At 31.9% G+C, this 72089-nt stretch overlaps 4 protein-coding genes across 7 annotated transcripts in view; 3 read left to right on the top strand and 1 right to left on the bottom strand.

Annotated features, from left to right (window-relative positions):
* Window positions 1–23412, top strand: part of LOC112091395 (beta-glucosidase 12-like) — a 35346-nt gene extending 11934 nt beyond the window's left edge. Inside the window, exons 2-13 of the mRNA XM_024164931.1 lie at window positions 17179–17242; window positions 18521–18579; window positions 19184–19259; window positions 19349–19426; window positions 19526–19613; window positions 19727–19979; window positions 20270–20385; window positions 20489–20709; window positions 22200–22231; window positions 22346–22448; window positions 22617–22719; window positions 23192–23412. Coding sequence (XP_024020699.1) covers window positions 17179–17242; window positions 18521–18579; window positions 19184–19259; window positions 19349–19426; window positions 19526–19613; window positions 19727–19979; window positions 20270–20385; window positions 20489–20709; window positions 22200–22231; window positions 22346–22448; window positions 22617–22719; window positions 23192–23381 — 1383 coding nt within the window. The 3' untranslated portion in view covers window positions 23382–23412. The remainder of the gene's footprint in view (window positions 1–17178; window positions 17243–18520; window positions 18580–19183; window positions 19260–19348; window positions 19427–19525; window positions 19614–19726; window positions 19980–20269; window positions 20386–20488; window positions 20710–22199; window positions 22232–22345; window positions 22449–22616; window positions 22720–23191) is intronic.
* A 4338-nt stretch (window positions 23413–27750) lies between these two features.
* On the top strand, window positions 27751–35382 carry LOC112091393 (beta-glucosidase 12-like). 4 transcript variants are annotated; one of them, XM_024164926.1, is made up of 13 exons: window positions 27751–27919; window positions 28085–28148; window positions 30514–30572; window positions 31014–31089; window positions 31179–31256; window positions 31355–31442; window positions 31556–31808; window positions 32451–32566; window positions 32654–32874; window positions 33985–34016; window positions 34131–34233; window positions 34402–34504; window positions 34977–35382. In XM_024164926.1, exons 1-13 carry the CDS (start codon window positions 27779–27781, stop codon window positions 35164–35166), a joined length of 1524 nt encoding a protein of 507 aa, XP_024020694.1. In that variant the 5' UTR covers window positions 27751–27778; the 3' UTR covers window positions 35167–35382. The 4 variants fall into 4 exon arrangements, 3 of the variants coding, with proteins under 3 accessions (XP_024020694.1, XP_024020695.1, XP_024020696.1); XR_002902118.1 differs by lacking the exon at window positions 34131–34233 and having other exon boundaries at window positions 34977–35051; XM_024164927.1 differs by lacking the exons at window positions 30514–30572; window positions 31014–31089.
* Window positions 35383–61584: 26202 nt separating this feature from the next.
* Window positions 61585–65214, top strand: LOC21396257 (O-fucosyltransferase 20). Its single transcript, XM_010097095.2, has 6 exons — window positions 61585–62283; window positions 62873–63041; window positions 63379–63468; window positions 63566–63849; window positions 63961–64219; window positions 64638–65214. The coding sequence occupies exons 1-6, from the start codon at window positions 61625–61627 to the stop codon at window positions 64872–64874; spliced, it is 1698 nt and encodes a 565-aa protein (XP_010095397.2). The 5' UTR covers window positions 61585–61624; the 3' UTR covers window positions 64875–65214.
* A 1014-nt stretch (window positions 65215–66228) lies between these two features.
* Window positions 66229–69942, bottom strand: LOC21396256 (uroporphyrinogen-III C-methyltransferase). The gene is made up of 5 exons (XM_024164936.1): window positions 69305–69942; window positions 68757–68834; window positions 68584–68653; window positions 67721–67998; window positions 66229–67004 (listed from the first exon to the last, which is right to left on the bottom strand). The coding sequence occupies exons 1-5, from the start codon at window positions 69830–69832 to the stop codon at window positions 66852–66854; spliced, it is 1107 nt and encodes a 368-aa protein (XP_024020704.1). The 5' UTR covers window positions 69833–69942; the 3' UTR covers window positions 66229–66851.
* Between the last annotated feature and the right edge of the window lie 2147 nt (window positions 69943–72089).

Genomic DNA, 72089 nt, shown 5'->3' with positions numbered 1-72089 from the left:
ATTTACTCACGTACATGAGAATAGTAATGTGTTAAATTAGCCTTTTACTTAAGGACAATGATGAATTAAATTGGAATTATTTGTATGCACGACTTGTATATACTATTTGGCACCTCTGCACTAACCGCAATGCCGGTCCCCAAAGGACTGCCCATTCTGCCCCCATTTTTGTTGTGTGTGCGTATTTTCAAATTAAAATAAACAAACAAACTGGTTTTGGCATAATCGACTAGTGCCAGTAGCACAGTCGGCTACCTGCAGTAGCACAATCGGATACCGCCAATAGCACAATCGGCTTCCTCCATTTAATGAGATTTGGGCATCACATTGGAGTACGCGTAAGTATCATGCTAGTAACTGTAGTTACTTAGATATGATAATGTCAAAGGCATTTTGGTATTATAAAAGTGTTTTGTACGAATTGTCTGCTATAAATATATTTCATGATGAACACCATTCAAAGTTCTTGGGTGTGATATTTGTGTAAAAGTGCAGAAGCCAAAAATCAGTCGTGGCCAGACAATAAACTACAGAATGGGCTGACTTTACAGATCCACCATTCTCATACATATAATTTTCGCACATGATCAAAAAAAAAATATTGAGTAGATTGAATTCTTAATTATTACTCTTTATTAATATTTTTTTATTAATATAGTGTTCGTCCTACTTATCATGGGGCTGGTGAAGGATGTTTGATGAGTTTCGTCAAGTTCTGAGAGCAAATAACCTTATACCATCTCCGCCCCAGCCTAGGCATGTCATGACTGGGAAATTTGTCAAAAATTATTGTATAAAATAAAATTTTTTGGAATTCTCTGTATTATAAATATGAATACTTTTATGATAAGTATTTCTTGATATTGATATTGAATAGCAAAGTATAAACTAAAAGTCAGAAATTTGTGAACTATGATGTAGTTACTGAATTTCAGACTGTAATCAAGAAGAGGCTCGGAATGTTATGCTAATCCCATAAGAGGACAAGCACATGAATTATAAGTTTAAGGAATGAAAAAGAATTGAAAAACATCAATGCTAGAGTTTTAGTAACAATCAGAACGAAGAACAGACGAAAAAGGGGTTCAAAAGGCAGAACTAAGAAAATTAGGATTTTCAGCCGATTAGGGTTGACCGAGTCGAAATTTGTTGACCAAGAGTCGACCTGTCACGCCCCAGGGCAGGGGTTGGTGACGTGGAGGATCGATTAGGAGTTAAACATTTAATAATTACAACCAACAGCGAAATATTTAAGAAATCTCCAAACAAACCTCACTATTGCCGAAAATAAATTACAAGAACATCTCAATAGGCTAAAACTCCCGCCTCTAACACTGTTCAGGGCTACACCCACAGGATCTATCCACAGGATCTTCAGTATCATACATACATGACACGTAAATAATATTACAGGCATCAACCACAGTCTAGAAATCTAAATATCAGAGTTTACAGAATTTACAAATTCTTACATTCATACATAGGGAGGATGACCACAATCCTCTCCAAATCAGGTGGTAGCAACTCAGCTACTCCGCACTGCTTCTAGAATCGTCTTAGAGGGGTTTAACATTTATAAATCAATAAAACGTGAGCGAAAAGCCCAGTAGGATATATTTTTAAATAACTTTATAAACAAATAAATAAATGAGTAAGCAAGTAAATAAATAAATAAATAAATGAATAATAAGACATTCAGTTCCAACACAATAGCCGGAACCTCACATCCTTTTTCTGAAAGGAATATAACTGAAAATCTCCATATTACAGGCATCAACAAGTAATTTATACTATGATAAATTATTTACACAACCACGTGCACAAGCCTATCATCCCCGGGCCGGGTTTCGGGTGCTACCCCCAAGGATGCACTCTCCACATCCTATCTAGGCCATCAGCTGGTTTACCGATTCATAAGATCTCTTGTCTTAAAAAGTCATTCATTAAACTTTATGAAACAGTTCATTATAATTCCAATAGCTAAAATCAAGCTATTGTTTTTAAACATGCTTTTCTTTTGCAAACATGCCCTTTCTTTAAAACATTTGCAAGGCCAAAACTCTTTGAAAACAGGCTCATAAAGAAAGGGTAAGAAATCTTACCTCGCAAGTACCAAACCTAGCTAGCGTTGCACCATTCTGGCTTTTGCTTCCTCAAAGCCCCTTAATTTGAGTCCTCAGCTAGCACTAATACAAAACCACGCTTTAGGATCAAATTCTCATTCCTAAAGCGATTTCAATCTCAATTATACTCTTTGATTTCCTATTAGTGTGCCTTTGTCAAATTATCAGTTTCACAAACCATTTCATGTTTCCAATCATCATTCCAAGGGTTTTCAATCTCAAAACATGGATTAAAGATGCTAATCCATTCATTCTAAGTCCCCAAATGAAGCTAATTTGGGTTTTCCTCAAAAACTCAGGTCAAAACAGGGTTTTTTAACAAAACAGTGTCAAACCCAGTATACACCAGTCAACTGGTGACAGAGCAGTGTAACACCACCGGTCGACCGGTGGTGCGCACTTTGGTCAACCGCACAAGTCAACCTGATGTAGTGCAGATCGGTCGACCGCATAGGTCGACTAGTGGAATCAAGGCATGATGGCCAACATGGCCGATATGAATAAAATCAACGCAAAACTTACAAATCCGAGTTCAAATCTGAAATATCTCAAAGGAAAACCACTAGATCCGGGTTCTAAGTACTAAATCAAGTCTAAAGAACCCAAAATCTCCAATTTCTACCATGGTTTTACTCAAAATCCATCAAAATTCATTCCGAACAAAAATAAGGTTTCTAAATCCAAAATTCCAAGAATCAAGAGAGATTTTTTTAGAAATCTTACCTCAAACCCTTCTCTTGATGTTGAAACTTCTTAAAATTTTCCTTCGGTTCAAAATTTGGTTTGATTCGATGAAGATTTTAAATGGGAGAGAGAGAGTGTGTGAGTGAGAACGAGAGTGAGAGAGAGGGAGAGTGCTCCGGAAGGACAAAGGAAAGGAAGGAAAACGAAAAAGAAAATGAAAAAGGAAATGGACAGGTGTCAAAATATTTAAAATTACAGTCCAGAAAATGTGCCCATACACACCTTTGGGGTAAAAATATAATTACTGAAAATATTTAAATACCTTGGAATTATTTAAATTTACACGTCAGAAACATTTAATATCCATTAATTAATTAATTAAACCAGATTAGGCACACTAATAAATCGTAATTACCTTAATTAATCCCGTTTAATTCTTCGGGGTGTTACAACTCCACCCCCTTAAGGAATTTTGTCCTCGAAATTAAGACTTACCTCAATATGCAAACAGATGCGGATACTGCTCCTGCAGCGCCGTTTCAAGCCCCCATGTCGCTTCCTCAACTCCATGGTACTGCCATAACACTTTCACTAATGGAATCTCATGATGACGCAGACTCCTCATCTTCCGGTCAAGAATCTGAATTGGTGCCTCCTCGTATGTCACGTCATGCTGTATCGGAATGCCATTCCATTGCACCACAGCTTCCGGTTCAGGCTGACATTTACGAAGCATGGAGACATGGAACACATCATGCACGTGAGATAGCTCAGGCGGTAGGGCCAAATGATACGCCATGACACCAACTCGTTGCACGATCGGGAATGGTCTAACGTACCTTGGTGCAAGTTTCCCTTTCACCCCAAAATGAACTCCTTTGCGTGGGGAAACTTTCAATAAAACGAAGTCACCTTCTTGGGATTCCAAAGGCCTAGACCTTCTGTCCACATAGCTCTTCTGACAACTTTGAGCCGTTAACAGTCGTTCCCGAATCACAGCTATCTTCTCATTGTTCTATTGGATAACTTCTGGTCCAGTAGTAAGCCGATCCTCTAGTTCCAACCAACACACAGGTAATCTACAAGGATGACCATAGAGAGCTTCGAACGGAGCCATGCTGATACTGGCCTGATAACTATTGTTATAAGCAAACTCAACAAGGTAAAGGTATTTCTTCCAGTTTCCACCAAAATCCAGAATACAAGCACGAAGCATATCCTCAGAATCTGAATAACTCTTTCAGATTGCCCATCAGTCTGAGAATGAAATGCCGTGCTGAAATTCAATTTTGTTCCCATGGCTTCCTAGAAACTTTTCCAATACCTTGCATTAAAACGTGTGTCACGATCGGACATAATCGATAACGGTACCTCGTGAAGTCTCACGATGTACTCCAGGTACAATTCAGCCATAATCTTCTGAGAATACGTTGCACGGAACAGTATGAAATGCATAAATTTTGTCAACCTGTCCACCACCACCCAGATGGCATCGTGCTTTTGCTCAGTCCTCGAAAGTCCCATCAGAAAATCCATCATGACATGTTCCCATTTCCATCCCGGCGCAGGTAAAGGCTGCAACTCTCCTACTGGTTTCTGGTGCTCAGCTTTAATCCGGAGACAAGTTACACATTCTGAGACATACTCACGAACGTCTTTCTTCATACCTCTCCACCAGTATTGCCTCTTCAGGTCTTGGTACATCTTGGTACTTCCCGGATGGATAGTGTACCTCGATTTATAGGCCTCATGCAGAATTGCCTTCTTAATCTCATCCACCTTAAGAACGGCTAGGCGGTTGCGAAAATAAAGTGCTCTATCCTCTCAGATTCTCTAATCTTCAAGTTGCTCTCCATTCTGGATTCAAATCCAAATCCTGGAAGATGAGGATCTTGTCATTGATTCTGCTTAACTTGTTGCACAAGGACCGGTGTGGAGATCAAATTATACACCATGGCCTGGTTATAATCCTCATGGTACTAAAGATCGTAACCGCTTATTACTTCAGTGCTTTTCCAGTCTTCCAAAGCTAATGCCGCCAGAGTCCCCGAAGTCTTCCTACTAAGGGCGTCAGCTACCACATTAGATTTTCCCGGATGATACTACAGCGTGAAGTCATAATCTTCCATGTACTTCACCCATATCCTCTGCCTAACGTTCAGATCTTTCTGTGTAAACAAGTATTTCAGACTCTTATGGTCAAAAAAGACCTGAAACCTTACTCCATAGAGATAGCATCTCCATATCTTCAGAGTAAATATTACCGCTGCTAGCTCCAAATCATAAGCGGGGTAGTTCTGTTCGTGTGGCTTCAATTGGCGAGATACGTAGGCTACAATGTGTCTACCTTGCATCAATACACAGCCAAGTCCACTCCCTGAGTCGTCAGAATAGACCTCATATGGCTCTTCACTATTGGGAATGGTCAACACTGGGGCACTTGTCAGTCTGATCTTTAATTTCTAAAAGACATGTTCGCATTCAGCGTTCCATTCGAATCTGACTTCTTTCTTAATCAACCGAGTCATCGGTGCCGCAATGCTCGAGAAGTCTTTTACAAAACACTGGTAGTATCCTGCTAGTTCGAGGAAACTTTAAATCTCTGCTACATTCTCCGGCCTTTTCCACTGTAATACATATTCAATATTGGAAGGATCTATAGAAATTCCTTGTCCTGATATCACATGTCCAAGGAACTTCCCTTCCGTCAGCCAGAAGTCGCACTTCTTTTTCTTAGAATACAGTTGGTGCTCACGAAGAGTCTGAAGAACAATTCTCAAATGCTGCTCATGTTCTTCCCAAGTCTTCGAATATACTAGGATGTCATCGATGAAAACAATCACAAATTGATCTAAGTACGGCCGGAAGACCTGATTCATTAGATCCATGAATGCAGTTAGGGCATTCGTCAACCCGAAAGGCATCACCAGAAACTTGAAATGTCCATATCGAGTTCTAAAAGCTGTTTTCAGGATGTCTTCCTCCTTAATCTTGAGCTTATGATATCCTGACCTCAAGTCAATCTTAGAGTAATACTGTGATCCACCCAACTGATCGAATAACTCATCGATCCTCGGCAGAGGATATTTATTTTTCGCAGTTACCCTATTCAATTGACGATAGTCAATGCACAACCGGAGAGATCCGTCGTGCTTCTTCGCAAACAACACAGGTGCACCCTACGGGGAAGTGTTATTCCTGATATACCCTTTTTTCGCTAGCTCACCAAGCTGCTGCTTTAATTCTTTCATTTCTGCAGGTGCCATCCGGTAGGGAAGAATAGAAATTGGAGCCGTTCCCGGAATCAAGTCAATGCCCAATTCAATTTCCCGATCCGGCGGTAAACCGGGTAACTCATCGGGAAATACATTCACGAACTCATCCACCACAGAAATTCTCGCACTGTCTCTAATTATCTCGGGTTCACCTTTTTAGCAAGAAAGAAGGAAAAGCATGCTAGGTTTCTCCGTCCCCCAACGCTATATCGCAATAGTCGTTCTTCAAGGACTGGGTTCATATCCACTTGATAGGTAATTACCGCTCCATTCTTAGTCATCAAAGTCACTCTCCTACGGTAGCAATCAATAATCGCACCGTATCTTGCTAACTAATCCATTCTGAGTACCACGTCAAACAGACTCATCGAAAGGATTATCAAGTCAGCTCTCAATCACTCACCCCAAATCGTGATTTCACACGATCTACACACACTAGCTACCTCCACACATCCCAATGGAGAGTTCAAAGTCATCGGGGTTTCCAAGCTCTCAACTTTCAGTTTCAAAGTTTGTACAAAAGTACTTGATATGAAAGAATGGGTAGCACCAGTATCAAACAATACATGTGCTAATGAGTGAGATATTAGAATCATACCCTCAACCACCGTGTTGCTAGCCTGTCCTCCAGAACTGCCTCCTGTCAGGGTATAAGCTTGTCCTTGTGCTCTTCCCTTCCCTTTATCACCAATATTAGGCTGTTGGGTCCATGTCATATATTGTTACGACGGAGGTATATGCACGAGTCCCGACGTTTGAGGCCGAAACTGTGGATATTGAGGCGGACGGTAGGTTGGTACAGGAGGGTATGGCATTGCCAGTTGTGGCTGATAAGGCATCACAACCTGCGGTGGTCCTCATTGACCGTAAGAAGCCTCACTCTGAGATTGCTGAGTCGGCGGTTGATTCTGATTTGGACAGTTCCTCCTGATGTGACCCATATGCCCATAATGATGGCACTTGGGTCTATAGGGACCACTCTTGTCACTCCCAAAGGAACTACTACCTATATTGATCATCTCTCCACTAATTTGTCCCTTATTACGGTTCTTTTTACCACTCCGCTGTGGCCCGCCTGAAACAGAAGGTCCACCAGAAGTAGAAACTCGACCAGCTACTTCATTGCTCTAGTAATAAGCCAGATTATCCTGCTCCATGCTTGTAGAAGCAGCCACCAAGTCTCAAAAATTTTGAATTCTTAGAGCCACCAAGGGTCTCCTTACAGAATTCTTAAAGCCTTTCTCGAATTTAAGGCATTTCAAATGCTCAGACTCCACCAGAGATGGCGCGAAGTGGGACAAGTCATTGAATTTCACCACATACTCCCTCACCAACATATCACCTTGTAGCAAGGACATAAACTCCATTTCCTTTTCATCCCTATAACTCTGAGAGAAGTATTGTTCATTGAAGAGAACCTCAAACTGTTCCTAAGTCATTCCCACAACATCAAGTCTTCTTCTCACTTGCTTCCACCAAGTACTTGCTTGACCTTCCATCTTATACACCAAGAATTCCACCCAATACTCTTCTAGTATTCCCATGGTGTTCAGGTGCTTCACGATGGAATCAAACCAGTACTCCGCTTCCTGGGGTCCTCCTTCACTATTGAATGCGGGGATAGGTGCTCGTCTAAACTCATGGAAGTAACTTTGCTTCCTATCCTCGGCCGGTCGCTCATTCTGAGCTCGAGTGGCCATGCCTTGAAAAGCGGCATACATGACATCCATGAATTCTTGATTCTGTGGTGCCGGTTGGTTAATAGACCTACGGCGCGGAGGCATCTCCTTTAACTGAAAAGAAACTAGACTGTTTAGTGGATTCCTGATGTCACACAGTATGTACAATCATGTGGTTTCTTTACCTAGGCTCTGACACCACTCTGTCATGCCCCGGGGTAGGGGTAGGTGACGTGGAGGCTTGATTAGGAGTTAAACATTTAATAATTAAAACCAACAGTGAAATATTTAAGAAATCTCTAAACAAGCCTCACTATTGCCGAAAATAAATTACAAAAATATCTCAAGATAGCACTGATACAAAACCACGCTTTAGGATCAAATTCTTATTCCTAAAGCGATTTCAATCTCAATTATACTCTTTGATTTCCTATTAGTGTGCCTTAGTCAAATTACCGGTTTCACAAACCATTTAATGTTTCCAATCATCATTCCAAGGGTTTTCAATCTCAAAACATGGATTAAAGATGCTAATCCATTCATTCTAGGTTCCCAAATGAAGGTAATTTGGGTTTTCCTCGAAAACCAAGGTCAAAACAGGGTTTTTCAACAAAACAGGGTCAACCCCAGTGTACACTGGTTGACCGGTGACAGAGAAGTGCAACACCAATGGTTGACCGGTGGTGTGCACTTCGGTCGACCACACAGGTCGACCTGATGTAGTGCAGACAGGTCGACCGCATAGATCGACCGGTGGAATCAGGGTAGGATGGCCAACATGGCCGATCCGAAGAAAATGAACGTAAAACTTGTAAATCTGAGTTCAAATCTGAAATATCTCAAAGGAAAACCACTATATCAGCATTCTAAGTACTAAATCAAGTCTAAAGAACCCAAAATCTCCAATTTCTACCATGGCTTTACTCAAAATCCATCAAAATTCATTCCAAACCAAAATAAGATTTCTAAATCTGAAAATCCAAGAATCAAGAGAGGTTTTTTCAGAAATCTTACCTCCAATCCTTCTCTTGATGTTGAAAACTTCTTGAAATTTTCCCTCAGTTCAAAATTTGGTTTGATTCGATGATGATTTTGAACGGGAGAGAGAGAGAGAGAGAGAGTGAGAACGAGAGTGAGAGAGAAAGAGAGTACTCAGGAAGGACAAAGGAAAGGAAGGAAAAAGAAAAAGAAAAAGGAAATGGACAGGTGTCAAAATATTTAAAAAGACTGTCCAGAAAATGTGCCCATACACACCTCTGGGGTAAAAATATAATTACTGAAAATATTTAAATACCTTGAAATTATATCAATTTTCACATCAGAAACATTTAATATCCAACAATTAATTAATTAAACCAGATTAGGCACACTAATAAATCTTAATTACCTTAATTAATCTCGTTTAATTCTTCAGGGTGTTACACGACCAATAGGTCACTCTTGAAAGTTCGTCAAGGTTGAGCAAAGTTGACCAAGTGTGATGACCCTAACTTTTGATCATCATCCTACGTTCATACTTAACCCATTTCCTAACCTCTATTCCTCTAGAATGATAAACTACTAAAATTCATGCCCATTTTTTTCTTTTTCTTACTAGGGTAATATAAACAATATACATGTACACATTGTCGTAATAAAACCTTAAGTCAATTCCTAGACTTGATCACGCATTCAAACTATTCTTCACATGCCATCAGCATTCATAGACTAATATTATAGTAGGCTTTTAGGTACTCGAACATACCTCGTACTTAAGTTTACAAAACATAACTTGAAACTCTTATAAACTTCACATTTACTAAATAATCAGGATAATTTTACACATCCATAGTTCTTATTTACACTATACACATTTTAGTAGCGTCTTTAAATCTGTAGTGTGTCCATCACCCACTTGCCGACACTCCGCTGCTACATCTTTTCTACATGCCTAGCAACAAGTTTCAGGGATCCGGTGCCTTACCCGAGCTTCCTACAACACGAACAAACTTAATGAGCTTTTGTTCAGCAAGTAACAATAGGTCATAATAAATGCAATAATTATGCATACCCATATATGCATTCATGTCATATATCCTAAGACATTCTGTACTTCTAGAAGCTATATCGCTTATGTTCTTCTTCTTTCAATACATACTTTGTTCAGCTTTCGTCTCTTTTTAGTCGTTCACATTGTATTCTCATGTTCTGAACGACATTCATATTGTGTTTTTCTTTCTTTTCATTCTTCTTTACGAATACCATACCCTTATATGGAACGGCTTCATTTTTGTATTTTCTTGTCTTTTACTTCTTAGGGGCCCTATCCGGTTGTATCATAGCGCGAATAACCAGTGAGGAGGGGGTAGCTAACAAATCTAACTCAATCACGGTTCATTTCTTTCATAAACATAATAACCTTTCCTTCGAAGGTTGGTACAACCAGGACGTTTAATTTCTTACCGTTTGTCAACTTTCTCATTAAAACGGTTACCTTAGTTAAATCTTATGACTTTGTTCATTTTTGTGCAATTTATCATGAAATTTACTTTTCATTAAACTTTAACTTTTTCTCCTAACTTGACCTTGACCTGACATCGATACATATTTTTCGCAGAATAAAATTCTACCGCTACTTAAGTCTCGTAAATACATGCATAACAGTGCATCCAATATACAGGAGACAACTTTCACATTCTACCATACACTTAGTCTACAATATACTAGGATTGAGCAACATTGAGAGATAAGTTTATTCGCGTTGTAGACAAAAGAAACTATTGATACTTACAAAAGTTTCGCTAATGTTATGTCCTTTGTCTCACTTGATGCTTTCTGACTTCGATCGTTAATCGATCCTATTGCATAAATTTTCGTTAATCAAACACTGAATTCCAAATTCAAAAGAAATAATAACTTACTTGGACATTGTAGAGTCAGATGTTCAGCAGAATGCGGATGGGTGGCAGGAACTTTTGCTCTAATACCAACTATGATGACCCTAACTTTTGATCATCATCCTACGTTCATACTTAAACCATTTCATAACCTCTATTCCTCTAGAATGATAAACTACTAAAATTCATGCCCATTTTATTCTTTTTCTTACAGGGGTAAGATAAACAATATACATGTATACTTTGTCGTAATGAAACCATAAGATCAGTTCCTAGACTTGATCACGCATTCAAACTATTCTTCACATGCCATCAACATTCATAGGCTATTATCATAGTAGCCTTTTAGGTACTCGAACATACCTCGTACTTAAGTTTACAAAACATAACTTGAAACTCTCATAAATTTCACAGTTACTACATAATCAGGATAATTTTACATCCATAGTTCTTATTTACACTATACACATTTTAGCAGCACCTTCAAATCCTCAGTGTGTCCATCACCCACTTGCCCACACTCCGCTGCTACATCCTCTCTACTTGCCCGACAATAACTTTCAGAGAGCTAGTGCCTTACCCGAGCTTCCTACTACACAAACAAACTTAATGAGCTTTCGCTCGGCAAGTAACAGTAGGTCATAATAAATGCAATAATTATACATACCCATATATGCATTCATGTCATATATCCTAAGACATTCTGTACTTCTAGAACGTATATCGCTTATGTTCTTCTTCTTTCATTACATACTTTGTTCTGCTTTCATCTCTTTTTAGTCGTTCACATTGTATTCTCATGTTCTGAATGACATTCATATTGTGTTTTTCTTTCTTTCCATTCTTCTTTACAAATATCGTACCCTTTTATGGAACGGCTTCATTTTTTTATTTTCTTGTCTTTTACTTCTTAGGGGCCCTATACGGTTATACCATAGCGCGCATAACTAGTGAGGAGTGGGGTAGCTAACCAATCCAACTCAATCACGGTTTATTTCTTTCATAATCATAATAACCTTTCCTTTGAAGGCTGATATTATCAGGATATTTGATTTCTTACCGTTGTCAACTTTCTCGTTAAAACAGTAACTTTAGTTAAATCTTATGACTTTGTTCATTTTTGTACAATTTATCATGAAATTGACTTTTCGTTAAAGTTTAACTTTTTCTCCTAACTTGAGCTCGACTTAACGTCGATACATATTTTTCACAGAATAAAATTCTACCGCTACTTAAGTCTCGTAAATACATGCATAATAGTGCATCCAATATATAGGAGACATCTTTCACGTTCTAGCATACACTTAGTCTACAATATACTCGGATTGAGCAACATAGAGAAATAAGTTTCTTCGTGTTGTAGACAAAAGAAACTATTGATACTTACAGAAGTTTCGCTAATGTTGCGTCCTTTGTCTCACTTGATGTTTTTTGACTTCGATCGTTAAGCGATCCTATTGCATAAATTTCTTATCGTTAAATTCAAAATCTAAGATCAATAATTGCACTAAAATTTAATTCAGAAAGGTCTACAATCCCTATGTTTGGTATTCAATCCCAAAATATTTATTATCTCAAGAATGTGCATTAAAATCGTGCACCTTTCTCAATCATGGGCCTAATTTTCAGTTTTGGTCCAAAACTGTGAATTCTCATTGTGTTCGATTTCTATACATCACCGATTATCAAATTGACTTACTTTTCACATCTTAATCCCTTATTCCTTATGAAATCTGGTTTAGTTCAAAATGCTCAAACTAAATTTCGGCAAAATTCTGCCTATTTTTCTAGGTTTTCCGAGCTACCCTTAGCTCGTTTTATCTGTTGTTTCCACCATCAAACACAATTCACATTCATTCTCATTCCATTTAACCCTCAATAACATCACAATTCTAAGGTTTCTTCATATTTCCACAAAAATTCTCCATACCAAGAATTGCTAGAAATAAAAGTTCAATAGCCTAGAATTTATCCTTAATTCACTAGTTATCCAGTTCCTTAACCATCACAAGCAAATCACCATTCTTAAGTGAAATTTTCTCCATGATCTTCCTATACCTCCACGGAAACCGAGGTGAAGAAATGAGAGGAAAAATTTGAAAACTCACCTTAGAGAACGAAGAACAAGCTTCGGTGATGCTATTCTTTGGTAATTCTATCGATTTCCGCTTAAATCACGTGTTTCCTCACTTTGGTGAATTTTTTTCTTTCTTTCTCTCTTGGTTGTTTACTCTCTGTTCTTGTTCATGAAAAATGACCATTTCTCTAGTGTTTTCCCTTAATGAACCGGCCATCCAAAAAGGTAAGGGTTCAAAATGTAAATTTGGACTTTTTCAGGGACCATTTTGCAAGAAAAGTCAAAATTTTCCTTCTCCATTAAGCATTTGGCCGGCCATCCTTCTTCATATCACTTTCCATGTGTCAAAATATCATCCTTCCATTCTTTTGTTACTTTTAATCTCAACCATTGATCCTTTAATAATTATCCTATTTGGGTTCAGCTTATTTTCCTGTCCAGCGCGCGTTTTATCCGTATTTTTTAGACAGTTGGTCAACTAGTCAACTTTGACCATTCCTGACTAACTTTTTAAAGGCGTCATTTTGGTCGACTCTTGGTCAATAAATTTTGACTCAGTCCACTTGAATCAGTCGAAACCCTAATTTACGCAATTCGGCCTTCCGAACCCCTTTTCAGTCCATTTTTCGTTCCGATTGTTTCTAAAACCCTAGAATTTATGGCTTTCAACTCTTTTCCATTTCTTAACCTTAATATTCACTTGTTTACCCACTTGTGGGTTTAACAGATTGTTCCAGACTTCTTTCTTGAACATAGTTCGAAAATCCGTAACTACATCGTAGTTCAGAAATTTCTGATTTTTAACTTACAACTTATTATTTAGTACTATTATCAATAAGTACTTATCATAGAAATATTCATATTAATATTACAAAGGATTTCAATAAAAAAATAACTGAAATGTTCGTTTTTTATAAAGACATAATATTAGGTAAAGATTTTAGTCTAGCGGCCATATTGTTCGATAAATGTAACATTTTTCGTAAGAATTTGTGACATTTTAGTCTAACATGCTCCTACATAAGCAAGTTTAATGTAACATGATGGTGGACTGGATTTTATAAAGTTTTAAATGGCCTCCTCCTATATTTTTATTAATAGGACACAAATCTAGAGGTTCGTGTTAAATTGGATTCATAGTAGCTTGAGAAAGTGATATAACGAAACTTTAATTATTCAGAAGTATACCCCCACCCCTTCCTCTAAAGGAAACTTTACTGTGGAAATTTTCATTTTCCCTACCGTAAACGAAACTCTATCCTTTTACCCCTCTTTTCTGATCTCTTCCTTTAAAGGAAAGTTTAATTAACGAAACTTTAATTTTGAACATCAGCAAATAATTCAGAAAGGTGTTGGTCTGCAAGAACAATAATGCACTCTACCATATTTCTTGATCAACACTCTATCCTTTTACCCCTCTTTTCTCCCTTTCTAAGTTTCTCTTCGTCTATTTCTATCTTAGAAAAATAAGAAAAGCTTAGATGAAAGAGATGTTACCGACATCTTTTTTAGCTTAATTATGTTAATTTTCCGAAAAGATTCGTTGCAAAATTATAATTAAGAGAAATTGCTATATATAGCTTTCTTTATAATTGCAAATCTATTCTTTGCATGAACACGTACGTGGAGATGTTAGATTAACAACCCTCAACCCTCTAGATTAATTAGAGGAAGATTTCCTTGTATCATAAATCTCCTTCTTTTGCTTTCAGAGAAAAAAAAGAAAGAAAGTTTCTTTGTTAGATTGAATTTAAGTGATGATTTTAAAGCACCAATCTCTTCAGACAAGTCATGTGAACTTTGGTTTTGTGATTTAGACTTGGTCATGAAACAAGTAAGCCTAAAAATTTTCTTGTAAAAGAAATCTTTTATACGTGTAGTGATTTGGCCGTGTCACCGAATAATTGCGCACGTATGAAGATCATGCAACTTTTATTTGATATGTGGGTAGAAAAAAGTATCCTTCTTTCTCTTTTGTTTTTTTTTTAAAAAAAAATTATCACTAGCTTGTTAAACAAAATGTATGTTCCTCGACAGAAAAAATTTTGGACCACACTACTGGTGCTATTGGCGCAGGCTTTTATTATCATTATAAGGTATCACATATGTCATCCTACCAAATCCTAACCTACCCCTTATACTTTTATCTAATCTCTTAAGTTTCCCTTGAATTAGATAAAATTATACTGACGGTAAGGAAGTACTTAGCCGACAGGAAATTCTAGTTTCTGACGGTTCCTTTTCTACTGTTTGTTTGCAGTTCAATGTTAAATCCTCGACTACTTTGATATCACATTAAATTCTTACTCGCGTAATATTTTGAATTGTTTCAAGTCTTGAAATTAATTCTAGACTGAACAAAATCTAAATTTAACTTGTTTGCATTATGTTCCAAGAATGACATTGTTTCTGACGGTGTCAACTCCCGAGCTCACATTGTACCCTTCTACTATAGGTATTTATCTTGTGACTTTAACCTAGCTGTCTGACAATTAAGGATTTTCTCTTCTTTTAAAATGTCAGAGCGTTTTTTTCATACACTGCTAATTCTAATTTCTGACGGTTCCTTTTCTACTGCTTGTTTGCAGTTCAATGTTAAATCCTCGACTACTTTGATATCACATTAAATTCTTACTCGCGTAATATTTTGAACTGTTTGAAATCTTGAAATTAATTCTTGACTTAACAAATTCTAAATTTAACTTTTCTGCATTATGTTCCGGGAATGACATTGTTTCTGACGGTGTCAACTCCCGAGCTCACATTGTACCCTTCTACTATAGGTATTTATCTTGTGACTTTAACCTAGCTGTCTAGCAATTAAGGATTTTCTCTTCTTTTAAAATGTCAGAGCGTTTTTTTCATACGCTGCTAACATCATGTTGTACTTGGAGATTCTTTGAATTAAGATTCTCAAACTACATATGTACTGAAAATTTTTCTGCCTTAAAGTACGGCGAGAACTTATCGATCAAATTTACTTGATCGTAAAACATGAACTTAGCATGAAATCTGCTACAGAATTTAGGAATACAAATGTTAATTCCATATATCTTTCAGTCAGAAAATATAACATAGTATTTTCTAAGAAAATCCTTGGCTTAAATACATAAATTGTATTATTTAAAGTCTGAAATTTTCTCAGTCATTACACTTTTAATTTTAACCTAAATCAAATTATAATCTTAAAATTTCAACAATCTCAATACCAAATTTTAACAATCTCAAAATTCATAATCTAAAATTCAATATCTATAATCCAAACTTCATGTTATATGAAATGTATTTGCGACGTTATGTCGTTACAAATATTTACTTATCGCAAATATTTTCATCATAAATGGGCCAAATTGTAGTAGTGAACTTATTAGATTATAAGCGTTTTGCATTTTTTTTTCTTTTGTATTGTCTTTCTCTATTAATTAGTTATAAGCACGCGCTCTTCACGTGCATTCTTTAATTATATTTTTAATATGAAAATATAAAATTTCTTTTAACATTTAAGTGCATTTATTTATTACTAAGCTAATAATTGAGTTTAGTAAAGAAAAGAAAAAAGTTTAGTAGAGCACATTTAAAAAGAAAAAATATCACATAGTAAATTATGCATGGGGTACATATAAAATGAATTATTTTTAATAGAGTAAAATGAAAAAAAAAAAAATCGGGGAAATATTGTATAAGAAAATTAAATTACAAAAGAGTACTTGGGAAAAGATTACAAAAAAACACTAAAGAAAAATGCAAAAGAAGAATAGAAATAAGAAAAAGTAAAAATAAACAAAAAAGAAAAGATTATAAATAAAAAAAATGTAAAAAATAAAAACAAAAGAGAGAAATGAGAGGTTGACATCTGATAAAAGAGGACTAAAGAGAGAAATGAGAGATTGACATGTGATAAAAGAGGACAAACATCTTTGCCCCTTTTATATAAGATTAGATTAAATTAATATGCTTGGCCGTGTTCTGCCTCTTTGAAGTAAGAAGGAGCAGTCTACGTTGATGGGAAAGGACCCGACGTTATATCTCTTGAATCTCAATCTCCTCTTTAGAACGATGATTCTATAGAAATATGTTTGTGCATATATAACTATGATATATCATATATTTTCTAAGTTCCAAGCTTGTTTAAAAAAATTTTAAAAATATAAAAAACAATAAAGAGAAAGTGCCATAAACCGCCCAATTACCCATCGAACCGCCCACCCAACCGCCGACAATAAAGAAATATTTTTGAAAATTTTTGTACCTATATATGTGTACGTGTGTCTATGGAGAGATAGTGTAAAAACAAGAGTGGGTAGATATGGGAACTTATGGCGATGAGATTTTCCTTTTGCTTCTCCTATCATTGGCCTATTTGCTCTTCAGTCGCGCCGAAGGTTATCTGAGCAGGGTTTCTTCTTTGTCGTCTTTTTCTTTTAATTATCTGTTGGCGTTTTGCTTTCTTTATTTGGTTTGAAGTATGAAGGAGCAGCCAATGGCAGAGGACCCCACATATGGGATACATTCACGGCAACACATCCTGGTTTCTCTCAAATCTCAATCTCTTCTTTATAACTTGGATATAAATATATATATATATATATAACATATTTTCCAAGTTCCAAATTTGTGATGATATTATTCCCAGTTATTTTTTTTTATTTTTAAATTAAGGATTCACATCTAAACAAGTTGACACCGGAAAACCACCAATCTCGTATTTTTCTTTAACTTCGTAGATGTGTGTTTATCAAGCAATTATGTTTTTTCTGTGCTCTAGACCTCCTAATGCTCATGCATAAATTCAGATTCGAGCGAGGTCTGGAATTTTCTGAGTTCTTCATAAAAAATTTGATGTAGAACCAACAAAGATTTTTTTTTTTTTTGTTTCCAAATTCATTCCTGATGAGAATAAGGAACAACAGTGTCATTTTTGTCGACCACTAATCTTATGAATATGTGGACGTTACTAATCAATGAACTCCCTGCAAATTTTTAATTTCAATAAAAAAATAACTGAAATGTTCGTTTTTTATAAAGACATAATATTAGGTAAAGATTTTAGTCTAGCGGCCATATTGTTCGATAAATGTAACATTTTTCGTAAGAACTTGTGACATTTTAGTATAACATGCTCATACAGAAGCAAGTTTAATGTAACATGATGGTGGACTGGATTTTATAAAATAAAGTATTAAACTTAAACAAAATGGTTTCTACAATAACGTATAAATGATTACAAAAATGAACAAAAAGTTTATTTTTATCGAAACTTGTATGGCCGCCTCCTATATTTTTATTAATAGGACACAAATCTAGAGTTTCATTTTAAATTTGATTCATAGTAGCTTGAGAAACTCATATAACGAAACTTTAATTATTCAGAAGTATACCCCCACCCCTTCCTTTAAAGGAAACTTTACTGTGGAAATTTTCATATTTCTTTCTCAACACTCCATCCTTTTACCCTCTTTTCTCTCTTTCTAAGTTTCTCTTCGTCTATTTCTATCTTAGAAAAATAAGAAAAGCTTAGATGAAAGAGATGTTACCGACATCTATGTTAATTTTCCGGAAAGATTCGTAGCAAAATTATAATTAAGGGAAATTACTATATATAGCTTTCTTTATAATTGCAAATCTATTCTTTGCATGAACACGTACGTGGAGATGTTAGATTAACAACCCTCAACCCTCTAGATTTATTAGAGGAAGAAATCTTTATTTGATATGTGGGTAGAAAAAAGTAGCGTTCTTTCTCTTTTTTTTTTTTTTTTTTTAAATTATCACTAGCTTGTTAAACAAAATGTATGTTCCTCGACAGAAAAAATTTTGGACCACACTACTGGTGCAATTGGCGCAGGCTTTTATTATCATTATAAGGTATCCATTAGTTCGTTATTATTTTACTTTTAACTTGTGGATATATTCTTTTCACAATTTAAATAACAACTAATCAAAACTTTTTACTACAATTTTTTCTCATAAAAATTTAAATTTAACTTTTTTACTATATTATTTTTTCTCACATAAATTTACTTTCAACTCAATTTCTCGACTCGAACTTGCAAAAAGAACACGTCCTTAGTTATTCAGTTTGGATAAATTGAATTATAATTTGAAGCGAGTTAGGTAATGTAATCGTTATTATTGATCTCTAGTTGTTTATTATTTCACTTTCGATATATGGGCATGTTCTTTTCACAATTCAAATAACAAATTATCAAAATTTTTATTACAGTTTTTTCTCTTATAAAAATTTAAATTCAACTTTTTTATTACATTATTTTCTGTCATATAAATTTACTTTTCAACTCAAATTCTTAATTCGAACTTGCAAAAAGAACACGATCTCTATGTGATGATTGAAAACGGCCGTAGTAGAACACATGTCGGTTATTGGGAATGAATACGACGTAAATGCCCATAATTGTTATATCATATTAACAAGTATATAATTTTGATTTTCTGCGCTACAAATGTACAGGAAGACATAGATTTGTTGAAGGAAATTGGTTTTGACTCATTTAGGTTCTCCATCTCGTGGACAAGGATACTACCAAGTAAATTGATTTTTCACATTATTGGTTGAGAATTGCCATAACAAATTTTCTAAATTAATAACCTAATTAATTTTGATTTAATTATATAGGAGGGAAAATAAGTGGAGGAGTGAACAAGGAGGGAGTACAATTCTATAACAACCTCATAGATGAGCTGCTATCTAAGGGTAAAATTTTCATTGATAAATCTATAATTTTCTTGTATTAGAATTTATATTGTGATTCCTAATTAATAAAGTTTCCATTTGATTTGTATAATTAAGCAGGTTTAACACTTCTTGTGACTTTGTTCCATTGGGATTCTCCACAAGTCCTTGAAGATGAATACGGGGGATTCTTGAGCCCCAATATTGTGTAAGACATATATGTAATTAAACATTTGATATCAACAAATCAAGTAACTATAAACCATGATTATCAATTTTGTTAATAATAATCATCAATTACGGATCTTAATTAATTCATAGGAATGACTATCGAGACTACGTGAACTTTTGCTTCGAAGAATTTGGTGACAGAGTGAAGAACTGGATTACTTTCAATGAGCCAAATATTTTTAGTAGTTATGGATATGATCTTGGTCTACACGCACCGGGACGATGTTCGAAATATGCCGGAAATTGCACGGCGGGGAACTCTTCAATTGAACCGTACGTGGTAGTTCACCACATTCTTCTCGCTCATGCCACGGCAGTTAAATTGTACAGGGATAAATACCAGGTTACTGCCTGCTTACACCAATCTCACAATTTTATTTTACGTTTTATTCAAAATGCTGCATAGAATTTGTCAGGGTGCATATTTTTTGCCGCTCCTAAAAGTTTGAGTTTTTGAAAGGTAAAAAATAACTTAACCAGATATCAGGAATCCAATTCTTGTAATTACATTATATGTATTTTGAGTGTGCGGTTATTAATAATTTTTGTGAATCATGTCATGTAATGATCGGTATTGTTTATCCTAACCTACAATAGAATGGATCAAATCAAAGTGTTATTTTTTCTTCTCAGGTGCCTCAAAATGGGAAAATTGGGATAAATATGGAATGTGAGTGGTATGTTCCAAAATTCAACACACCTGATAGCTACAAAGCTGCCTCTAGAGCTCTTGATTTTATGCTTGGATGGTAAAGATTTTTTTACATATAAAAACTTATCCTGTTTGCATGCACATGATTGTTTCCAAGGAATACCAATTTAATTAAATAGAAGTTTTATTCTTTAATTTAGGACTTTGGATCCAATCATACATGGAGATTACCCAAGAACCATGAGATCCTTGGTAAAGAGTAGATTGCCGAAATTTACCGAAGACGAATCCAAACTCTTAAAGGGTTCTCTTGATTTTTTTGGTTTGAGTTACTATACTTCACATTATGCTGAAGAATCTACTACTATGTCAAGTGGCACAAATTTGAGCTACACATCAGATAGCCATGTTGTCCTTACAGGTGACTGGAATTCATTACAATAAATTATTATTGTTTTGAACTACTTAAGATATTTGTAGTTAAAAATATAAAAATTGAGACTAAACCTTGTAGCTAAAAGGTAAACTTTGTTGTGTTGACAATTTCCACTATTGTGATAGTCTAATAGGCTTAAAGCCTTTGTTAGGAGAGGTAGGAAAAAAAAAATCCGATTTTGACCGGAAACTCTTTTAAAAAGCCGAAACACTTCTAACAGATCATTTGATCGCTTTCAAAAATTATTTTTGGAGTTAGGAAGTCAAAAGCAACTTTTAATAAACTCTCCTAAACATGCCCACAGACAAAGGAGACGTGCTCTTTCTTATAGTATTTGGAATGATAGGAAAAATTAAAAAACTAAACAAATAAACAAATAAACAAAAATAAAAAAATGAAAATAAAAACAAAAGAAAAAAAACGTCACTTCCCTTATATTGGAATAGAGACAAAAGCTAGGAAAAGATATATTTCTACAATCCTTATTGAGAAAATTTCAAATTGAACCATTGATTTTTTCAATACTATTATTTATGTCACTACACAAAATTTTTATGTCATCATAGAAAATAGCCTATAGAATACAAAGTAATAACTTGCAGGTTACAAAAAGAAAACTTACATGTTATTAGCAGCATAAGCTAAATTTGATAATAATGCCGAAATTAAATAGTGTTGCTTTATCGATGGCATTTTTAAATATTTCCCCATCATTATTTTATCCCCGGTTAGTTTGATTTTCTTTAATAACTAGTGATGATGCACGTTGGACGTGGGTGAAGTGTCGGTAAATAAATTATATATTTTTTAATTGAATTCAAAATCATTATTGTTAATAATCATTTTTCTTTTTAAGAACAAATATATTTTTAGGCATTTATAATTAAAAATTGACCACCCACAAAATAAAATGAACTTTTTGTTTTGAGATGAAGACGTAATATATGAATTTCAGTTAAAAAATATGATAATAAGACAACGAAACTAAGATGGATAAATTTTGGTTTTAAAAATAGAGAAAAAAATTGACATTGCTTATCAATTTGAACATGTAACTTGCTTTGACACTTATACCTACCCTTGATTGAAGAACAAAACTTAGAAATAAGGGGCACTCGTTCTTCTGTATATCTAATAGATAAAGGGCAAAGAATTTGATACAATCTCACAGATATAGAGAGGTAGGAATTTATACTACACTCCTTCGCATACGTCAGGAGTCCATTGATGCGTAATTCTTTCACATCAGGATTTCCTTCAATAATAAGGGGCAAGAAAGTAATTTGGTACTATTCTCAATTAAATATTTTTTAATCCTTCATTTTCCAAAAAATAAATAAATAAATCAATAAATCAATAAAATTCATTCAAATTGTAATGGATCGAGATTAATTAGACTTCTTTAGAAGATTTTGAATTCCCCCAACAAAGAAGCTCTAAGTGTAGAACTTATACCTGCATATATTTTGCTACAGCTGAGAAAGATGGCGTTCCTCTTGGACAACTGGTATAGACGCTCTCTCTTCATCATTAGGAAATCTCAACACAATACCCTTTTAATGTTTCATGTTTTGAGGATACTAAAATTATTATACTTATATATCCATGATCATTTGCGTAGACTCCTATTAAATGGCTCAATGTCTATCCAAAGGGACTTAAAGACTTGGTCCTATACATAAAAAGAAAATACAACGATCCCCCCATTTACATCACTGAGAATGGTAAATCATAATCGTTTCTTGCATTTGTTTTGCTTCTCCATTTAATCACGTTATCTTTTACATAATGAACGGTATTTTTCAAAAGTAAAAAATAAAATATAAAAGGGGAAAACGAAACTTCACGTTAAACTTATGTGCTAATATAAACAACATGGCTTTAATTTGCAGGAGTTGGCATATATTCTGGCGCAACACTTGAAGATGCCTTGAATGATAGCTCAAGGATAAGCTGCTACCGTGATCATCTATCATATCTCTTAAAGGCTATCAAGTAAACCCACAAATTAATATTTCAAACTGATCTCTTTTATCGTTTTTCTTTCCTAGACTAGAAGCATATTCTTATATATTATTTTCCATATGCATAGATCTATCTAGCATTCATACAAAACTAATATATATATATATATATATAATACTTAATCTCTAGCGAATGCGCCTTGCTTTCCTTTTCACTAATGGAATCAAACATTGCTTTTCTTATTATATATATTATCAAGAAAAGGGAATGAAAAAAGCACAATAAAGTAAAATGAGGATTCTTTCAGAGAATACGGGAAAATCCTATTCATGTCGATCTGAACTACTAAATCCTTTTAAAATTTATAGTATATATTTTATATAATTTTTATGTAGTCTAACATCCAAAATAGGCACTACCCAAAATTAGGATCTCAGCATATAGTTGTTGGATCTTCAAATGAGGAAAATTAAGATATACTAACAAGCTGAGTTCTTCATAGGGCTGGAGCAAACGTGAAAGGATACTATGCTTGGTCATTGCTGGATAACTTTGAATGGGAATCTGGTTATGCTAACCAGTTTGGCATGACTTATGTTGATTTCAAAAACAAGCTGCAAAGACACATGAAAGATTCCGCCTTCTGGTTCAAGAAATTCCTTAAAAAGGATGCTACAGTCTTCATTGAATAGCATATCCTTTATTGCATTCAGGAGTTCTTTTTTCTTAATGTGAAGTGAGGGAGTTTGAACTCAAGATCTCAATATTAGATGTTGGTGAATAAATATCGGAAGTTGATTGGTTAACATAGAGTTGTGCACGGTTCAGTCGAAATTGTCAGTCTGAATCAGTTCGACAGTTTTTAGCCTGTCGGTTTTGAAATAAAACTAGACCACTTCATTAATGGTTCAGGCTAGTTTGTAATTACTTTCAAACGGTCCAGACTGGACTGTACCATTATATATATATATATATATATATTTATATATATTAAAAAACCAATGTAAATATATATTTATATATATCTATATATGTTGATTATATAGTGCCTATGTAGTTTTGCATGTTTCTCCCTATACTAGTTCTGGACTTTTATTTTGGATTGTATGTTATTGTTACTTGTTACCTTTTAGATGACTGTAATGTTACTTGTTATGAACTTTTGCTTTGAATTCTCTTTTGTTGTTATTTATTATAATATTATTAGTTAATACTTATGGACTTTAGCTTTGGATTACATGTTATTGTTACTCATTACTGTTATAATTCTAATTTTAGAGTATCATAAGTAACATGAATTTTTCTGGTCTGGTTTGGTCCCGCGTTGCAAATAGTCTGGTCGGGTCTGACTCTTTTTTAAACTGTCAAAAACGATATGGTCTGAAAACTTAATGGTTTGGGATTGGTCAAACCATGAACATCCCTAGATCAACCTCCTATATTAGTATGCGAACCCTTCTACGCTTGTTGCCCGAAGAGCATTTCCAAGTGTGTTAGCTATTTTATATTTTTAGCTATATGGTTAATGTATTTAACTTTTCTTTTTTTTTTTAGCTTGTGATTTCCACTCCAACCATTAGCTAAATGACTCGTTATTTTAGAGAATACATTACACACTAGCTAAATATAGCTAACAAGAACATGCTAGACATTTCACGTTATCTATTATTTTATCCTTTCAAACATTAACAAATGTAAGTGGTCTTTGTTAAATTCAATTAAATTATTTATATTTTATGCACAATAAATATTTAAATATATTTACGTAAAATGAAGAGTATGGTTGGTGTGATTCGATAAAAAATTACCAGTTAAAATAATTTTCTAGTTATTTTAATTAAAATTTAATGAGTTCTTTTGGAGATGCTGTAACAAAAGAAGAGATGGGCACCATATTTACTCACGTACATGAGAATAGTAATGTGTTAAATTAGCCTTTTACTTAAGGACAATGATGAATTAAATTGAAATTATTTGTATGCACGGCATGTATATACTATTCTGCACCAACCCCCACTGTGTCATGGAGAATTACTTCGCTCCCACAATGCCGGTCACCAAGGATCTCCCTATTCTGCCCCCATTTTTGTGTATTTTCAAATTAAAATAAACAAACAAACGGGTTGCGGCATAATCGACTAGTGGCAGTAGCACAGTCGGCTACCACCAGTAGCACAATCGGGTACCGCCAATAGCTCAATCGGCTTCCTCCATTGAATGAGATTTGGGCATCACATTGGAGTACGCATAAGTATCATGCTAGTAACTGTAGTTACTTTGGTATGATAATGTCAAAGGCATTCTGGTATTATAAATGTGTTTTGTATGAATTTTCTGTTATAAATATATTTCATGATGAACTCCATTCAAAACTCTTGGGTGTGGTATTTGTATAAAAGCGCAGATGCCGAAAATCAGTCTTGGCCAGACAATAAACTACAGAATGGGCTGGCTTTACAGATCCACCATTTTCATACATATAATTTTCGCACATGATCAAAAAAAAAAAATGTTGAACTTAAGGTAAATTGAATTTTTAATTATTACTCTTGATTAATATATGTTTTATTAATATAGTGTTCGTCCTACTTATGATGGGCTGCTGAAAGAGGTTTGATGAGTTTCGTCAAGTTTTGAGAGCAAATAACCTTATACCACCTCCGCCCCAGCCTAGGCATGTCATGACCGGCAAATTTGTCAAAAAATTATTGTGTAAGAAGAAATTTTTTAGAATTCTCTGTATTATATATATATGAATACTCTTATGATAAGTATTTGTTGATATTGATATTGAATAGCAAAGTATAAGCTACAAGTCAGAAATTTATGAACTATGATACAGTTACTGAATTTCATACTGTAATTAAGAATGAGACTCGGAATGTTGTATTAATCCCATAAGAGGACAAACACATGAATATTAAGTTTAAGGAATGAAAAAGAATTGAAAAACATCAATTCTAAGACTTTAGTAACAATCAGAACGAAGAACGGACGAAAAACGGCTTCGAAAGACTGAACTGAGAAAATTAGGATTTTCGATCAATTAGGGTTGACCGAGTTGAAATTTATTGACCAAGAGTCGACCAATAGGTCACTCTTGAAAAGTTAGTCAATGTTGAGCAAAGTTGACAAACTGTCCGAAAAATGCGGGTAAAACGTGCACTAGATAGGAATTAAACTGAACCGAAATAAAATAGTTATTAACAATGAATGATTGAGATTTAAAGTCATTAATGGATAGAGGGTTGTGATTAGGACACATGAAAAGTAAAAAGAGTGGCCAGCCTAGCTTATTGAAGAAGGAAAAATAAATTTTGACTTTTCATGCAAAAAGGACTCTAGAAAATGTCAAAATTGCACCTAAGTCCTCATCTTTCTTTATGGTTGGTTTTAAAGGAAAAAAATATAACTAAAATGGTCATTTTCCATGCCAAGAAAACAGAGAGCATCAGTCAAAGAGAGGAAGAAAAAAAAAATTTCCCCAAAGTGAGAAAAACAAGTTTTGCTCAAAATCGACGGAAAACCACTGTAGATTAACGTCACCGGAACTTGTTCTTCATTCTTCTAAGGTAAAATTTCAATTTTTCCCCTCTTTTTCTATCATGCCTGCATGTCCATGAACAGTAGAGAACATGAGAAAATTTTCTTAAGAATGATGATTGGCTTATGGTTATGAATGGTACCAAAAAACTTAGAGATTATGATGTTTATGATGATAAATAGGAATGAGAATGATTATGTGATGTGTTTAAGTGGTTAAAATCATGGATAAACGAGCCATGGTTAGCTCAAGAAACCTGAAAATTAGGCAGAAGTCCGCCAAAATTTAATTAGAAAAATTGAACTAAAACCGGTTGCAATGAAGATTAGGAGGATTAAGATGTGTAAAGTAACTTGAATAGGTGATTAAAGATGTGTAGAAACCTAAAACAAAGAAAATTATAAGTTTCAAACCAAAATCAGAAATTAGATTTATTGACTCTGAAATTGGAATCCGGCGCTGTTTTGAATAGAAAACAAAGATAGAATTTTAATTTCAGAAAAGTATTTGATATCAATTTGAAGGAAATTTTATTCCGAACAACTTTTGTGAAATAGCAATTTTCTCAAAAAAGACCTTAAACATCATTTTCAGGCTAATTTCTGAAACAGATTCAATATGTGACTTAAGGCCAAAAGTGCACGGGTTTGGTGCACATTGGTGATATAGGAGATGTTTCGGGCCTGATAGTGAACATGAAATCGTAGATCTCTTTAAGGATTTTAGAAACGAAATACGCACTTTAAGAAAATAACTTATAAAACCACGAATTCGAGTCAAATTGTGTTTCAATTACTAACCTTAGATTATATATGAGTTTAGTAAAAAAAAAAAAAAAAAAAAAAAGTTTAGTAGAGCACATTTAAAAGGAAAAAAAATATCACATAGTAAATTATGCATGGGGTACATATAAAATGAATTATTTTTAATAGTAAAATGAAAAAAAATCACGGAAATATTGTATAAGAAAATTAAATTACAAAAGAGCACTTGGAAAAAGATTAAAAAACACTAAAGAAAAATGTAAAAGAAGAATAGAAATAAGAAAAAGTAAAAATAAACAAAAAAGAAAAGATTAGAAATAAAAAAAAAATGTAAAAAATAAAAACAAAAGAGAGAAATGAGAGGTTGAGATGTGATAAAGGAGGACTAACATCTTTGCCTCTTTTATATAAGATTAGATTAAATTAATATGCTTGGCCGTGTTCTGCCTCTTTGAAGTATGAAGGAGCAGTCTACGTTGATGGGAAAGGACCCGACGTTATTTCTCTTGAAATCTCAATCTCCTCTTTAGAACGATGATTCTATAGAAATATGTTTGTGCATATATAACTATGATATATCATATATTTTCTAAGTTCCAAGCTTGTTTAAAAATTTTAAAAAAAGCATAAAAAACAATAAAGAGAAAGTGCCATAAACAGCCAAATTACCCATCGAGCCGCCCACCCAGCCGCCCACAATAAAGAGATACTTTTGAAAATTTTTGTACCTATATATGTGTGTATACGTAGAGAGATAGTGTAAAAGCAAGGGTGCGTAGTCATGGGAACTTATGGCAATGAGATTTTCCCTTTGCTTCTCCTACCATTGGCCTATTTGCTCTTCAGTCGCACCGAAGGTTATCTGAGCAGGGAAAGTTTTCCGCCTAATTTCATTTTTGGAACCTCGTCGAGTGCTTATCAGGTACATACATACATATATATATATATATATATATATATGTATATACATATATGCGTATGTATATATAATTGAACCTTTCTTTTTTTTTCTTTTTTTTGGTTTCTTCTTTGTTAATTTTTTTTATTGATTATCTGTTGCGTTTTGGTTTCTTTATTTTGTTTGAAGTATGAAGGAGCAGCCAATGGCAGAGGACCCCACATCTGGGATACATTCACGGCAACACAGCCTGGTTTCTCTCGAATCTCAATCTCTTCTTTAGAATTACGATTATAGAGAAATATGTATATAATATTATTCCCAGTTATTCTTTTTTTTTTTTTTGAATTAAGGTAGATATTCACATGATCTAAACTAAGTTGTTGCCTGAAAACCACCAATCTCGTACTTTTCTTTAACTTTGGAGATGTGTTTATGAAGCAATTATGTTTTTTCTGTACTCCTAATGCTCATGCCTAAGTTCATATTCGAGCAAGGTCTGGAATTTTCTGAATTCTTCAAAAAAAAATTGGATGTAGAAACGACAATTTTTTTTTTTTTTTTTTTTTTTTTTTTTTTTTCAAATTCATTCCCGACGAGAGTAAGGTACAGAATTAGGTAAAGATTTTAGTCTGGCATAATACTGTTGGACAAATGTAACATATTTCATAATTGAAAATTTTTAATTTCAACAAAAAAAAAAAACTGAAATGTTCATCTTTTATAAAGACATATAATATTAGATAAAGATTTTAGTCTGGCAGCCATACTGTTTGGCAAATGTAACATTTTTCATAATAACTTGTGACATTTTAGTATAACACGCTGGTACAGAAGCAAGTTTAATGTAATATGATTGTGGACTGGCCGATTTTATTAAGTATTAAACTTAAACAAAATGGTTTCTACAATAAAGTAAAAATGTTTACAAAAATGAACCAAAAAGTCTTATTTTTATCGTATGGCCGCCGGACTAGCGATGCTTCCTATATTTTTATTAATAGGACACAAATCTAGAGGTTCATGTTAAAATGGATTCATAATAGCTTTGAGAAAGTGATATAACCAAACTTTAAGATCTTGTTTTTTCACAATTTAATTCACAACTCAAATTTTATTATTATAATATTTTTTTTCATAAAAACTTAAATTTTAATTTTTTTTTTACAAACATAATTCAAATTTTTAACTCTGTGAAACAAATACCCTCAGAAGTATACCCCACCCCTTTCCCTACCCCCTTCCCCTACCATTATTAGGATAATTCAGAAACGTGTTGGCCCACAAGAACAATAACGCACTCTCTATCCTTTTTCCCCTCTTTTCTGTCTTTCTAAGTTTATCTTCGTCTATTTCTATCTTAGAAAAATAAGAAAAGCTTAGATGAAAGAGATGTTAACGACATCTATTTTAGCTTAATTATGTTAATTTTCCAAACAGATTCGTAGCAAAATTATAATTAAGGGAATATATATAGCTTTCTTTATAATTGCAAATCTATTCTTTGCATGAACACGTACGTGGAGATGTTAGATTAACAACCCTCAACCCTCTAGATTTATTAGAGGAAGATTTCCTTGTATCATAAATCTCCTTCTTTTGGTTTCAGAGAGAAAAACAAAAATAAAAACAAAAACAAAAAAAAAGGTTCATTTGGTAGATTGAATTTCGAAAATAATAGGAAATAAATCAATATGAAAAGTTTAAAAAAATATATAGACCAATTTTTAGTATAAAAATTAATATACCATAATTTGTTAAGTTATGATTCATAATCAGATAAGTTATGAATAATCTTGTCAAGTTATGATTCATAACCAGACAAATTATGAAAAAAAACCCGTGAATTATGGACAATAATTTATCAAGTTATAATTCATAACTAGACAAATTATAAACAAAAATAATAATTTAACATATTTATTAATTTATGTAAATTATTAACTTATTAATTTTAATTCATCTTAAATTTTGATTTATTTTTCTCTTTTTTTCTTAAATTTAAGTGATAATTTTGAAACGACCAATCTCTTAAAGACGAGTGAACTTTGGTTTTGTGACCAAGACTTATCATGAAACAACTGACCAAGTCATGCAATTATTGTACTCGACGCATCTTTCCGGAGATATTTTCGTGCGATTTGGCCGTCTCACCGAATTATTGGGCACCTGTCAAGGTCATGGAATTTTTATTCGATATGTGGGTAGAAAAAAATAGCGTTCCAACGACTTACTGTAGAATGCTCTTTTTATTTTTTATAATTATCACTAGTTTGTTAAACAAAATGCATAAAAGTAGCGTTTTAATGACCTAATATAGAATTCTCCATTTCTTTTTTATAATTATCACTAGCATGTTAAACAAAATGTATAAAAGTAATGTTCTAATGACAGAATTGTCTTTTTGTTTTTTATAATTATCACTAGCTTGTTAAACAAAATGCATAAAAGTAGCATTCTAATGACCTACTATAGAATTCTCCATTTGTTTTTTATAATTATCACTAGTTTGTTAAACAAAATTATAAAAGTAACGTTCTAATTACCTACTATAGAATTCTCCTTTTTTTTATATAATTATCACTAGCTTGTTAAACAAAATGTATGTTCCTCCACAGAAAAAATTTTGGACCACACTACTGGTGCTATTGGCGCAGGCTTTTATTATCATTATAAGGTATCCACTAGTTCGTTATTATTTTACTTTTAACTTGTGGATATATTATTTTCAAAATTTAAATAACAACAAATTAAAACTTTTTACTACAATTTTTTTTCATAAAAATTTAAATTTAACATTTTTATTATATTATTTTTTCTCACATAAATTTACTTTCAACTCAATTTCTCGACTCAAACTTGCAAAAAGAACACGTCCTTAGTTATTCAGTTCGGATAAATTGAATTATAATTTGGAGCTGGTTAGGTAATGTAATCGTTATTATTGATCTCTATGTGATGATTGAAAATGGCCGCATAGAACTCATGTTGGCAAATTTTTCAATACGCTAATTATATGGAATGAATACAACATAAATGCCCATAATCGCTATATTATATTAACAAATATATAATTTCGATTTTCTGCGCTAATAATATTTTGTGAAAAAATGTACAGGAAGACATAGATTTGTTGAAAGAAATTGGTTTTGACTCATTTAGGTTCTCCATCTCGTGGACAAGGATACTACCAAGTAAATTGATTTTTCACATTATTGGTTGAGAATTGCCATAATAAATGTTGTAAATCAATAACCTAATTAATTTTGATTTAATTATATAGGAGGGAAAATAAGTGGAGGAGTGAACAAGGAGGGAGTACAATTCTATAACAACCTCATAGATGAGCTGCTATCTAAGGGTAAATTTTCATTGATAAATCTACGATTTTCTTGTATTAGAATTTATATTGTGGTTCCTAATAAATTAAGTTTCCATTTTATTTGTATAATTAAGCAGGTTTAACACTTTTTGTGACTTTGTTCCATTGGGATTGTCCACAAGTCCTTGAAGATGAATACGGGGGATTCTTGAGCCCCAATATTGTGTAAGACATATGTGTAATTAAACATTTGATATCAAGAAATCAAGTAACTATAAAGTATGACTATCAATTTTGTTAATAATAATCATCAATTACGGATCTTAATTAATTCATAGGAATGACTATCGAGACTACGTGAACTTTTGCTTCAAAGAATTTGGTGACAGAGTGAAGAACTGGATTACTTTCAATGAACCAAATATTTTTGCTAGTTATGGATATGATCTTGGTCTACACGCACCGGGACGATGTTCGAAATATGCCGGAAATTGCATGGCGGGGAACTCTGCAATTGAACCTTACGTGGTACTTCACCACATTCTTCTTGCTCATGCAACGGCTGTTAAATTGTACAGGGAGAAATACCAGGTTAGTGAATGCTTACACCAATCTCACCATTTTGTGTTATGTTTATGTAAAATGCAGCATAGAATTTATCAGGATGCATATTTTTTGCTGCTCCTGAAAGTTTAAGTTTTTGGAGGGTAAAAATAACTTAACCTAGTATCAGAACATAAGCTCTTGAATCCAATTCTTGTAACTACATGTAGTGCCCTTAAGAATTAAACATGTTTAATTATGTTGATTGTGTATATTAGTGTGCTTAAAACTGATTTTTTCCAATTAATCTTGTAATTAAAGATTAAGTTTTCGAGTTATTTTATGGACTGTATTAAATATTTTTTTTGTAAAAGAAAGACTCCGGAGCAATATATTTTAATATTTATTTTGACAGTTTTATATTTTATTTTACTTTCATGGATTTTCCTTAATTAATTCAGTTTAATTAAGTTAAAATTTAAATTAAATTCTAATAATCACGGCCTTATCCTTGGGGTCGTGACACACATTACATGTATTTTGAGTCATTTCTAATAGTTTAAGTTTGCAGTTATTAGTAATTTGACCCGCAATATTCATGTCGTTTTCGAGTCATGTCATATCATGATCGGTATTAGCCCTAACCTACAATAGAATGCATCAAGTCAAAGCATTTTTTATTCTTCTCAGGTGCCTCAAAATGGGAAAATTGGGATAAATATAGAAAGTCAGTGGTATGTTCCAAAATTCGACACACCTAATAGCTACAAAGCTGCCTCTACAGCTCTTGATTTTATGCTTGGATGGTAAAGATTTTTTTACATATCAAAACACTACAATTGTTTCCAAGGAATACCATTTTAATTAAATAGAAGTTTCATTCTTTAATTTAGGACTTTGAATCCAATCATACATGGAGATTACCCAAGAACCATGAGATCCTTGGTAAAGAGTAGATTGCCGAAATTTACCGAAGACGAATCCAAACTCTTAAAGGGGTCTCTTGATTTTATTGGTTTGAGTTACTATACTGCATTTTATGCTGAAGAATCTACTACTAAGTCAAGTGGCACCAATTTGAGTTACACATCAGATAGCCATGTTGTCCTTACAGGTGACTGGAATTCATTACAACAAATTATTATGGTTTTGAACTACTTAAGATATTTGTAGTTAAAAGTATAAAAATTGAGACTAAACCTTGTAGCTAAAAGGTAAACTTTGTTGTGATGACAATTTCCACTATTGTGGTAGTCTAGTAGGCTTAAAGCCTTTGTTTGTTAGGAGAGGCAGAAAAAAAAAAAAGAAGAAGGAATTAAGGACAGAGAGGTAGATAAGGTTAGAGAAATATATAGGGCTTATTCGGCAAAGATTTTGCTTTAGTCAATTAAAAAAGAGAAGTAAAAATTGTGATTTTTTGGTAAGTGCTTCGAATAAAAGAGTTTAATAGGCTAAAAAAAATATCAAAATTTTCTAATAAGCAATAAAAGTGTGGGAATGAAATTTACAGTGTCCTAATAAGTCTCTAGTACAAGTTTCAAAGTCTATTCAAAAATATTTTTTTTTAAAAAAGGCCACATTTTAGGACTTTGACAGGAAACTAAGATAGATAAATTTTGGCTTTAAAAATAGAGAGATAGAGAAAAAAAAAAATTTGTCATTGCTTATCAATTTGAACATGTAAATTCAGGGTAATTTGAAATTATAATTCTAATTATATAAAATGGGCCCTATTTCACATTTATGTAGATGTAAAAAAAAAAAAGGAAATTAACTGGATTTGACACTTATACCCTTGATTGAAGTACAAAACTAAGAGAAAGAGGCACTTGTTCTTCTGTATATCTAATAGATAAAGGGTAAAGAATTTGATACTATCTCGGAGATATAGAGAGGTAGGAATTTACACTGCACGCCTTCGCATACTTCAGAAGTCCATTGATGCGTAATTCTTTCAAATCGGGATTTCCTTTAATAATAAGGGGCAATAAAGTAATTTACTACTATTTTCAATTAAGTATTTTTTAATCCTTTCATTTTCAAAAAAAAAAAAGGATAAATAAATCAATAAAATTCATTCAAATTGTAATAGATCAAGATTAATTAGACTTCTTTAGAATATTTTGAATTCCCCCAACAAAGAAGCTCTAAGTATAGAATTTTTTTTTTTTTTCATTTGTTACCCTTTTAATTAAAGTACTCACCTCCATATATTTTGCTACAGCTGAGAAAGATGGCGTTCCTATTGGACAACTGGTATAGACGCTCTCTCCTCATCATTAGGAAATCTTAACACAATACCCTTTTAATGTTTCATGTTTTGAGGATAATAAAATTATTATACTTATATATGCATGATCATTTGTGTAGACTCCGATTAAATGGCTCAATGTCTATCCAAAGGGACTTAAAGATTTGGTCCTATACATAAAAAGAAAATACAACGATCCCCCCATTTACATAACTGAGAATGGTAAAGCATAATCATTTCTTGCATTTGTTTTGCTTCTCGATTTAATCACGTTTCTTTTTACATAATGAATGGTATTTTTCAAAAGTAAAAAATAAAAAATAAAAGGGGAAAACAAAAGTTCACTTTAAACTCTCGTGTTAATATAAACAACATGGCTTTAATTTGCAGGAGTTGGCATATATTCTGGCGCAACACTTGAAGATGCCTTGAATGATAGCTCAAGGATAAGCTACCACCGTGATCATCTATCATATCTCTTAAAGGCTATCAAGTAAACCCACAAATTTATATTTCAAACTGATCTTTTTTTTCCTTTTTCTTTCCTAGACTAGAAACATATTCTTATATATTATTTTCCATATGCATAGATCTATCTAGCATTCATACAAAACTAATATATATATATATATATATTATACTGAATCTCTAGCGAATGCGCCTTGCTTTCCTTTTCACAAATGGAATCAAATATTGTTTTTCTTCTTATATATATTATCAAGAAAAGGGAATGAAAAAAGCACAATAAAGTAAAATGAGGATTCTTTCAGAGAGTACGGAAAAATCCTATTCATGTCGATCTGAACTACTAAATTCTTTTAAACTTTGTGTTATATATTTTATATAATTTTTATGTAGTCTAACATCCAAAATAGGCACTACCGAAAATTAGGATCTCAGCATATAGTTGTTGGATCTTCAAATGAGGAAAATGAAGATATACTAACAAGCTGAGTTCTTCTCAGGGCTGGAGCAAACGTGAAAGGATACTATGCTTGGTCATTGCTGGATAACTTTGAATGGGAATCTGGTTATGCTATCCGATTTGGCATGACTTATGTTGATTTCAAAAACAAGTTGCAAAGACACATGAAAAATTCCGCCTTCTGGTTCAAGAAGTTCCTTAAAAAGGATGCTACAGTCTTCATTGAATAGTATATCCTTTATTGCATTAAGGAGTTCTTTTTTCTTAATGTGAAGTGAGGGAGTTTGAACTCAAGATCTTAATATTAGATGTCGGTGAATAAATATGATTTGATTGATTAACTTAGAGTTGTGCATGGTTCGGTCGTAACTGTCATTCTGAATCAGTTTGGCGGTTTTTAACCTGTCGGTTTAGTTCCACATCAACACATTCTATAAACGGTTTGAAACCAGACTAGACCGCTTCACTAACGGTCCAGTCTAATTTGATATATATATATATATTAGTTTTGAACTGTCCCTATATTAGTTATGGACTTTTGCTTTGAATTCTATCTTCTTGTTATTTATTACCTTTTAGATTACTGTAATATTATTAGTTAATAGTTATGGACTTTAGCTTTGGATTACATGTTATTGTTGCTCATTACTGTTATAATTCTGATTCTAGAGTATCATAGGTAACATGAAATTATATGGTCTGGTTTGGTCTCATGTATCAAACAGTCTGGTCGGGTCTGAATCTTTTTTAAACCGTGAAAAACGGTATGGTCTGAGAACTTAATGGTTTAGGACTGGTCAAACCATGAACAACCCTAGATTAACCTCCTATATATGAATATATTAGTCTGCCAACCCTTCTATGCTTGTTGCCCTAAGAGCATTTTCAAGTGTGCTAGCTATTTTATATTTTTAGTTATATGGCTAATGTATTTAACTTTTTTTTTTTTTTTTGGCTTGTGATTTCCACCCCAACTATTAGCTAAACAACTCTTTATTTTGGAGAATACATTTTACACTAGTCAAATATAGCTAACAAGCGCAGGCTAGCCATTTCACGTTATCTATTATTTAAATATGTTTACCTAAAGTAAAGAATGTGCTTAGAGTGATTCGACAAGAAGTTACCGGTTAAAATAATTTTTTAGTTATTTTAACTAAAATTTAAGGAGATGATGTAACAAAATAAGAGATGAGCACCATATTTACTCACGTATATGAGAATGTGTTAAATTAGCCTTTTACTTAAGGACAATGATGAATTAAATTGAAATTACTTGTATGACTACTTGTATATACTATTTGGCACCTCTGCACCAATCCCCCATTCTGCAATGGAGAATTACTTCGCTCCCGCAATGCCGGTCACCAAAGATCTCCCCATTCTGCCCCCATTTTTGTTGTGTGTGTATTTTTAAATTAAAATAAATAAACAAACTAGTTGCGGCATAATCGACTAGTGCCAGTAGCACAGTCGGCTACCGCCAGTAGCACAATCGAGTACCGCCAATAGCATAATCGGCTTCCTCCATTTAATGAAATTTAGATATCACATTGGAGTGCGCATAAGTACTATGCTAGTTACTGTAGTTACTTTGGTATGATAATGTCAAAGGCATTTCTGTATTATATACGTTTTTTGTACGGATTTTCTGCTATAAATATATTTCATGATGAACTCCATTCAAAGCTCTTGGGTGTCGTATTTGTGTAAAAGCGCAGAAGCCAAAATCAGTCGTGGCCAGACAAGAAACTACAGAATGGGCTGACTTTACAGACCCACCATTCTCATACATATGATTTTCGTACATGATCAAAAAAAAAAATGTTGACTTACTTAAGAGTATACTCTTAGTCTGAATTTTTAATTATTACTCTTAATTAATACTTTTTTTATTAATATAGTCTTTGTCCTACTTATGATGGGCTGCTAGCCAAGTTGAACGCTACCAATCCATGATGTTAAAGGAGGTTTGATGAGTTTCGTCAAGTTCTGAGAGCAAATAACCTTATACCACCTCCGCCCCAACCTGGGCATGTATCTGATACAGATCCACACCAAGATTAAGAGCAACGTGATGATGCGGGTTAGATTTTTTTTTATTGTGTTCATTTCTTTTACTTTAATTAGCTTGAGACTTTGCATTATAAGGTATGACATTATGGAGTACAAATGACATTGTAATGTGAGACTTACAGTCTGTTTGGTATGAATAAAAACGGGAATGAAGGAAAATATTTAAGGAATTTTAAGATGGAAATTGATAATTTGGGATGTTTGGTAGGAAGGAAGTTTGGATGGAAAGGAAATTTAGGTGGAAAAACTAAGGAGTGTCTCACTTTATTTCTTCTTTCCATAAGTGGGCGGAAAATGGAATGGAAAATGCAGACAGCTAATTAAAGTGAGCAAGATTAGCAAAAAAAATTAAAGTGAGCAAAATTACTAAACTACCCTTTTCTCTATCAACATTCCAAGCAAAAAAATTAAGAGGCAATTTTGAAAAATTATGCAAGCGCTTGGTTTGTATTTGTTAATGTATAGCAGTCGTATGAAAATCCTATTTGTATTTGAAACTTTATATCTAATGCATGATAGGTTGAATGTTAATGACAAATGGTGATGCTAAATTATTTTTATTGCTTTTTTTGGAACTAAAAAAGATATGGTTAATACTACTTCGATAAAATGCTAATTGTTCCCAAAATAATTCTTCTATTCTTTTGGTTTAACTTCCCATATCAAACAAGAGAAGGTAAATTCATTTCTTTTCTTCCCGATCATACCAAACAACTAGAGGAAAAATCATAATCTTTTCTTTCCTTTTAATTTTCTATCCTTTAATTTTCCTTTCCCTCTCATTTTCTTTCCTTCTTACCAAATAAAGTGTTAGTCTTTTGAATGTTGTTCTTGATATTAGGAAGTATTTACTTTAAAAGTTTATGTTTTTATATCATTTTTTAGTGCAATTTATTATTATTTATGCAAATAAACGTATTACAAGTTATAATGTGTAGTTTTATGGCCTACACATTCAAAAAATTTACCTAGATAATTTATATCTTTACTTATACTTTAAAATGTTTACCCACACAATTTTTATCACTTACACACTTAAAACAATTATCCACACATATATACAAATAATTTTAAAACAAAATAAAAATTGATAATATTTTTACCAACACAAAAGTACCTTTATCTACGCATTGTTCAATACGCCACATCAGTGACACGTATAACACGTGAGGGCCACGTCAACAATGTATGAGCATGTGGCGTGACATGTATTCAATGTCAGTGACACGTGTTTGGCCAGGTCAACTACCAAGTAATCAAAGATTCAATATGGTTGTGTCACGTAGATTGCCATATAAACATCCTAATTATCAATAAGCGTTTGCCACCTAGATTGCCACGCTATTGTCTAGATCATTAGCCAAGTCAGATAATTCTACATATTTTGTGACTTATTACTTACACATTTTTGTGGGTATTTAATAATACTCGTTTGCCTGCACATAAAAATAAAATGTGTAGACAAAGACTTTTCTCTATACAGTTTTGCCTACATATTGTGATACTTTTTAAATGTGGGTAAATAGTTTTACTTACACATATAGAATTTTTACCTACACATATATGGGTGGGTAAAGTCTTAAATTTCAATTAACTAACTTTTTTTTAAAAAGTCATATAGACAAAGACTTTTTTTTTTTAAAGTATCATATTAACTAACTTTTGCAATTTGTACTTTTTAGAGAAAAATGGAAGAATACCCTAAACTTCTAGCAACTTCTTCAATTAAAGATGACGCATATTGACTAAGATTCTTGGCCCAGAACGTCCAGGGTGTGTTAGAGGTCTTGAATTTGGAGTCGCTCCTTCTAAGGTAATTGCTCAAACACAAAGTTATACATAGAAATAAGAACTTCAAAGTGAAATTAAAAAGTTAACGGAATGACAAAAGTACATAGAAGATATCATCTTACAACTAAAGCCAAGTGTAAGTTATTATTAGTTATTTGTTTAAATATTTAAGGCTTTTTTTTTGTACGAATACCACCTCAACTTTTCAAATTTAACAATTTGATATTCATTCCTTTTTTCTTGACAATTGACCTATTCAGCTTTTAAATCTTTGCAATTAAGCCCCAATAGGAAACGATGCCTGTTTTTTTTTTACGATTCTAATCATGTGACGTACACGTGAGCATTTATAGAGGGTAATAAAATTTGTTTCTCATCTTATCTATTCAGTTCAGAGTCATCTGATGTATCCACATAAAATCAACTGTGATAAAAGACTATTAATTTCTAATGATTATTACCCTCAACGGATGCTCATATGCGCTTCATGTAATTAGAATCATTAAAAAAGCAAATGTTAATTTTGATTGGACTTTAATTGCAAAAACTTTTAAGTTGAAGGGGTTAATTTCTAAGAAAAAGAGAAAAAATACTAAATTATCAAATTCAAAAAGTTCAGGAGGTATCCATAAAAAAAAAAAAAAAAAAAAAAAAAAAAAAAAAAAAAAAAAACAATGTTTAATATTGCTGATCAAGTGATGTGATAATATTATTATTTTTTTAATAGTCACAGTGGGAGTGATAGTGGCAATCTACATTGTTCTACATCTATGGCACAGGTTATACTTTGTAAGTTTTCTCGTCATTAATATGTCATATCTAGAGTTAAAAGTCTCGAAATATTTCTGATACCATTGGCTGTTTTGATCTATAGTCCATGAAAAGTAATGTAAATATCAATGAGAATGGCTCCTGTGAACAAATGAATTGGACTGGAACAGGAGAAGTGGTCGCAAAACCAGAAATTGCCTCCACAAATCCTACCTCGCGTGTAAATCATGCCATTCTTGGGCCAGACTGCTATAAAGTTTAGGTTCGACAAGTTCTAGTACTTGGAATTAAATTTTATCGTTGTCCAAGTGAACATTTTACTCTAGATGATGCAATAGGCAGTACAATTGCTTGGCCGCACAAGTACATCAAATTTGCTTGAACATGTGACAGGTAAAAATCTATTATGTTACGACTGGGTGCCTATAAATCTGTAATTATTTATCTCATAGCTAATGTATTGATTTCGGGTTTTTTTTTTTTTTTTGTTATATATGAAGGTATTGATTCAGATTCTGAGTAGTGGTTTTAAGGTAATTTCTGATGGGAAAAGGAAAAAAAAAAAAAAAAAAAAAAGCACAATGAAATTTCAGAGCTTGCCTAGATTGAGTCTTTTTTCCTTTTCATCTTCCTTCTAATGTCTTTTCTAATTTTATTCAAGTAAAAGAAGTTATATTTGTTTTTCCGTGACTTTTTTGTTCTAAATAGTCAATAGTCCAAGTTTGGTAGTTTAAATTTGTGCACATCTCTTGGTCTGCTCTCTTTGTGGCACTTACGATAGTCTTTAATTTTTGTGTTTTTAAGACATGATTTGACAATGCTACATATATATACTCCAAAGAGCATCCTCATAATTGTGGCTTCCGGTTTCATTGCATCCCACGCCCACGGTGTCGATCGCCTTATCCACAGCTATTAATTCATTCTAAAAATTTAAATTATTAGAAGGTGGGTCAATAATAATTTTATACTTTAACACTTCCTCTCACATGTGACACATGATGATAATTTTAAATGGGAATAAAGAGTGCAATTACAGGGATTTGAACTCAGGACCTTTCACTCTGATACTATGTTAGTTTACCAATTCATCCCAAAAACTTAAGCTGTTAGGAGGTGGGCCAACAATAGTTTTATACTTTAACACTAACTACAAGATTGTTGTGCTTGACAAGCTTGATTACTCCTCAAACTTGTATATGTGGTTTATAATAGGGCTGGGAACCCGGGTAGCGACACGACTCGAAATCTGCATAAAATTAACGGGTTTGAGTTTATCATAAATAGGTTTGGGTCGAAATCAGGTCAAATTCGTGAAACACGATTAAATAACGTGTCGTTTTCAGGTTGACCTACCAACCCACAATTGACCCGCCGTAACCCATTTATTAAATGTGTCGTATTTGGGTAACACGAGTACACAATACAATTACAACCTGTTTGTTATGTATGTTTACAAATATATTTTTTTAAAGAAAAATAGGTTGAGAAATAGGTTCACATGATCTTATTATCACTCATTTTATAAACGGGTTAATAAACGGATTATTAGAAACATGTTGGCACGACACTATTATGACATATTTAATAAACGGGTTAGTCATATTGTGTTGTGTTAACCAACCAATATACAAGTCATGTTTGAGTTTTGTATTTCGACACGAATGATAAATGGGTCGTGTTCGTATCAAGTCTTACCGTGTCAACTGATAAGGTCAACACGACACGGCTACACGAACCGCCACCTCTAGTTTATAACATTATGTAAAGACTTTGATATAATATTTACACATTCTGTAACAATTTTTGTGATATTATGTTTACACATTCTTTTGCCAATGAAGTTATGATTTATCATATTTGACGTTATATGTTATCATACTGAATTTTAATAATAGAATGGATTTGGTTTGAATTTAGTTATTATGAAGCCTCGTCAAATGTCAATACATCTTTTGACAACAATTTATGTAGCATCGTTAAATATTTTGACGACATCTAAGAAAATGTCTTAGAAAGAATAAACGATGTCAATGTAAGTGTCGCAATTGTAATTTTTAACGACAAGTAGGAGATGTCGATTGAATGCATTTAAAATGACATCTAAATTCATGTCGTCAAAGCTCTAAACATTCTACAACATCCCTTATATACATCATCTTGAGCAATGTCATGAAAGGCTTTTTACGACATGTTTCAGGTGTCGTTAAATACACTTTTGTTGTAAATCTTGCGCATCAAAGAAGCCGTTCATAGCAACAATCGATGTGGTAGATGTTTTATGAATTTTATCAAAAAAAACGTAATTATGTTCTTAGATTATATTCTTAAATTTTAAGATCATTTTCATTTTAATTATGTACTTTAAAAACTTTCACCTTATCTCTTAGATTTTAGTCCCGTACTTTAAGATTGGTTGAATATTTTACAAAAATAGTAGAAAATAGGTCAATATGAAAAATTTAAGAAAGTATATAGGCTAACTTTTAGTTATAGAAATTAATATGTCATAACTTGTCAAGTTATAGTTCATAACCTGATAAGTTATGAACAAACTTGTCAAGTTATGGTTCATAGCTAGCAAGTTATGGACAAAAATCGTGATTTATGGACAATAACTTGTCAAGTTATGGTTCATAATCAGACAAGTTATGGATAAAAACAGTAATTTAGCCTATTCATTAACTTATGTAAATTATTAGCCTATTAATTTTAATTCATCTCAAATCTTGACATATTTTTCTCTTTCTCCTAATATTTTAATGCCCTTATTTGCTCCATCCAGCTGCTTCTTTCTTTCTTCATTTTTCTTTTACCTTCTGAAACGAATTATTTAGTTTCTAACAAGGAAACATGAAAGAAATTAATTTCATAACATTTTCTCGACAAAACTAAACGTAATTATGACAACTCTAATGTTGTCTGAGGATAAGGATATGTGGTCCAAGGATCCGAATAAATAGCAGCGCAGCAAAATTTATAAAAAATAAAAATAAAAACAGGTAAATGCCGTTTTTAGGCCACCTTTTTTAATAAATAGCGGAGATTTTTAAAAAATTTAGTCAAATAGCTAAACTTTTTTTTTTTTTAAGGAAAATGATTGTTTTCAACAGTAGTTAATTAAGTTAGTGATAAGCATGATTAATCAATCATAAACTAAAGTTCTTTTTTTTTTTTTTGCTAATAGAAAAAAAAAGATCTAGTGGTGCACTTCATGTCTCCTAACCCTTCAACTATAGCAACAATGTCGGGTACTACCAAGTACGTAAAAAGTGCATAAATTAGTCTATTATTGACCATCCACCCAGTTTTTACTTCCTTCATTTATAGTGTGGCTCACAGGGACCCACTTAATTTCCCTAAAGAGCTAGGCAACCTTCTGCGGGAATGAAAACTCGAACCCTAGATAGATGGACAGAGAAAACTTAACAAATGTGTTCTTATCATTACACTACGACTCTTAGTGGTAAACTAGAGTTAATTAAAAATCGATCATTTTCCAATTTTTATAAAATTTCAGACATTTACTAAAAAAACACCTCTCTAGGAAGGGCAATTTAACCGAAATCCTCAAAATTACTGTGAAGTAGCTAAGAATAGCTGCTGAGTTCAGTTCAGCTTAATCAATTACTAGCAATAATAATAAATCCTCATATATAGAACGTGTCCAAAAGATTTATTTGAGATATTTTTGGGAGAATATAATAAATAGCATATTTTTAAAATTAAATTAAGTAAATAGCACGTTTTAAAATTTTGTAATAAATAGTAGTTTACGTGATAAATGAATCATTTACTGCATTAAATAGTTCATTTACAATTAGTAAAAATATTTTTTTCCTATAAATCTTCTTTTTACAACTGGTGAAAAGATTTTTTTCCACGTAACTTAGAATTTTTTAAAATTTTTTATCACATAAATTATACTAGTCATAAATGAATCATTTATAGGCAAATGATTCAATCATTTACACGGTAAATGATTCATTTACTGCGTAAACTAGAAGTTACTTCAAAACCTTCTACATACTTAATTTAGTTTTAAAATCTACTATTTACTTCAATTTCCTCAGTGTTACATTATAAAAGAAGACAATAAAGACTATTTTTTAAACACTCAAGTATATATGAAAACTCAATATTATGTCAAATGATACCATAATATGTATATGGATGAGTTTTTAAGAGTAGTGTTTTTATCGGTGGTTACCACTAAATATAAAAATGTAATGACGTAACACGATAAAAATTCAATTGCATTAATTATCAATATAAATTTTTTTATCAACTATATAATTTATTATAACCCTAAAATTAATCTCATAATTAAAATAATAATACATATTTATAAATAAATATTAAAATAACTATTAAAATTTCACCCCATATATATAGCAGTACAATTGCATATTACAGCACCTTGCTCAGCTTAAAGGACAGGAAATTAATTCGCCAGTGATTGATAATTTCCCAAATACATGCATTATCCTTTCCTTTCCCCGCTTAATTATCCAGTTTGTTTAGTTGTAAAAACCACAACCAAGAGATTGGAAGGCAAAAATTGTCGACAATTATTAACATGTCTCTGGCCCTATCTGAGCGCCGAACTTACAGGTGAATAGGAAATATAATTTTGATGGGAAAGGCTCTTCAAAATTTTAATGATCAACAGTTAGATAAACAGTTGTGTACATGAATATACATACATCCTATATATATGCGTATACATATATTTATATATGCAAATATCATCTTTATTCGGTTATCATTTTGTATAAATAAATTTTAGGAACATGAATTAAAAAACTCCTGATAAACTATACTTCTTGTAACATTTTATTCATAAATTTTTAAAACGTAATATATGTTCTCTCTGAATAATATAATGCTAACAAAAAGCCCATTCCGTTGAAAAGATTGGCAAAATTAACCTTCAAATTGATACCATAGAAACTCTAGGCATGCGCCGGGCGAAGGGCTAACATTTAATTACGACCATATTTTCATGTTTTAACATTCACTCTTAATTCTCTTATTTATGTTCTTTTATCTATCTCAAATTATAATTCAAAATTTTTACTACAATATTTTCTCACAAAAATTTAAATTTAATTTTTTTGCTATAATATTTTCTCTCACGTACTAAACTCAAGTTTGAGAAAAGAACATACTCTAAAATGTTTCGAACCAAACTTTCAAATCATCACGTTTCGCATCTCTTTACCAGTAAATGGGACCTATATCTCCACTAGTATTTTCGAATTCTGAACTAAATGATTTTTTTTTTTTTTATAAACAAAGATACTGATGCCAAAACCATCAAGACATTACTAATTATTTGTTATTTCCATGGACGAAAATTTCGATGAAATTATTTGGCTGAAATTTTTAAAATTTCGGTGGAAATTTCAGACTTTTCAGAGTCATGAAATTTTTTTCCACTATAATATCGATAAATATTGAAAAAATAGATCAAAATGTCGATATCGGTTTGCATATAGAGTAATTGGGACAGAATATCAAGAAATATCAGAGAAATTCAGTGAAATTTTGGGGATTTAGGAAACGGAAATTTTAAAGATTTTTTTGTTTTTTTTTGTTTTAATTTGCTCTATAATATTTGTTTTTTTTTTCAATTATTTCTTATGTCATCTGGCAAGAAGAGAGGGAGGAATATCAAGAATATAAACATCTTATGAAAATAATCTTTCTATGAGTTTACAATCGATGAATTTATATTCCAATTATTGCAACTCTTCCAATGAGACTCATAACATTCATTATTCATATAATCATAATTTTAGAAACTATGATGGATATGAAATTTTTAATTACCCTCATCTGAACATACTATCATCATCTCAGGCAAATGATTGGGGGAATTCACATTTTCTAATTCCTAAAAATACAATGGGAAGGAGTCAACAAATCTTCATGTTGCACGTTATGTTCGACATCATTCAAATAACATGCCATAATACCAATATTGTTTGAATCAAGATGAGATCCCACTTACGATTTGAGCCTCATAGAACTTCTTTTTGGTATTAAGAAATGTAATATGTATGAGGTGTTTTATGTAAATTTTTTCATTTATGTATATTTTTAATGTTATGCAATCAAAACGTACTAAAAATATGTTCTAATATAAATTTCTGTCATTTTTATAAATTTTTTTGATATTTTCACCGATATTGATAATTTCTTTGATATATCCGTAAAACTAAAGTATTGATATTTCTACTGATAACGATATTTTCATACTCTTATTTCTAATGGCTTCATATTACGTTCCTCTCACAAACGCACATAATCTTTTTTGCTTCTTGGGGACTCCTATTCCTTTTAACTTCACTTCTTTTCACGCCTACACTTCTTTTCACAATGCGTCTATTCATTTTAAAAATTATATGTATAGGATCATGAATTTCCCTCGTCACTACCAAGTTATTTAACTCCAAATAATATTCAAAAGTAACCAAAAAAAAAAAAGTTGTACATTCTTCAAGGACAAACTTAGGCCCCCCCTAAAAGCAAAAAAAGTGCACAAGAGCCAAACAAAAAATGAGTTGAGTAAATGGCAGCCACTAAAAGAGAACTAGCTAAGGTAGGACACAAAAATAAATGCACATGGGAAGGGGACATTACTCACATGAAAAGAACATGGACTGGCCTTTGCTTTGCTTCCTCAGTTCTAAGCAATCTCTGTTAAGGTTCCTTGTTATACAGTCATCCACATCTGCTTATCCAATCATTTTATCAAAAACACTTTTGATCAGCTTAAATGCCATTATTGACATGGGGCCATAATGTTTTGGGGCAACACATTTTTAATTTGTTTTGGCAAAAACAAGAAGACCGCCTATTTAAACTTCCGAATTCGCCCTCGGGCATCGATTTAGTGTCCTACATTGGATCGGATAATAATGAAGAAGAGTATGACAACTAGGTCATTGTACAGGCAATGTTGTGTTTTTTGGTCTCTATAAAAATAATAAAGTGCAAAAAAAATAGAGAATTGATCCATTTTTCTTTATTCAATACGATAGATACATGACAGTTTTATGTCCGTCACATTATTGCTATGAGGCAAATAGGAAGCCCTCTTAATTATGCTGTATATAAAGTGAAAACTTGTGGATCGTGGCATGCCCATCAAACAAGCCACACATGGGCTTTTTTTTATTTAATTCATTATTTGAATAAATGCAGTATGTTCATTCAACTAACGGAAAATAATATAAGTGATAAAACCGATTGACAAGCAATATACTACAATAAACAAAATAGTTAAACTACTTCGTAAGAAAAAAAATCGAGATTCATAATGCTTATATAGGAAATGTCTTCAGTCCGACGGCCGTATCAGTCCGATAAATATAATATTTTTTGTTCGCATGTGTAACATCATCTGTGTGTCTGTGTAATACACATTATGCTTAAGTCTAACATGCAATAAAATGTAAACTACTGCCATGTTACATGTAACTTGTTAAGTATTACCATGTTACAAATTTATATGAAATATGTTACGTCTCTCGTACAGTATGATTTCCGAATTTAAGACAATAATAGTCTATATATATAATATTTATTTTCCACTCTTTCAAAACTTGTATTTATGTTTGGAGCAAAGATTGTGTTATGGTTCGTGACTCGCTACAGTGTTTTCTCCCACAAAAAATACACGTAAATCGAGAATGATTCTGAACCCATGAACCAAACATCACTAATTGTTTCTCAAGATTTGTGTTATGGTTCGAACAATTATTTATGCCATTTCTTTAAACACCTCAAGATTCTGCGGTCCTTAACTTCTCTTACTAGATATGATCAACTAAAAAGGGCAAAATTTTAAGAAAAGAGCATAAAACCAAAGAGGTGAATCAGGAAGGGTGGCTTCCTAATTTTCTCTTCACGTTTTTTCACCTTATCCTGATGGATTAGATGTTTTGCACCAGCTTGTCCTCAATTATTTGATTGAAATATAGTTTTCTGGAGTAATCTAATTGAATGCCACACATTGCTTTACACAAGTTCCTAGGGATTTTCAAAGCTTTCTGTAATCTAGGAGAGAAACGGACCAAAACATTGCAGAGAAATCACATGGGGATGGCCCGAAAGACTTGGTACAAAACTTATTCAGTTCTAAAATTGTATTTGGGGAATTTATCTGGTAATCACATAATAGTTTTTTATCTTTTAGCCGTCAGATTTATATTAAAATTTATATTAAAATGTATATGTTCTACGTATTTTTTCAATCTGTTGTGATTTTAATTAAATCCAATATTAAAAATTGAGATTACTGGTAATATGGACTGTATTTAAATTGTTCAATAAAGGGTTCTTTTATTTTGTTGTCTTTTTGTTTTCCTTTTTTTTCACTTTTGGTTACCATGTGAAGAGTGGGGACTTGTGAAGAGTGGGGACTTGAGAGAACCTTGGAAAAGCTTCATCAGTTGTTAGTGTCATTCTAAATAACAGTGTCGACATGTATAATTCATGGTTGAAAAAACTTATGGTTTTCTTGTCTTATACTCAAGGAATGTAATAATAAAACTATATAATGGTCCAAAAGTGAAAAGATGAACAAGTATGGTACTTTGATTAAAGATTCAAAAACGATATTATGATATCTTAGCCAACAAAAAACAATAATACAATCTTCGCAAGAGATTAAACCAAATTAATGACCAAATGCAATTGAAAATTTGGACAGGTATACACATAGCAACCACTCTAATTAACTATAAGTATCTTTTTCCTCAAAAAATTTTAGCTTTAGGGGATCTAATAATTTATACAATATATTAACAAGGTCAATACAATATAGCATCATGAATTTGCAATTCAAAGTGTACTAAACAACAAAAACAAAAGTAATGATTGTAATGTTTACTCATTGCCGGCTTCACTTGTCATATATATCATGCCATTAATTGGTATATTGGCTTTTTCCATTCGTTTGTATGGTCAAGAATAAAGTAGTTCGAAATCTATATTTTTAATAAATAATGAGAAAAAGAATATTAATTCGTTTTTCTTCTTTTATATGCTTCCTTTCTTCTTTCTTTTATTTAGCTTTCCTTTATTTTTTTGAGACTTTATCGATTAAATTATGGTTAATTTTTTACTGTTAAATTTAATTAAAATTATATCAGATTAAAAAAATATGCAGAAAGGAGATTTTTAATATAAATCTAACGGTTGAAAATGAAAATTAACAGTAATTCATTTTTTTATCTTATAAAAAAAACTCCCTACTTTTTCTTTATTTTGAGGGTGATAATTTGCCGTGATTCCGAGACATGAACTTGTATTAGATAGGTGTGCCTATAAGTTGTTTTTATCTCAACTTCAGTTTTTACACTTTTCTTCCCCAAATTCCATTGTTTGTTGTAGTAGGTGATCTTGTCTCCTATTTTCTCAAATTTTTTGTCACCTCAAAAAAAAAAAAAAATTACTTACCTTCTCCAAGAAGGCCCTTTTGATTCATTTTACGTCTTTTAGTATAAGTTATTAACTGTGTGCAAATTGCGAACAATGCAATTGAATTTAATATACAATTCGAAAAGAAAAAAAAAAAAAAAAAAAACAAATTCTTATATAATATTTGTTTTGAATAATTTTACGGAAAGAAAAAAAAATAGAGGTAAGAAGAAAAGGATCACGATTGTTCTACCTAAACTCCCACGATCGCAACCTCTCAACCGCCATTTTTGTTTATTTTTTTTCTTCGTTATATATCGAGTGTGAACAAATAATTCAAGTGACCCTCAATAAAAAAAAAAAAAAAAACGCAATTATTTACTAATAAATAATAAAGAATAATGAAGAGCTACGCAACTCAGTTGCAGACCAAAGGAAATAATCGTACATTCATCTACTATACATTCGAGCAAGACAACATTTACACCAAGTTCTCTACTCAATTATATATATATATATATATATATATATATACACACACAAAACTGCTACCAAAACAAATATATATATATATGTGGAAGAAATAATTCATAGATAGCATTTCGTGGTCTCATTAATATTGTCAATATGTTATATATGTTTCATATAATATACTGATAATTAGAGAAAACTAATACACCTTTCCCTAAACCCAAATTAGATCAATTCAATTTTTCAAGATAAACTAGTTTTGTCTAAATTTTATGATATTAAAACAATTAAAAGATATCACAAACTAAAGATTTTAAAAGCATGGACAATTTAAAGATATGTTTTTGTAATTTAATTAAATAATAATTCCACACAAAAAATAATTCAAACTAATGAGTATCGATATTGATTATCTTGAATAATGCAATTTTAACTCAAATAATTAATTATTTCCTTCAAGACTTTAGTATTTTCTTTTGGGATAAGCTTTTTGGTCTTTAGTTTGTTGGTCGCCATCTAGGGACATTTTCCATTTTTCATTTGTTTGTTAGCGTCACGAGCTAATTTTAATTGGTAATGGTACCTATCTCATCATATTATAGGCAAGAAAAATGACCAAGTTAATTAAAATGCACAAATTAAGTGCCACAGATGGCCAGCTATTAGGGGAAGTACACCTACTGCACTTAACAAAATGAAATAATTACCAAGTTGGTGGTAGCAATATCGCAATCATAATCACCCAATAATCACTTAAATTCAAAACCTAAACCCTATTTTAATCAAGTTGTTAAACAACAACAATATTTATAAAATTATTATAATTTCCAACTTTATATTGATGATACTATATAGTTGGATCATACTGAAAAAATCGAATATTATGGAACCCACGAGCCAACTCAAAAAATACCATCTATAGGTCAGACTTTGAATCGGTCAAAAAAAATCCTTGGGAAACATGGGAGGCAAAGAAATAAATTTATGGAAAAATTAAAAACCAAAAAAAAAAATCCCTACTCATATGCGTTATCTTTTTTTTTTCAGTTCTCTGTACATAATCATCAATTCTTTTTGTTGTGGGGAAAAAAAAAAGTCATTGAGGCATAAATATATATATAATAGTAATATATATGTATATATATATATATAATAGGAATAGAGTTTTAAGTGGATCATGTGCAAACAAATCTAGAGGAATGATTTCATTATGGTGAATTGGATGCAAAGCGTCACGATGATAATGACACGAATATGAATATCTAATAAGACACTAATTAACTATAAGTAATGTTTATATATATTAATAACACCTATAATATTATATGCAATAATCTTACGAATGTTGTAGTTAAGTTGTCTGCACATCAAGGAAGTTGCTGCTTGTATTGGTAGTGGGGTTATAAAATAATCACTCTCTCTCTCTCTCTCTCTCTCTCTCTCTCTCTCTCTCTCTCTCTCTCTCTCTTTTTTTTTTTTTTTTTTTTTTTTTTTTTTTTGTTGCTCATTTTATAAAATAATCACTTAAAATTGTTTATTCACATTTTGATAACGCCATGATCCCTGCATTTCAACTTCCACACGCAGCATGTACTTATCATTACGACCTCATTTTTTGTTTTCTATTAATTTCCAGGGTATTACGTAAGGTATGTAGCTTATTATTAATATAAAAATGTTTCCTGGGAATTAATTATATATAAATAGTGAGAAATTTAGGTGTATTGAGAATAACAAATCATGCATTTTAGAAAAATTTATTAAAAACCCAATACATTAGTTAAGGAAAATTATAAAGAAAAAATAAGGAATGCATCACGAAGTTGGGACTATTCCAACAAAATAAATATGAAACTCGACTTTTGAGTGGTTTCACTCGTATATGTATTTTTTTTCCCCTTCTATCTCTTTCATTTCAGTATTCAAAATTATCAGAATCCTGTTTCATGCGACATCTGATGTGAGTTTGAGGTAGGCCAAAAATAAATCAAATAATTAAAGAACAAACTAATGAAAAGAAAAATGAGAGGGATTTCAGAAACCTATAATTTTTTTTCTTTGAAGTGGCTGGAAAATGGTAATGCTTTCAAACTATGAATGTGAATATATATATATATGTGCACACAGTGGAACACACATCATATGCATACATACATCATATATATGTATGTGTGAGTATATATGTACAATTATATTGTATTGTATATATGTGGCGTATGCATACATACTTACATATATATATATACACACACACACACACACACACACACACACACACATATATATATATATATATATATATATTTAGTAAGGCTCAAATAAGATTTTCTTTTGGCTTAGATGAGGCTTAGATATTTATATATATAGGGACAAGTTTTCATTAATGGTTACATTTTCGTAATAGTTACTAATCAAATATAAAAATTTAATGACGTAGCTAATAAAAACTTAATCTCAATAATTGTTATAATTTTTTTTTGTCAACTATTCAATTTTTTACAACTGTCATATTAGTATCTTATGGTTAAAAAAATGATACTTATCTATGGATAAATATTAGAGTAAGCATTAAAACGTACATAACTTGTGTATACATACATATATATATATGAGTTTTCAATGGTTACGTTTCTATCGGGGGTTACCATCAAATATAGAAATCTAATGACGTGACGTGATAAGAATCCAATTACATTAATTATCATAACTTTTTTTAGTCAACTATATAATTTATTATAACCATCGGATTAATATCTTACAGCTAAAATAATGATACTCATTAATAAGTATCAGAATAACCATTAAAACTACACCCATATATATATATATATATATATTATATACAATAATGCTCAAATAAGATTTTCTAATAGCTTAGATGACGCTTAGAATTGGAGATCTGTTTGTTGTGTAATAAGAATAATTCTTCTTCATTATAACTTAAAAGAAATGAAGAGAAGGAGAAACCAAAATCAGAAAAAGCAAGAAGATCCTATCTAGGTTGGCACCTAACAGCAAATCCATCATACACTACCTAACTCAAATTTATTAACTAAAAAAGAATTGCAAAGTTTAAGAATTAAAAGAGAAAAATGTACAAAAGAAAATTACAATTTCTATCTTTTTAAATACATGACTTATTAAAAATACTCCTATTAAAAAACTTTACTCCTTAACTAATTTTAATTTAAAAAATAAAAATATATATTAGAGTAAAAATAAAATGAGACTATATTTTAAGGAGTATTTTTAAAAATTGCCCTAAAACAAAAGAATTCAAAAGTAACGCAAAGAGACAATCATTTCAAGAAAATATGTATACGAGAGCAAAGACATGTCTCGATTAATCAGAGGAGACAAAAAATGTGACATGGACATCTCCCAATGAAAAATCTTCAATCTGAAGAGCCTGAGCCGCAAGCTTATCAATATCAGCAAAAGAATTCTCGTTATTATGATAAATTCAAATGTTGAAGGAAAAAAATTGTAAGATATATCATTTTTCTAATATATGTGTTATTTTTCTTCACCTCACCTTGAATATATATATATATATATATAATTTATCCACAAAGCTTGAAAGCACATTATTTTTCTAATATATATGTGCACCCTTTTGTTTTGTTAAAAAATTGCCCATTTCCTAAAAATTTAAGAATCAATAATTTAGGTAATTTAACAATTAATCAATGATTTATCAATCAATAATTTATCAAAAATAAATCAACGAATTAAAGAATCAGTTTAAAAATAAACTATTTGCTAATTTAACAAAATTGTTGAATTTTACTAGAAATAAGGTTTAAAAAGCCCCGTCTATCATATTTTCTCCAACATGGAAATATTAGGAAAAAAAAAAAAGAAAAAAAAAAGCTTGAACATTACTTTTCTACCTTTCTATATTTTACGCGACCATAAGGAGTAAGGACATAGCAAAGTAACTTTTTTATTTGGTTAATGAAGCTACACGTGGGTTTGCATTAAAAAAATAATAATAATAACACAAGAAAAGTTCTACAAGAAAAAGGCTATACACGTGAGATTTTTAAAAGAGTCTCTTTCCAAAGCAATTCCTAGACTATGGTTGGCTCAAAAGAGCCTGACCATAATGTTTGACCAAACTACCATTGGTGGATATATATATATATATATATATATATATTTTTTTTTTTTTTTTTTTCCTTGGCCAATGAAAAATTTATTCCTTTTTTTCCTCCTGTTTTTATCCCAACTTTCTGGATATTAATTGTTGTGAAAGCTTGGGACCCAAGAGCTGCCAGTACCATAATTGAATCCTTGAAAGGAATTGGGACCTAAAATCTCTACCACAAACTTTAATGACATTGACAATTAACAAAAACGTCATTAATAAATGAACTAGAATTAGTAATGAAATGTTGCATAACATATTATTTCATGTTTGTTATTAGTTTTTGCTTTAAACTTGAGTATATGGAATTTGAGCAAGAAAACTCAATATTAATTGTGGTTATGAAACTTCGAACCGTAAAATATTGATAAATTATCTTAATTTTTTCTTTTTTAATATGATTTGATGTCTTAGAGTTGTGCTTGTGCATTATAGTTAGAGTATTTATTTTCTCTATCATAGAATTATTATTTTTCTTACTTGAATATTAAATTCTTTAAGGAAATTCTATAATAAAGGCATCCTATGTGTATCCATACGATTAAAAAAAATAATAAGACCCTATAATATAGGAGTTGGACCAAAGAATATTCTTTAAGAAGCATATACTTATTTTCTATAAAAATGTGATTTATCCTAAAGAAAATAAATCGCTACACTCATATAATGGTGAGTCTCACTATATATGGTCCCACCTACATTTTATATATGTAATGAAGATTTTTAATTATCTCAAATCGTTACAAGAATGTATAAGAGTGCTCTGTATTATAACCACGTCCGATTTAAATCATACGATCGATGTTAGAGTGCGACACTCAAACAAGAATGACAATAGGGACAACTTTTGGAGTTAGCGTTTGGGGCTCTTTCTCTCTGAGAAATATGTGTGTGGTTATATCACTTTTGTGTATTGTGTTGGTCCAACTCTAGCAACGAGAAAAGAATGTATAAATTGTTTTGTAATTGACTTTGAGAATTGCGTGCCCCAAACGCCGCCATCTGAACCTAATGCTTGATTTTTTTTTTTTTTTTAGTCCATTCCCAATCACTCATTTTCCACACACAAAAATTGTCAATTTCATATTCACTTATCAATTGATAATATTGGCTTTGGTTTTAGTTTGGTCTTGTTAGTTAATCCTCCACTTGTTTTTGTCTGTCCAATTCTTAGTGACAAATTAGTACGAGTTTTATTTGTAAAAGTTTGGAGGAAGGTTCTTTGAAATGAGGAAAAAAAAAAGGTCAAAGGGTGGTTATAATGTCGTCACATATATATATATATATAGTATATTTACAGTGTGAATTGGTTGATTTCCTAAATGAAAATGAAGAAAGAGAAATGGTTTGATTATGTTCAATGTATCACAATCGTAGTTGAATTTAAATGCTATGAGGAGAAAATAAAAGTAGCTACTGTGTTAAGTATTATCTAAGGAGAAACTATTGCATATATGTAAAAATAAGTTTTTACATAATATAATTAAATGTATTCACATGAATCTAATAATAAATTTACCATTTTGACAGAGTTTAAATCCCACTCACCCAAATTCTCAAAAAAAAAAATTATATATATATATATATAAGTATTGGTAATTAAATGTTGACATCTAAAGTTAATTTTCCATTTCAAAATACAAAAAGGGGTATAATTATAGAAGTAAGTGTCCATGAAAATGATGGATATTTTTTTGGCATGAAAATGATTAATATTCCAGAAGGAAAGACGTGTAAAAACAATTGGGCGCATTTGACGGTTGTCTATAATTTAAAGTGATTCACATATGAAACTCCAATAACGACCAAAGATAATGAACTATCATGGGGAGGAATTATTCTAAATGGACCAAAACTCCATTCTAAATTCCAAGCGACACGTTTTTAGAAGGGAAAAAAAGAAGGATCTGTACTCATTATACCTCCACTTATGAGTATGTTGAGTAGTACTGATCAAGAATGTTTTGGATCTTTCTTTTAATTTCTGTTATGAGTTTAATGCTCTTGTTTTTCTTTTTTATTAGAGAAAACGAGAAAAAAAGGGAATCAATCTCCCTTAACCACTTCTTTAATTTTGTTATCATTCTTTTAAAATTTTTATACTGATAACAAAGGGCTTCTTCTTTTAGAGTTTAACTTAATTTGAGTATAATTCTTGAGTTGAATTTGAGTTATAATTTGAGTTGAACTTGTAACTTGAGTTTGTGTTTAGTTGTGTACATTTGAGTTATAGTTTGAGATAAGAATCTTTTTGAATTTGTGTTTGAGTGAGTCAAAACTTGAATTTGTATTTAGATAGTATTTTAATAAAAACTCAATGCTGATGGAAAATTTTAATAGGGTATATGGGTCGTGTTTTATTCGTTTTTTCGTTGTCAACGCATAGAAAAAAAAAATTATCTCAATAAGAATTAAAACGAAAAAGTTATAGCATTTTTAAAAATAGGAAAAAAATACTGTTCATTAATTTGAGTTCGAGTTTCTAAACTCGAGTTGAAGGGGAAACTTGAACTCGAGTTTTAGTCATAAACTCGAGTTTAAACTCGAATTTAAACTTAAAAGAACATGAACTCAAATAAAATTGTAACTTGAGTTACCTTTTTTTTTGAGTTTTTCACTCAAAAGAACAAGCCCAAAAACTCTGACCGGTATGTTGCGTATGAGAAAATGTCCTACCATAAATTGAACATGAATATTTATGCCTTCTTGTAGGGTGCATTATTCTAGATTTTCGTTTACATATAAGATTCACCGTATGCTAATATAAATTATCATTCGTCTATTAAATAGTCGTGTTTTCTTTTTCCCTTTTATTAGTACTAAGAAAGAAATGTGTTTTAACCATTGTCATGTTTTTCTTTTAATGTTATTTTCACGTTAAACTTTTCCAATAACTCTAGAAAATAACGATGTTGAAACATGAATGGTGTATAAACAAAATATTAATATTTAATAGAACGTGAGTTTCACATATTATGGCTGATGGATAGAGCTTATGACTCACTTTTTATTAATGAGGGTCTTATTCACAAATTATATTTTACTTTTTACACTCCTTTCTTAACTACGTAAACACTCTTCAAAATTTTTAAATGGTGAAATTTATTTTTTACACACTTTTGTTATTTTAAAATTAACCTTAACTATTTAAATAAAGATTAATTTTAGACAATTTTATTTTTCTCTTCACACTTACCATTTTATTTTAAAAATGTAAAATAAAATGATACAAGTAAATAAAAAAAAGAAAAATAAACAATTCAAATAGAAAAAACCGCAAAACAACTCAAAAATAATAAATAAGTTAAACGAAACGGTAACATAATTATATTATACGAATATGTACAATGATCACCAATGGCAAACTGGTGAAAAAAATGCAAAACCTGTTAAAAAGCATATGAGCAAAAAGAATGAAAAAAAAAAAAAAAAAAACCAGCAATCAGCTTAAGTTTATAAAAAAAAAAACGAAATAATTAGTCTTAAAAAATGAAATGATTAGCAAAAGAGATATAAACACTAGACGAGAAAAAAGTAAATAAATACATACAATAAATAGAAAAAATTAACGTATATGAATTTTAAATAAACACATGCAAAATAACATAAGCTTATAATTTAGAGATATGACATGTGGGGTGCAGAGAGGGGGAAAAAAAAAAGAAAAAACCCTAGCTATAATTGGATTTTTTTGTAATACAGTTAATTATGTATTTGTCTATTATAATTGTCTTTTTTTGTCATTTTATGTGAAAGTTTTATTATAATAAGAAATTTCAATTGAAATAGAAGTGTGGAGAAAATAATAGGATGTGAGTAGAATCACTCTTTTAGTAATTGTGTTGTTTGACAGTATTGATGTTCTTCATAATTTTTACAGTATTCATCATCCGTTATATAATGCATTAAAAATAACTACATATTTATTAAACACCAATTGAGCTAGTTTTAATTACTCATGTTGTACCAATATAAAATAAAATAATTAAAATTAGTGCTTTTTTAATTTTTTTTTCCGTTACTGCAATAAAAGAATTACCCATATATTGATATTTAAAGGGTTTTATTCTACTCAAAAGTTAAAAGTAAAAAATAAAAATAAAAGACAGCGTTTTATGCGGTCCAATTAAAAGGAAGTATAAAGGCCCCGTTTATTTTATTAATTCGAGTTTAGAATTTAAATTTTGCTACAGTAAAAAGCTCTTATAAATAATTACATTTGACTTTTTTACTACAGTAAAAAGTTTTCATATAAAATTACATCTTAATTCGAATTAAAAATTTGAATCAGCGAAGTGAACGGGACTAAAAAGTTAAACCAAGAACTGAAAAGAGGCATTATCCACTTTTTCGGCCCCCAACTCTGGTCCCAAGAACCTCGGACGAAGTAACTCTTAAATGGACCCCACAAAAACTGCCAAAATGAGCAAAAACTCAGAATTCAAGGGAAAAGCCCATGTGGCAATGCGTTGATAAGTCACTGTCTGCCATGTGGCAGCAGGTGCCAGCGTGGAAAAGCAACAGTGGTTTCCAGCTGGCAGTTAGAGATTATGGGAAGAAGAACCTATTATTATGGTGGGTCCCTCCTTGTAGGGTATTTCTGCTATTATTCTGTTGTTTTTTGTTTTTTTTTTTCAAATAAAAGTAGAGAGAATTCAAATTATAATTCAAGTCTTATTATTAAAGTATTTTTTTATAAAAATTTAAATTTAATTTTTTTATATATATAATTTAAATTATTACTTGAATTGTGTAAATAAATATATTCTTGAATTTTTGAGTTAAAATTTGAAAACAGATTGTACATTTACTATTAAGTTATATGTACAACAACTACTAGTAGTGTATTTTTTTATTTTTTGATAAACATGTATTTCTTAACATTATGCTTTTAGCAAAATCATATCAAAATAGCATTACATGAACGGTCCAATATAAAAAGGGTATTTTATAGTTTTGAGTTTATTATTTTATCAAATTTTATTGAGGTTATATAGACTCTTATTATATGCCAAATAAAATATCTCTCTTTTTCTTCTTCGTCTTTTTTTTTAATAGAAGATAGAATATCTCTTTTTTTTTTTTCTTTTTAACGTATCACTATTGGTAATACAGTACCTTCTGCCTGGTATACATGTGAGGATGCATCACTAACAATGTTCTGTTATTGTTTTTATAAGAAGATTTATATTATCGAACGTGCAAAAACAAACTATCAATAGGTTTTTATTTTTTAGCAGTTAAATATGTATAAAAAATCGTATATTTGACATACTTTTTCATTTTCATTAAATATAATATTGTGTATTTTTTTCATTTTAAAATGTTTAGAACATATTTGTTTCATGAATTAAAATTATTTTTTATTTATATATATTTTTTATAAAAAAAAATACTGTAACAAATTATAAATTATAATTTAAATCAGAGAATGAATACTCTAACTAATGCTATACTACTGCTAGTATAAGAACCTACTATAAAACCATATTTTTTTAAAAACAAAAAAAAAATAAAAAAAGCTCTATTATTTTAGAGTTGGGGGTTGTGCTAGCTAGAATTTGTAGGGCACATATAAAGGAGGTGGAGGACCGGGTCCACCAGCAATAGCCAGGCTGTTATTTGTCTGTAAAATGACTTGCACACTCGGACAAGCAGTGGAATAGCGGCAGAAACTTGCAGGTCACCTTTTTCAATTCGGCCGTTCGCTTATTCAAATTTTTAATTCAATTAATTTGTTAATTTGAGTTTTTAATTTGAATTGAGATATAATTTTATATGAAAATTTTTTACTGTAATAAAAAAATTAGATGTGATTATTTGTGAAAACTTTTTACTGTAGCAAAACTCAAATTCTAAACTCGAATTAACAAAATGAACAAGTCTTCTTCTATTCAAATTTTTAAAATTTTTTTTTCTTTTTATTCTGAATTTATTTATTTATTTATATTGCTTTGACAGCCGGCATTTCCACAACACGACACGCATACTTCTTGGATTTATTTTGTTTTTCACGGTTCTTCTTTGCCCAATAATTCTCTTCTCTTAGCTCACTTAGATCCCGTTTAATTCACTTATTTAAATTTTTAATTTGAATTAAGATATAATTTTTTATGTGAAAAATTTTTATTATAATAAAAAAATTAAATATGATTATTTTTTAAAGTTTTTTGCTGTAATAAAACTTAAATTTTAAACTCTATTCGGTAAAATTAATGGGGACGTTTATTTCTTATATTCGTCCCTGATTCTGAATCATGATTAATGGTTCTCTACAGTGTTTTTTCTCACAAAAAATATATGTAAAATGAGAATGATTCTGAATCATAATTCTGAATACATAAACCAAACGTCACCTTATTCTTTTAAAAAGTTCCATGAATTCCTTTTTACCAAAATACCCTTTTATCATTTGTTGTTTTCCTTTGAAAAATCTTTTTTTGAGTGTTCTTTTTTAGAGCCTTCATTATTGGTTTTTGGTTTTATAATTATAAAAAAAAGGGTCTTCTTTCTATTATTGTCTTTCCGTTTTGCCTAACTATATAGTGTAATAACATGACATTAATAATATTAATAAGTACTCTTTTAAAAAAAGTAGATATTTAAGGAAGATATCAAAGAGGTTGACTTAAAAGTTTCAGTTATGAGATATTTTCTTTAATATTTAAGAACATGAAGAAACAAAGAATTAATTAAAAAAATTGTAGTTATATTTTACAAAATTGTACTATACAATATTTCAACTCAAAGTTTTTTATTTACATTGATAAAGTAAATTCTTTTTTATTACAATGCTAGCGGCAAGGCAAATATTAATGGCATTTTAAATGCATTCCAATAGGAAAAAAAAAAAAAAAAAAAAAAAAAAAAAAAAAAAGGGAAAGAAAGATCTTGGAAGGAAAGAATTTAAGAATATAAGGTTTTATTAATGGACGCATTTCCCCACTTTATCCACATTTTATAATGATACTAATAGAGAGATGCTCTATAATCATTCATAATTTCACCAGAAAATTTACTTTAAATGTTATATAGATTTTAAACATATGGAACTAATCACTTCCATAAAAGAAACAACAAAACATAGGACTTAATTGTCATTATAATCTAGACAAACAATCTTAGTTTTATCCTCCGAAACATTATAAAAGTTTTATTAGGATAGGGTTGTCTAACAAAAAAAAAAAACATAGAGCTATTAAACAAACAACACACCAAATACAAAATTCTACTAGAATATAACACTAATAATAATAATAATAATAATAATAATAATAATAATAATAATAATAATAATAATAATAATATTTACAACAGTAATAGCAAAAATTCTCAATAAATCTGTATTGCATAGATCTGAATTGTCTTATTTAAATTAATATTAGATTTGATTAGTAAAAAAATTTAATATTTCTTTTTATTTTGATAGTAATTTGATTTAATTTACAGTAAAAGGACGTAGGATAACAAAAAAAAAAATTGTTATAATTGAGAATTGTTTTGGACTGTTTTATTTTAATGTGGTCTGATTATGTTAGAGATACATTTTGTCACAACATTCTAATCGCAGAAATTCTTCTTTCATAATAAAAAGAAGTTCTTTTCACATGTTACGTTGAAGTCCCTACACAGACAAGACTATTAAAAAAATGTCAGCCAAAAAAAAAAGAAAAGACTTTTACAGTTTTTTTATTAAAAAAAATAAAAAACAGAGAGCTTCTTCCATTTGGTCGTAATAATACAAATATATATAAATAATACAAACGCGTACAGCACTAATCAGAACTTCGCGTTCCCGCCGCCTGTTTTCTTTCTCTCCTTCTTCTGACAGCTCTCTCTCTCCTCTTTCTCTCTCTTCTGTCCTCCTTCTCAGTTCTTTCTCTCTCTAAAAAGCTCCTAAAAAACCTCTCTTTCTCTCAAGCTAAAAGCCGGGTTCTTCTTGTTTTCTCTTCAACATTACAAAGAACAAAACGTTTTTAGTAATTTTTTCTTAGGCTATGGCGAAGAAGAAGAAGATTTCTTACATTTCTGTCCCTTCTCAGATAATAAGCTCCTTATCTTCATCTTCTCTCCAATCTCTTCTCGTTTCTCCCACAAAAAAATCTTCATCTTTTTCTTTTTCGTTCTCAAAGACCAATATTTTTAAGCTATTTTCGAGCTTCTCAAGGACCCCAAGATTCTGGTTCTTGACAATCTTCATTTTCTGTCTTCTGGGCATGCTCAAACTCGGCTTAAATCTCGAGCCTTTATCTCCATGTCTAACAACTCAACAACAAAACCAGCAACACCAAATGGGTCTAATCCCAAATGGGGGGTTCACCAAAAATGACAAGCTAATGGCTGTCGTTTCGAGCGAGGAGAGAGACAGCAGGTTGTCGGAGACCAAGATGGTGGAAGAAAACGACGAGAGAAAGAGTGAGTTTTGGAAGCAGCCGAATGGGATGGGATATAGGCCGTGTTTGGGGTTCAGCCAGGAGTATAGAAAGGCAAGTGAAAGGATTGTAAACGACAGGAGAAAGTACCTGATTGTTGTCGTTAATGGTGGGATGAACCAGCAGAGGAATCAGATTGTTGATGCCGTTGTTATTGCCAGGATTCTTGGTGCTGCTCTTGTCGTTCCCGTTTTGCAAGTCAACGTCATTTGGGGAGATGAGAGGTAAGTTGTACAAAAACGATACCACAAAAAAAAAATCTACTTTCTATTTTAGCTCTTCTTTTAGTTTTCTGGGTTGGTTTTGTTGTTGGAATCCTTTTGATGTTTAGTGCTTTGATTTTGAGTTTTTGGTCCTTAATGTGTATTTTATTGTGTTTAGTTTTGGGTTATAAGTAAATGAACACTTTTGATGTGTTTTTGTTTTCATGATTTTAGAATCCTTTTGATGTCTTCATTTTCAGTTTTTGGTCCTTAATGTGTAATTTTTTGTTTATTTATTTTTTTGTTGGGGTTAAATAAGTTATGTTTTGCTTGTTAATTACTTTTTCAAGCTATGGTATTTACTATAGTTTCTTTCAGTGGAACACTTTTGGTGTGTTTTTGTTTTTGTTGGGTTTAATTAGTTTCCTATTTAGTTTTATGGGTTCCTTAAAAATCGATGTTTGCCCCTAATAATGTTGGAAAATTACTTTGTTTATTTCGTTGGAATCTTCTATGTTTTAGATTCCTTTTGATGCGTTACTTATTTTTTTTTATGAACAATTTTTGGAGATTAATATCTGTTTTCTCTGTTTTGTTCCGTTGTTTGCAGTGAGTTCTCTGATATATTTGACTTGGACCACTTCAAGAGAGTTCTTGCAGATGACGTGCGTGTGGTCTCGTCGCTGCCGTCGACGCATATCATGACACGGCCTGTGGAAGAGAAGCGGACTCCGCTTCACGCCTCCCCCAATTGGATTCGATCCCGCTATCTAAAACGAGTAAGATTATTATTTCGCGCTATCTTTCCTTTTCTCGATTGATTCGGGCTAGTTAGAATCATCGGCGTGATAGAAGTAATGGATAAGGAAATGTTTCCCTCTGTTACTAGTGTTGGTTTGTTATTAGGCATCAATGTCCCACACCTTGTTATTTGGTTATTTGAGTTTGAAGCTACTTTGGTGTGGGCCTTGTGACCTTGTTCTTTAGCTTATATGTGGTTAAGAGCTAGTTTGTTTTGTTTGTTGGTCCCATTTTTAGTTCTATTTTTGTTAGTGCTTATGATTTCTTTGGCACGAAAACAGTTTAGCAGGTGCTAATTCGCATTCTTTTTTGCAGATCAACAGGGATGGAGTTTTGCTTTTACGGGGTCTTGATTCAAGACTCTCTACGGATCTTCCTTCTGATCTTCAGAAGCTTCGTTGTAAGGTATAGCACAACACATACAAAAATTTGAGTATTGTTTTGTCACCATAAAAATCTTCGAGTTTTAAGTCCTTATGATCTTGTGTTCGTGTGGTTTTAGGTTGCGTTTCATGCATTGAGGTTTGCCCCACCCATATTGGTACTCGGTAACAAGCTAGCGGAGAGGATGCGGAGCAAAGGACCTTACCTTGCCCTGCACCTCCGAATGGAGAAGGATGTGTGGGTGAGGACCGGTTGTCTTCCTGGTTTAAGCCCCGAATTTGATGAGATAGTGAACTACGAGAGGAAACGGCGACCTGAACTCCTAACTGCGAGATCTAACATGACTTACCATGACAGAAAGCTCGCAGGTCTTTGTCCTTTGAATGCCTTGGAAGTGACTAGGTAAGAATTCACATTTGACTTGTGAATATATCTTTTCTAATCATAAATTGGTACTAAAAGTTTTCTTTGGATCAAGTCCTTGTGATTAATGTGTTTGTCATATGTTTTTAGACTGCTTAAAGCCCTAGGAGCTCCAAGAAATGCAAGAATATACTGGGCTGGTGGGCAACCACTAGGTGGAAATGAAGCTTTGCTACCGTTAACACGCGAATTCCCAAACTTCTACAACAAGGAAGATCTTGCTTTGCCCGGGGAGCTAGAACCATTCGCTAATCGAGCTTCGGTCAAGGCAGCTATTGACTATATTGTCTCTGAGAATAGTGATGTGTTCATGCCTTCTCATGGGGGAAATATGGGCCATGCCATCCAGGTACAGTCACCATCAACAACTTTTCATAACTTGTTAACCATTTGTTTGCTTAATAAAATGCTTTTGAAAAATAAAGGAAATGAGTATTCCATAAAATTTGTGTAGCTGTAATTCTGATAGTCTAATTTAGAGGATAGAAGAGTCTTTGCGACCTTCGAAAGTGCCCCTTAAACTTCTCGTCGATTAGCACTTTCGTTCTTGAAATCTTTTTTCTTCGTAATTTTGCCCTTAAATTTACAAAATAGTCTAGTCCGTGAATAGGTTTATGCTTGTATACTTATCGAGTGCTCCTCAAAATTTATCATGGGTTGACACTTTTGTCCTTGAAATTTTTTTTATTGGTAATTTAGTCCTTTAATTTTCAAAAGAGTAGCAATTAACTCTCTTCTTACCAAGTGGGATTTAATCTTTTGTGCAGGGTCACAGAGCCTATGCAGGGCACAAGAAGTACATAACTCCAAACAAAAGACAAATGCTTCCTCATTTTCTAAACTCTTCTCTTCCAGAAGCAGAGTTCAAGAGGATCATAAAGTTTTTGCACCACGAGTCCTTAGGACAGCCGGAACACAGGACAAGCAAAACCGGAAGGGATGTCACAAAGTATCCTGTCCCCGAGTGCATGTGCAACGATTCCCACGCTCATTCGCGCTCGTGAGTTTGTTGCCAAAGGCATTCCAACAATGATACTACTACTTGGTCTGCAACAAGAAATGCTTCCAGGATAATCTATTCTAGACCATATTTTGTGAATTCCATTGGATTGGAGCCCCATTGATGACGAGCGGTACCTCTTTGGGGCGATGACTATTCGTTGAGCGTCTGAATTTTTTTCATGGCCGGTTCTTGCCATCACCCTTTCTTCGCAAGTTCACTCGGTATTACATGAAATTATTTCTTGTGAGGCAAGATTGGAACACCATGAAAGGACAGTAAAGTAGATGATAGAGTTCATTCTTTAATTCTTTATATAGAAGGAATAAAATTATTACACGGTATTACAGGGTTTTTTTTTTTTTTTCCTTTTATTTAATTCTTTGTTCTGAGTCTACAACTATGTATTATAGAACGTATATATATATATATATATAATGTATACGTGTAAGTGTATAGTTTTGTATGCTGTGTATAATCATGGCAAGTTACCAATAATCTCTCTTCTGGTCTTGTTCATGAGTTTCTCTTGTGTTTTATAAGTAATCGCAATGGCTGCCAGAGAATGAAAATAATAGAATTATTAGATAGCGGAAAAAAGGAAAAAAAAAAATATTAGCATAGCATAAGTTTAGACCTTCATATCTTCAACTCAATAAGTTTGCGTTGTTATTTACCTTTTTCGATTGTGATAAATCTAACGGTTTAGCGGTCTCGAATTGCGAACTGCTAATAAAGAGGATATGTTATGCCAAGTGCAGAACCACAAACAATAGAGTTACGTTGCGTATGGTACGAGGGTTTTACAATCGAAATTATGACTTTGGTTCAACCTTTTGTTTATTTACAAAATGTAAAAAATAATTCTTAAAAATTAGTGTTTGATTTAGATATTTCTATTTTAGATTTAAATCTTGATGTAATGTTTTAAATTAAAACCATTCTAAACAATAAAATCACCTCCCTTTAATTTTGAATGATTCAAACCTCTGATTCTGATTTTAATTCCAGAACTATAGTTTAGACTCAAAAGTTCAAATTATAATCATGATTCTAATTCTAAAATTAAAACCATTCTAATTTAAACCCTCATACTAAATGCAATCTTAGAGGACGTCTAGTTCATGAATTCAGAATTATTCTCGTTTTCTGTATATTTTTTGTGAGAGAAAATACTGTAACGAATCACGAACCAATAAAAGAAAACATGTGAGAATTAACTAAGAAGCATCATTCAGGTTGCAACTTCCATTGCCACTCAAAACTCAAAACTCAAAACCAGTGTAGCCAAATAACATAAACTTGCAAGGATAATAAAACCTTTACATTTCCAATCAATCATGAAAAATGGGTGGTTGTTTTATACATACAAAACCAATAATCAGAACAAAAAAGAAAAAAAGGGTAAAATGACAGTTCCCATCTAGAATTTCCTCATATAGCACTTTTAGCTGGCATAGACACTCTTAAGAGCCAATACTGCAAATTTTAGCTGGTAAGATTGTGAAATAATTATTGAAGAAAAAGTTGAGCATTACATCAAATCAGAATTATCAGATAATGAACCACAGAAAGAATTCCTAACTTTAATAATTAGTAGTAAGCCTCATGCCAAAAGGGCTTGCTCTCTCTGGTTGCTTGCAAGCAAACGAAACGTCTAATTCGCGATCCGGAGCACTGAATATGAATTCCTCTCCGGTACAAAACTTGACTGGTGCAGCGAAGTCCTGATCACTCCGTTGCTCCCGAAAAGAATCTGTATATACTTTACTAGAGTTTACCTAATTGGAAGAGAATCTGTTCCAATTAATCTCAAAAAAAAAAAAAAAAAAAAAAAAAATTTGTCTTGTTGGCAGTAACTACTGCACCTCTAAGATCCTCCATGGAAGAATGTATTCATCGTGGACCAGAGGCTTTAACAACCAAAATAACCTGTCTTATGGCAAATTTCTGTGAAGCCTCTGCAAATACACAGAAATGGCTATAAAACCTCTGTCAAGCAGGAAGATGCCTCTTTTACAGGGTGCGGCCAAAAAGGCGAAAGTGCGACCACTTTCCCAATGATGATCAGTGTAGGAGAAACCAACTCTACCGACGCAATCTCACCGGCAAGATCCTTCAATTCCGCAAAGGCCTGCATTTTCCCCCAAAATGACAATGGTACCATTATCGGAGCCTAAAACAAGCTTTGATTTGCATAGGAAATTTTCAATGCAAAGGTATTCAGTATAATTACTACAAGTTATAAAGAAGTTACCACAAGTTCAAGTGGTTTGTCCAAATTCAAATAAGAAATGATATTGCAGCTTAAAAATGCATGTCCTTGTTATTTATTTATTTATTTCAATATTGCAATACAACATATCTGATTACAACAAGAGTGGAAAATGATGCTAACATAATAATCCCAGAGCCACATTTTAAAGGGTTGTTTGGAAGTTGTACTCAAACCCAAATCATGATTCTGCTACAGTGTTTTGTATCTCACAGAGTTTGAATTCTAAAATTTTCTCTCACAAAGTTCCTATCAATGAGCCCAAATCATGATTTGAGTATACCTTCGAAAGGGCCCTTAATTGATTTTATTCCAAATCATTAAACAAATCAGATCAATTTTTGAAGTTTTTTGAGGTATAGCTTCACCACAGTGCTCAAAATACTCGATATTTGGCTTCCTTGTGGAATTCTATAACTAAGATGTTCAGGTATCTGCCTAATGGACCTTTGTATTTCTTATTTGTTTTCCTTTGTGCACAACTTGTCCTTTTGTAAATCTTTTTTATCTCAGAACTTATGTTTTTAAAAAGGAAAAGAAAAATACACAATTACTTAGACAAGGACCATGCTTACCATGCGTTGTTGAGGCGTGGTGCCTCGTTCCACTGCAACAGCCGGCGTGTTTGATGGCAGACCGTGATGCATCAACTTTAATGCAAGAGAAGGGAGAGTCGACAAACCCATATAAACCACCAAGGTCGTATCAGGGTCGGCTGCATTCTCTGCTACAAACAGAGGATCTGTTCCTCCCTTCCTCGAGTGTCCCGTGAGGAATCTGACACTGTTTGCCATACCTCGTTGAGTCAATGGAATCCCCAGCTCCGCAGCTATTCCTGAAGCAGCAGTGATTCCTACAAAACAAGGAACATTAGAATCACGTAATGCATTTAATCTCAGATCAAGGTACAAAGAAGCAGCTTTCCAAAAAACAAAAATTCACACAAAAGTGTCCAGAGTTCTTAGGCACTTGGAAGAGCAACCACTCCCCAACTGGGGTGGAAAAAGAGTTCTAACATCCTTGCATCTACAGTAGCGACCTGTTTGTTTATTCTTTCGCAAAGAAATATGGGAGGTTTTAACTGTTCTGTGGAAATCCAATTTCCTATTAGTTTCTTTTCACTGCCAATCTCATCCCGGTTCTGAATGTGTGGTAGTCTACGTGATACGGTGAAGAGAGAAGAAAGTGTTGCAGTGACTAAGGCAAATTGTACAACACAGGGTCCTTTCTTCTTATGACTTGAATGAAAAAGAAAAGATTGCTAAGCTATTGACAACGCAACTATCCTAAAAACTTGAATTTATGAACATTATGAACATTTTATGTCACAACTGTTTCTATTCAAAGCCATGGCAAATATGTCATGCATGTAATGAATTTAAATATGAGTTCAACTAAATAATGGAATTTAGAATAATAATTTTCCAAAGCTAAATACCTGGAATAACTTTAACTTGAATCCCTTGTTGTTGCAGAAAATCCATTTCCTCTCCACCCCTCCCAAACACCTAATGACACAAAATTAGATGTTATAGAAAACTATACACATTGAATTATAACAGGAAAAATATCTAATAAACTAAAGGCTCCAAATAATATGTCATTGCTTACCAGTGGATCCCCTCCTTTAAGTCTGACAACAGTAGCCCCAGCTTCAGCAAAACTCAATAGCAATTCATGTATCTCCTCCTGAAAAACCATTTAAAAAAATTAATATTTATTCACTTTCCTAATTCAAGAAATTCTCAACTGCCAAAACTGCATGTGCAATCAAATCAATAGATCAAGAGAACCTAAATCCCAATAATAATCAACATTATGCAATAAAAAAACACTAATCAAAATAGAAATCAAACACCATTCCAAAAAAGAAGGGAAAAAATTACCAGGGTTCTGCTATGATACCAAGCTAATCACATTTTGCAATCAGAAACCAAAACGCCCCCCAAAAGGATTAAAATTTAATAGTTACCCAGAAACCCATCTCAGAAATACTTAGAAATAAAAAAAAAATCTTAAAAAAAAAAAAAAAAAAAACTTGGTTCTCAATCAAATACCCAAAAAATGGAAATATAAAAGATTGACCAACAAACCCATCTCAGAAATCTACTCAGAAATCAAACACAAATCTCAAAAAAAGAAAATGCAAAAAACTTTACCTGGGTTCTGCTATGGTAGCCAGCAGTTTTCCCAACATAAAGAAGCTTAGCATCACCACCAACCAAATCCAAAACATCATTCGACACCAACCGATCATACAACAACAAATCAGCGCCCTTTATCACTCTCACCGCCTTCATCGTCAGAAGCTCCGGGTCCCCCGGCCCTGTCCCCACCAAGAACACATTCCCGGGCCAACACCCTTCACCGTCACCCTCACCACACCCTCCTCTCTCTCGCCTCTTCTCTCTCAGCACGCCAAGGAGCTTCTTCAGCTCCGGCAGCTGCAACGCGATGTCGTTTTCTCTCGCCGAGTCGAAATCCGGTGAAGAAATGGGTTGTTGTTGCTGTTGTTGGTTCTGGTAGATCCATTGGTCTCTCTGGTATCTTTCGATGGAATGTTTTTCTGTGAAGGGAGAAGAAGAATGGAGGTGGAGAGAGGAAATGGGTTTTGGGTTAAAGTGGGTGCGGGTTCCGAAATGGGGTGTAGCGGGAGATTGGAATTGAAGCTTGTGCACAAGAGCCATTGTAGAAAGTCTGTGCCTTGTGCTTGTGGGGTTTGTGTATTTGGGTATGTATATATAGTTTATATATGTGTGAATATATATATATATATATAGAGAGAGAGAGAGTATAGAGAGAGAGAGAGAGAGTATATATATATATATATATAGAGAGAGAGAGAGAGAGAGAGAGAGAGAGAGAGAGTTTGTGTTTGGTTTGGAGTTTTGGTGTAGGAGTTGTGCTGGGACTCTTGGGGGGGATGAGGAGGCGCAGGAGGTCGATTAGAGTAGCTTCTTGGAGCTTAAAAGAGACAACTTTTGTTTTGTTTTGTTTTTTAATTTTTTTTTACTGCCTTGGAGAGAGACGGTTTTGTCTCTTTCCTTATCTCTCACTCTTTTTTTCTTAGATTATTCTCAGTTATCTTGAATTTTAAATTTTAAGATCATTTTTAATTTATTTTTTAAATTTTTATAAGTCTCACTATATTCTTTAAATTTTAAATTGTTTTAATTTAACTTTTTTAATCTTAATTTCTGTTAAAATTAGAATGAAAAAGGAAGGTTAAGAGTGGTCACGTTATTTTTATCTATTTTTTTAACAGAAATTTAAACAAAAAATTTATGTGATTGTGTTATTCTTTTTTTATCTGATTTTAACAAAAATTGTAACAAAAAAGATTAAGTAAAAATAATTAAAAGTTCAAGAGATAAAATGAGAGTTTTTAAAATTTAAAAATTAAATTAAAAATAAATCTAAAATTTAAAGACATTAGTGATAATAATTTTTTTTTTTTTTTTAATAAAATCTGAAAGTGCTCCTTTTAGCAAGAAAAATGACGACACAACGTGGGTACCTCCTGCTAAAACAAAACCCGAGCTTGAATTCTTACAAGCCCATTTACAAAATTCAAGAGCAATTGAATTGTTGGATCTACGGATCCACTCGAAGGAAATAAAGCCGAAACAAGAGACAAAAAATCTACTAAACTAGTACACCACCGTTCAGAACAAGACTTATAATCTTGTTCAAAATGTCAAAACTTGTCTTCAGGTCACTTGCCACAGAAATCGCTTACCACCCTTGCTCCTCGCTGCAAGGACTCGTTCATTTTGTTGATTCGAGTTTGTAATTCGAGTTAAGATGTGATTTTATGTGAGAGTTTTTTACTATAGCAAAAAAGTTAGATGTGACTGTTTCTGATAACTTTTTACTGTAGCAAAACTCAAATTCTAAACTCGAATCGGTGAAGTAAACGGAGCCTAGAGCTTCTCTGATTGCTGACAATTCCGCATGAAGAACATACATGGAGCTCAAGTGATTGCAGTGAAGTAGATGCACAGCCTCGGCTCTCTCCACGCCGAACGTGCGGCTTTTTGTGGTCCCACCACAGTGTGTTTTAAAATTAGTTAATTTAAATAATCACATTATATATTTTGAGTGATATTAATTCTCAATAATTCATATTATCTTGCAAATATTGCAAGGATGACGCGGAGACTCATTGACCTATAATTTCGAACATCAATAAAATTAATAATTAATTAAACTCTTTAATTATTAATTAATTCTATTAATTTCATAAGTTATTCTAGTAAAAACTTAAATTACACTCTTGAATTTCTAGACATAATTTACTCTTAAAAACTTTTGATTTAGTCACTACATAAATCAATCCTCTATAAATAATTCATAATTAAAGATAGGTGAAATCCGTTAACCTCTCTAATTACATCTTTATCCTTGAGTACTATTGGTTCTCTAATGACTAGTATATTCATAAAATAAATTCATAAATACGAACTCGTTATTTATTCAAGTATATTACTTTTCATAAACATACTTGAAATCATAAATAACATAAGAAAATAATTAAAATAAAAATTTTTAAACTTTAATTCAACAAAAATTTCATTCCTCATAAATATTTACACAAGTAACTTTTCTTTGAAGCTTCAAAAGATAGCTGCTTCACAAAACAAGGTTTATGTATTGCGATGTGATCTGGAGTAGCCCTAGCAACCTTTTCATCATTTACAATATTATTTACAACCTAACTTGCATATCCCAAGAACTACAGTGAGCCAGGGCTCAATAAGTAAAAATCATGTATAAGATTATGCTTATATTTTTATATTATAATCATGAGATCTACGTGAAATGCTATAGTCTCATGAAACATTTAATCAAATTATTTTTCTGGTCCTAAAGAAACCTTAATCATATTAAGCCAGTAGTGATTAATTTTCGTGCTTCCGCGACATTTGTTTCGATTAATCTTTG

This window comes from Morus notabilis, unplaced genomic scaffold, assembly GCF_000414095.1.
Source record: "Morus notabilis unplaced genomic scaffold, ASM41409v2 Scaffold555, whole genome shotgun sequence".
Classification (NCBI taxonomy): Eukaryota; Viridiplantae; Streptophyta; class Magnoliopsida; order Rosales; family Moraceae; genus Morus; species Morus notabilis.
Note: the sequence above shows the minus strand (reverse complement) of the source record. Positions and strands in the feature narration are given on the sequence as shown.

Bases quoted from the DNA above. Each gene is read 5' to 3' on its own strand.
- LOC112091393 (XM_024164926.1), top strand. From the start codon at position 27,779: ATGGGAACTTATGGCAATGAGATTTTCCCTTTGCTTCTCCTACCATTG. The intron at 31,443-31,555 runs GTAAGACATATG...ATTAATTCATAG, and splicing joins TTCTTGAGCCCCAATATTGT to GAATGACTATCGAGACTACG. The intron at 34,234-34,401 runs GTAAAGCATAAT...TTTAATTTGCAG, and splicing joins CATTTACATAACTGAGAATG to GAGTTGGCATATATTCTGGC.
- LOC21396257 (XM_010097095.2), top strand. From the start codon at position 61,625: ATGGCGAAGAAGAAGAAGATTTCTTACATTTCTGTCCCTTCTCAGATA. The intron at 63,042-63,378 runs GTAAGATTATTA...TCTTTTTTGCAG, and splicing joins GATCCCGCTATCTAAAACGA to ATCAACAGGGATGGAGTTTT. The intron at 63,469-63,565 runs GTATAGCACAAC...GTGTGGTTTTAG, and splicing joins TTCAGAAGCTTCGTTGTAAG to GTTGCGTTTCATGCATTGAG.
- LOC21396256 (XM_024164936.1), bottom strand. From the start codon at position 69,832: ATGGCTCTTGTGCACAAGCTTCAATTCCAATCTCCCGCTACACCCCAT. The intron at 68,835-69,304 runs GTAAAGTTTTTT...ATGGTTTTTCAG, and splicing joins GCTACCATAGCAGAACCCAG to GAGGAGATACATGAATTGCT. The intron at 67,999-68,583 runs GTATTTAGCTTT...CTTGTTTTGTAG, and splicing joins TCAAGTTAAAGTTATTCCAG to GAATCACTGCTGCTTCAGGA.